This window comes from Notolabrus celidotus, chromosome 23 (assembly GCF_009762535.1).
Source record: "Notolabrus celidotus isolate fNotCel1 chromosome 23, fNotCel1.pri, whole genome shotgun sequence".
NCBI classification, from domain to species: domain Eukaryota; kingdom Metazoa; phylum Chordata; class Actinopteri; order Labriformes; family Labridae; genus Notolabrus; species Notolabrus celidotus.
Window position 1 is genome coordinate 15,092,196 of NC_048294.1, and position 66,950 is coordinate 15,159,145.

The 66,950-nt window shown below is 39.7% G+C and overlaps 1 protein-coding gene across 2 annotated transcripts; it reads right to left on the minus strand.

Annotated features, from left to right (window-relative positions):
* Positions 1-19,992: 19,992 nt before the first annotated feature.
* On the minus strand, positions 19,993-60,019 carry LOC117807376 (inactive ubiquitin carboxyl-terminal hydrolase 53). Of its 2 annotated transcripts, none has more exons than XM_034676645.1 (17): positions 59,464-60,019; positions 47,876-48,496; positions 45,540-45,632; positions 43,201-43,335; positions 41,990-42,100; positions 40,204-40,286; positions 39,876-39,960; positions 39,484-39,630; positions 37,151-37,300; positions 34,839-35,007; positions 32,928-33,074; positions 31,647-31,787; positions 28,917-29,703; positions 27,960-28,027; positions 22,860-22,926; positions 20,885-21,615; positions 19,993-20,793 (listed from the first exon to the last, which is right to left on the minus strand). In XM_034676645.1, exons 2-17 carry the CDS (start codon positions 48,017-48,019, stop codon positions 20,717-20,719), a joined length of 3,135 nt encoding a protein of 1,044 aa, XP_034532536.1. In that variant the 5' UTR covers positions 48,020-48,496; positions 59,464-60,019; the 3' UTR covers positions 19,993-20,716. The 2 variants fall into 2 exon arrangements, with proteins under 2 accessions (XP_034532536.1, XP_034532535.1); XM_034676644.1 differs by having other exon boundaries at positions 20,885-21,618; positions 59,464-60,018.
* Between the last annotated feature and the right edge of the window lie 6,931 nt (positions 60,020-66,950).

The following is a 66,950-nucleotide window of genomic DNA, read 5'->3' on the forward strand; positions in this document are numbered from 1 at the left end:
GCACAAGAGAAAGACACAAGGAAAGCACTATCTACAAGTCAAACAAGTGGATTATTTGTAGGGATGCACCGAAAATTCGGCCGCAGAAAATGGCCAAAGAGTGCATTTTCGGTTTTCGGCCGAAATACTTATCGGCGAACCAACACGGCTGAAACAGAATGTTGTGATGAAACAAGCAGAAAACGCGGCCAGTTCACGCTTGACTGGATAAGGGCCAACATGTCTGCATCCGTAATTCCTTTAATCGCAGCACTGAAGCGTCTTCTTAGCAAAGAGGTTGAGACAGACTAGGGAGAGAAAACAATGAAAAGTACACTCTTCTGTCAGCACACGTTTCACTGAGATCTATTCGGATCCTCTGCCCTTCATCGTGACCGTACTTGATCCATATTATAAAGATCATGACTTGGATGCGGGAATAAAGCAGCGCGTACGAGAAATGATCCAGGCCGCGATGGATGCAGAGAACCCGCTTAGAGACAGAGAAGCGCACAGCGCAGGAGAAGGAGAACAGAGCGCAGAAAAAAGGACTTGTCTCTCTGAACCAGATGAGGGGAATGCAGACTCGTTGTCTGATATGTTCAATGAGATCCTTGATTTTAGTGAGGTTAGTACACAGTCAGAGACATAAATGCAATGGTAGGGGAGACCGGGGACAGTTGTAACTTTTTTTGACATTTCTGTCTATAACTTTGAGCTCTTTTAACCCAGTGTGTTCAAACTGCTATAAACTAGCTGCAACTAAACCGAGCATGTGCAGAGTGAATCACGTGATTCCTAACTAAGTTCACGTGTTAAAATTAACCTGTGTTACAACTGTCTCCCAACTAATAATTTGCATAATCATTTTTTTCGGTGTTTCGGCCTTGGTTTCTTAATTCTGGTTTTGTCAAGAATTTTCATTTCGTTGCATCCCTAATTATTTGGTCTTTCAAAAGGACCTCCCTCCTCACCAGAGATAACATAAGTTGATAAGCTAATGCTAAACGGCTCTACTGAAAAAAACAGCAGAAACTGGAGACGCTGAGCTTCTCACGCCGCCTCCTAATCCAGAGACAGGCAAGAAAACAACACAATACATCACCGATCTCTGCTACCATTCAACGTCATGGAAACAATTGCTTTAGTTGAAGGACAATACTCTGGAACCAATGTAAGTGACTCATGGCGACGTTATTTCAAGGACACGGCCTTCCAAAGCTCTACAGGAAAGAGGGGCTTGAAGTTGAGGAAAGTTTGAGTGCAGCAGAAAAGGTTGGCTTTAACTAGCAGTGGATAAATATGTGACTATGAAACTTCCTTAAGTGTGCAGATGACTGGCAGCTACCGTCTCTCAGTCCCTGTACAAGAGCAGTAAACCACAGTCTGGGGCAAACTAGTACAGCCCTCAATGCATGTTTCTAACACAGTGTTGGTCAGTCTGTGTGCTTGACTCCCATTGTGTAGAAACTTAATGATTTAAGTGAGATGAATAGACTGCGATTTTTTTAATGATAAAAAAAGGATTAAATTAGAACAAGTTTTCCATTGTGGAAATAATGTGCAGTTGAATAAAGGTCATAAATCAGGATACTTAAAGTTCAAAGTAGTAATATCAGAATCAGAAATACTTTATTTATCCTTGGGGATTCACTTTTTACAGTATGCACTACAGGATGTAAGAAAGTCAAAATATTCATAAAAAGGAGGAGAAAAATAAGATATAAATACACATAAAATTAGAATAAATTAATACAATAAAATATACAATTACAATTTTTAATAAAATAATAAAGTATATACAGAAGTGCAGAATAGTTAGAATTATCTATGTACAAAAGCGCGGGAATGAAGGTGAGACAATTTGACTCAATATGACTTTAGTAAGATCATATCATAGGGCCACTTATGATTCACACCCCTAACAATCTGTGTTTTCACCAATATCGTGTGTTTTTTTCACAGAAAAACTTGAGGGCATAATATATCTGCCAAAACTCAAGTCGAGGTATTTCATTCGTTCAGGAGGAGAAAAATGTAACAGGAACATTCCTAAATAGAGCTATGTGTTTCAACCATGTCACATTCAAAGACCTTATCGCATCCCTCCGCACTACTGAATGCACATATTATCAATTCATGCATGGGTTGAACATACACTGTAATTATATTCAATCACAGCAAATAAGAAAACACTGAATAACGCGCTCCTGGCATGTCAAATCCGTACTCATCTACAAGCATGTTTTCTTATCGTCTGGCTGCCACTTCCCTTCAGCCTGAAAAAACAAGAGGGATGGAGAGACAGAGGAGCAGTCAGTGTGAAGGAGGAGGAGGAGATCAAATGGCAGGGCGGTTATGAGATGTGTGTCTGATGCCTTTTCAGACTGTGCTGTTTTGGCCGCCGCACCAGTCAATCACGATTACAATGGCGAGGAGAGATGGGAGCAGTGGTGCAGAAAGAGCAGGAGTGATAATTACAATGCAAGGGACAAGATAATGGGAACACGCTGCACTCTCCCAATCATTTCATGTATCAGCAGCTGACTGACCCCCCCTCTCCCCGCCCCCCTCCCCAACTGACAACCAGCAATCACAGGTCATATTTGTGAAATTCAAAATGAATTAATTTGATGACTGCAGCGGGGGTTGTGATCCATCTCTGTGTGTTCACGTGTTTGAGTGCAGTTTTGTCAAATGTCAAAGAATATTGACTTGTACTTTTCCAGATAAAATAAGCATATGAACATGACATCATCAGTGTAGGATGAGTGCAAGAGGGGCGCCGCACCATTAACAGCTTGCTGTGTGGATGACACAGAGAATCAATTCCCAGCCCTAGACTATTCTCAGATTATTGGTGTCAGGTTGTTGGATTAAAAATACTTTTTGGATTTATTTGGATTAGGAGGGATGTTTTAATTAGAGGTATCGTGAAAATCACAAAGAACAGCTGATGAGGAAAGAATAGGTGACCACTGGGTACAGGTTGTTCGGTTAGGTAACATGGCGGGGGTGCAGGTATGTTTGTTATACCCCCACATGCCCCATCAAGAGATGTAAGAAAGTCAAAAAATTAATAAAAAGAAGGAATAAAATAAGATAAATACACATAAAATTAGAATAAAATAATACAATTAAATAAATACAATTAAAAAACAAAAACAAATTAAAGTTAAAATTAAAATTAAATAATATAGTATATACAGACGTGCAGAATAGTTAGAATTATCTATGTACAAAAGTGCTGGGAATGAAGGTGATATATACAATTTGACTCAATATGACTTCAGTAATATTAAAAATGCTTTTTGGATTTATTTGGATTAGGAGGGATGTTTTAATTAGAGGTATCATGACAATCTGAACTGAAAGAACTGTGCTTTTTCCACAAAAGGTCCCACAGTCAGTCCAGGCTCATATATTGAAAAGTTAGAAGTAAAACAGTGGTTGTCCATATAATGAATCATTATAATAAAGAAACATAATTACCAGAACTAACAATAGGGACTCAACTCTACTACTACATCTTCCTGCCCAGGGACAACAGATGAAAATTAGCTTATAGCTAACTCTGGCTTGACTTTTTTTTTTGCATGGCCCCTGTCAAATAAAATAATAAATAACTTAGGCTCTGACTCAGGTTGTGACACAGATTGTGTGACTCATTTTTAAAAGTCAAAGTAAAACTCCTTTTTGTTTGTGGACCAACAGTATAACATGAAATTACTGACAGAGTGCTGATTGATGACTGACTCATTTCAATTAAGCCAATGAATGCACAAGTCTGCGCATGAACACAGATGAACCAGTTGACCATTGAGAACAAAGTGTGATGATGTGTCAGGAGTTTACAGCCTGTTACGACCCTCAGCGCTCCATGACGGACAATGCACTTTTTAAGGTGTTTATTTGTTACACTTCATGCCATTACTTTGACATATTGAACAATGAAATCACACAATTTCTTGTATCATGTTGGCAAAATTATTACAGCTCTTAAAAGGTCTGTATGCACACACAACTGTTATCAAAGTTCATATTACATTCAAATTTCCTTCTGACTGCCCAAAGAACTGTAATTTAATGTCAAACTATTTACAATTTAGTAAAGATATAGTTTTAAAGAAAGCTTCAGTTCAACACTGAGTATTTCACTTAATGTAAATAATAATTGCTATTATAATGAGGTATAAATATACAAATATAAGCTTTAGTAATAAAAATCCCTTTCACATTCAGAACAATCAAAGTTATTCTGACAGTTCAATCCATCACATATGGGAAGTATTGATTAACAGTCCTCTGCTGCCCTGCTACATCACATGCATTGCTGCCTAAACCTGGCTTCTATTACGTGTATCCCTTCACTATGCTGGGAGCAGTGCATGTTATCACATCACCCCCTCTTAAGTACGGTCAACTTAGAACATTAATCATAGGATGGTGTGAATTAAATTTACCATAAAGCGTAGAGAGGCTTAATGAAAATTAAGTTGTTTATGATCTGCATGATTACAAGGGTATCTTCTCTTTGCTGGGAGTGCTCAAGATGAGCAATGGGATTTGGGCCACTTGGAAAGGGACAACTCTGATCGCACAGTTGACGCCCAGAAGCATTCAAGCAGAGTGCGTAGGCACAATCAATCACTGCAAGCACTGTGAGCGGGGAAGTTATCTATGGAATGACTTGTACTGTTAGTGTATGCTTTTTTTTCTGTTTACATTTGTCTTCTTGAGTCTCTCAATTAAGCATGTTTTACAACATCTTTTGTATGAAATGACCGTTAAAAATAATATCACAACTAGTAGGGATGTGCATGTTTCGTTGGCTAAATGATTAAACATTGTCAACTTAGTAGGGATGCATCGAAATGAAAATTCTTGGCCGAAACCAAAAATCAGAATCAGAATCAGAATCGGCTTTATTGGCCAGGTATGCTTGAACACACAAGGAATTTGACTTAGGTAAACTGTGCTCTCTTTGTACAAGGCATAAGAATAAGGCATACAAATAAATGAAGAAACCAAGGCAATAAAACAAAACACTGAAATAAATTGTTATGCCAATTATTAGTAGGAAGAGACTGGGGACAGTTGTAGCACGGGTCAGTTGTAACAATTGCACCCACACTGGGTTAAAAGAGCTCAAAATTACAGACAGAAATGTCAAAAAAGTTACAACTGTCCCCGGTCTCCACTACCATTGCATTTATGGCTCTGACTGTGTGCTAACCTCACTAAAATCAAGGATCTCATTGAACATATCAGACAACAAGGGTGCATGCCCCTCATCTGGTTCAGAGAGACAAGTCCTTTTTTCTGCGCTCTGTTCTCCTTCCTGCGCTGTGCACTGCTCCATCTTCAAGCGTGTTATCCGCATCCATCGCGGCCTGGATCATTTCTCGTGTGCGCTGCTTTATTCCCACATCCAAGTAATGATCTTTATAACATGGATCAAGTACAGTCGCGATGAAGTGCAGAGGATCCGAATAGATCTCAGTGAAACGTGTGCTGACAGACTCTAAGAGTGGACTTTTCATTGTTTTCACTCCGTGGTGCGTCTCAACCTCTTTGCTTAGAAGACGCTTCAGTGCTGCGATTAAAGGAATAACGGATGCAGACATGTTGGCCCTTATCCAGTCAAGCGCGAACTGGCCGCGTTTTCTGCTTGTTTCATCACAACATTCTGTTTCAGCCGTGTTGTTTCGGTGATAAAGTCTTTCGGCCAAAATAGCTGCAAAACTGCAATTTTGGTTTTCGGCAGAAAATTTTCGGTGCATCCCTACAACTTAGGTGGTCAGCACCAGAATAACTGGTCATAAACATGAATCTTCAGTAATTTCATTATTTTTAAGCCAAAATGCCAGCTAATGTAGTGTCTAACCTGTAGTGCTGCCACATGCTATATTTGGGGCTGTGGCTCCAGTTACAGTCAACTACCTTAATGCTCTACTACACACATAAACAAGCACAGATGACAGATGACATTTTGTAACGTGCCACTTGTTGGTAGTATTTTGCTCTTGATAATGGAGATGAGGTATGTACTATGTCGGCTGTGTCTGGTTAAACTTACATATTACCACTCGACTGGATCAATGCATTACCATCACAGGCATGCAGATATCAATCTGTAGGGGAGACTGAAGCTCTGCGAATGTTAGCCAAACTCTGCAAACCAATTTAGACATTGTTTACCAGCAGAATCTGTGTTCTCGTGTTGAGTTTTTTCTAACCTTTAGACAGTTTAGTTGCTTAGTCAGAAATTACATTTCCATCTAAACGACTAGGAAATTAGTCGCTTTTGAACATCTTTAAATCACAAATACTATGTGAACAGATTCACATGATACAATAAATTGTTTATGTGAGCACCGGTCAAATAACTGCAGTGTTTGCAACAATCCCAGTCTGGAGTAAATAATGCCTTGTGCTTTGACCATCTGAGAACACAGTAATAAGGTTTGATTATCCGCAGCATGTAAAGAAACAATAAAATAAACACACTTACTCTGAATACTAAAGGTCTCTGAGAGCATTATTTGTGTCTACTAGCACAATGTCATCCAACTGATCGTTGCAACTACACAAATATATGAGGAGTGGATGGCAGAGATGCCCACTACGTGCATCCACAGTCTGTTTTAACAAGTGTTAGAGATAAGGCTACTTTACATCCTCTGCATCAAATACATGAAGAAGTTGTAAAGGCATTACAAAGAAAAAAATGGAAATAAATACAATGACTTTAGGATTGATTACCTTGATGGCCTCATATTTTATCTGAGAGGAGCTGACAGAGATATTGAGACTTTTAAACGTAAACTAAAAACATTTATTCAGTCTGGCTTTTTTGTAGGGTTTACCAATTGTATTACTTACTTTTATTGTAATATTGATTTAAATGTTGCTTTATTGTTTTAGTCATTTTAACTGTTATCTTATTCTATTTTATTTATTTATTCATTCATTTACTTATGTTTTACTTATTATTAATCTACTCAGTTGTAATGATATTTTTAGCCTTTGTTTTATTTTCAAATCTTATCCTTACTCTTTTTAAATCTATTTATTTTTAATTAGTTAATTATTTACCATTTGTATTCTTAATTTCGATGCTTTAACTTATTTTAATTACACATATTTTATTTTTGGTATGCATTAGTCTATCTTATTTTCTATTTTTTTTGGTATTTTATTTTTATTATTATTATTATTATTATTATTATTATTATTATTATTATTATCATTATTATTATTTTCCCCTAATATGTCTTGCCATTGTTTTATTTCTGCTTCTTTCTTGTTTCCAGTCACTGTAAAGCACTTTGGGTTGCATTTGATTTGTATGAAAGGTGCTATTTAAGTAAAGCTTGATAGATTGATTGATATTTTGGTCTGCACAAGACATTTGTGATAGTGCTTTTTAAGACTGACAACTGTTAGCCATGTTAACAGTTAATAGAAGATCACAGTCTAGTACTTTTATGATGTAGGTATGTGAATCAGAGTTTGAAATGGCATTAAATTGCACAAAATGATGGACTACATAAATTGGTGTAACCCTAAGTCTCAAACACATCACCAAAGTGCTCTTTGTGCACACATGCAGCCTTGCATACAGTATGTAAATACAGACAAAAGAAAGCAGGTTGAAGAGAAAGAGACCACACAGTTAAAGCTGCTTGAGGGAAAAGGCAGAGCTAATCCGCGGTTATCAACACTTTTAAGCCTGCAGACTTCAGAGCCATTTGCAAACACCCCCCCACTTCTACTCTGCCTTCCATTTTCCCTGGCACACCAAGACGCTTGTGTTTCCACCTGAATCCGTGACAGACCGCCTGCAAGTGGCAGCGCGGTAATGGTTTCCAGGGAGACAGGAAAAGCAATGCTCCTGGATGTACAGGGGTACAATACGTTACGCACCATTTCTGCTCGTAGGCAAAGCCACCGAGTCCTCCCTCCAAAAAACTTCCACACAAACCTGTATTTACTCCATTACCAGAGAGAAGTGAGGGTGCGACTGCCCGCACTGATGAGTGAGTAATTACAACATTTATAACTTTATAATTACGACATAAAAAAGGAAACTATTTCAAACTTTAAGTATCATCAATTTGTATTATTTCAACCCTTCTACTGCAACCCAGCAGGGGTACGACATCTTTTCCAGAAGTTTCAACTGAAAAATAAGAAACCACTATTTTAAAGGTGAGTCAGGCCCTGCGCTAACCTCGAATCCCAAACGTATTACTGTCAATCTTAGAGTGAGAACACAAATTACAGACTCTGTTTGTCAGAAATACATAAGTAGACCAATATGTCAATTTACTTGAAAGAAAATGCAAACCAAACATTTACAGCACACGCCTGTCACGTAGAGATGTGACGTTCGGGAACGAGTCGGTCCTTTTTTTTGATCCAAGTCTTTTTTTTTTTCAGATATAGTGACAAAAAAACATTTACATTGAAAACAACAACAACAGTAACATAGGACAGCCACAGACAAAAACAAACATGTCCTACTCACTTTTCCCACAAACGTCTCTTTTAAGTTAACGATGAGAACCAGTTCACAGTTGCAAGCCGTTCATTTGGGAGCAGTTTGTATGTGCAGATTGCCCATGCTGCCTTCATGTGTCACCTGCGTGAAAAAAATTAAATAAGAATATTATCAGAGAGAAGAAGCCGGCAAAAGTTAGATCACTTGTCTTCCTTAATTCAAATTTGCCAAAGGATAAGAAGGAGAGGCAGTAGAACCCACAGAGGATGCTTTTTTTACTTCAGGGTTGTCTTTAATTTTGTTCAAACTTATTGTCTACTCTTTGGTATCGTTTACATTGCTTTGATGTTGATTCAAGTCAAGGAGCTGAGCACCTGTTTGTAAAGTAGTTAAGGTGTAGAAACACCAGGTGGTGTAGTACAATTTTGCATTCACATTTTTATGTCTTAATTTTTATTCTAGTTGTATTTATATTTTTTATATACATATATATATTTATTCTTATTTATTATTTTTGTATTGTTTTCTTTATTGTTAAAATGTTCTTGTGTGGAAAATTTTACAGTAAAGTTATTTTACATGGAAGTTATCTGTAGCCTGTGTAGTTCTTATAGTGTCACAAAGTTTTTTTAGGTGAGGGAAAATTCAAAATAGTGATCTCACTGTTGAAGCATGGGGATTTGGCACCATCTTATGGAATGGTTACAATGCCAAATTAAATCATAATCAATATTTCAGAATAATTTCCACCAATAGAGTATATATATTGGTGGGATGTGTAAGTTTGAATTATTCCGATCCAAATCTTATCTTATAACTGCTACCAGTGATTGTTTCCTTGATAAAAATGAGTTACCCCTGGTTGACTTCTAAAAATAAAATAAATATAACAATGAGCCAAAGAGCCAGTCTTTAGAACAGCTCTTTGAAAGGAATGGCTCCTCAAGATCCGGTTCCCTCCAAAGAGCCATAAATCCTATCTCTACTGTCACGACACATTGAAAAAGCTTATAGCTTTCTTACAACACTATTGTTTGACTTAAAAGCAGAGGGTGTACAACGTTGAAATGAAGAAATGGACAGAACTGTGGATGATTTCAAATATTAAGTTTAGGCAGGATGAGTCAAGTGTAGTCAAATAATGCAGTGATTTCACTTTGAGGCATTTAAGCAGATATTTATAGACACCAAACTCAACCAACTTATGTTAACCAACAACTTCAAGAAGCAGACGAGGCATGTAGTCAGGGAAGGTAATCAAAGTTAAACATATTCCACATTAAGCAGCACACAGTCTCACGTAAAGCATCGTCTTTTGAAGGTATGACAGCGTGTCATTTCTTGTATGAATATTTACAGTTTAATGTTAGCAACTCAAGGGGGAAAAAAACTGTTTTCCGAATCAGTTTTCGAAAACGATCTGCCAGGGTCGAAGCACCAGCATGCAATCAGAGCAGCCTCTGTGTGAGGCAGGAAGATTATGGATGGAACAAAAAAAGTGTTTTCTCAGCTGAAGGAAGGATTAGACTTTCTAAAATTGCAATTAGAAACACTCAAAAGTCAGAAGCAGAAAAAGTTAACGGCTAGCGCTTATTAATGAAAGACACATTTCAAATTCAGTCTCTTGCTCAGTATATTTGTCTATCATTCTCATCCTGGGAACAGCTTTCAGTGTACAGGCTTAGCCTCCGTGATGCCAGATATTGATTTGTTGCAGGTGAGAAAGCCTGTAGCAGTTCATGGCAGGTGTAGAGAGGCAAACAACATGCCTGGATAAGACAACAAAAACAAACAGAGCGGCATTATGTCTTTGGTTGAAATAAACATGCAGCAGTCGGCTAAATATCAGGGAAAAAAGGAGGACTATAGAGAAGTACAGAGAGGAAGAGACAGATGGGGACGCATACAGCAAGTGGAGCGTACCACAAAAATTTCCATATGATGCTGCAAAGCATGTGGCGCTGAAGCCCCCACCTCTGTCAGTGCAGCCTTTTAATAAGACATGAGAGGAGCATTATGTGACAAATCTAAACATGTGTCCTGCTGGTGCGACACACGTCCTTCTGCCAGAAAAACAAACAAAAAAAAACACTATGCTATGTCTGCTCTTTTATTTCCCACACTACAGCTCTTCCCTCTCACTCTAGTGCAACTCTTTCTTTGCACTGTGCCATCATCATAGTGATTTTGTTTCACGCAGGCAAGTGGAAGAAGCTCGTAAATGGAAGTGGTGGGAAACTGGTGAGGGGGCTTTGCCAAACAGCCTCAGGATAGAGTGGAGCAAAAACACAATACTTTAATGCCCCCCAGTGGTCCATTATGATAATGCAACTTCTGATACCACTTTAGTCAAATGTTCTTCCTCACTTTTTACAGACAGAAAAATGTCATACACACATTTTGAAAAGAATCAGGACAAAATGTGAGAGTCAAAAACCCTGAATTATATCCTACATCACATATTCAATATATTATTGAAAGGTATCTACATGCAGACTTATAAGTAAAACAGGACAATACATCAAAACCAAGCGGCAACCTGTGGTCTCAAAATATGAAGCCCACTTGATTGACACCCAGGCACACTGTAGCTGTTGGTGAGGAGGCTCAAAGCCCGCCTCTTTACCTCACACTAGCCAGACAGCAGTTAGGTTGAGTTCAGCATGGCTCCGACGCCAACGATTGGCTTCAAAACAGCGCTCAGGAACAGATGGTTGACGTCACGGATACTATGTCCATTATTTATACAGTCTATGGTCAAAACTCTTCTACACTACATTTAGTGATGTCAAGCTTCAAAGTATTTGAAAATAAACACCTTTTTGGCAAGCTAATATAACAAAACTAAACTTTCATAAGTGCTGCAGGAAAAGTAGCAATTGCCACCTATGCACCCTGCTGCTTCATCCCTCTGTCCTCTATTAAACCGCCCTCCAGAGCCTGAAAATGTAGGAAATCTCTGGAACAGAGCTACACCCTACTGCTATACATCTTCAGCTGCTCGTATATTTAGGATTCCTCCGACCTCACAGGATCCTATTTTTCAAATCTTCCAAAGCAATCAGATTTCACACTTTCTTCTGCCCCAAGTAAGAGGGTCCCTTCCCATAATCCTGTTCCTACTGCTTGTCAGGATGACAACAAGAACAGAAAGCCCAAGGCTGTGTGCGCATGCCTGTGTGCGCATGCCTGTGTGTGCCTGTGTGTGCCTGTGTGTGCATGAGTGAGTGTGTGTGTGTGTGTGTGTGTGTGTGTGTGTGTGTGTGTGTGTGTGTGTGTGTGTGTGTGTGTGTGTGTGTGTGTGTGTGGTAACACACATAGAGGATGCTCACGTCTGGGCACCAGGGGGTCTAAGGAAGCAATACAGACAAGACAGGGGAGGCAAAAAAAAGTGTTTAGGAAAGAAAGGAGTACATAAAGTGAAGTGAAGTGTTAACCAATTTAAAACAGATGGACATCACTTTGTTTAATGTACATTTTAATATATATATTCAACTAGCAATATGGAACTGTAGATGCAACATTTACTTCATTGTAGAAACAAACAACACCAAACAAATCCTCTATAAACTAAAGTGGCTGATATAAAATGAATCTGTCACAAGTGTAGCCACTTTGTCTGTCTGCCTTCTCAAATGGGACAAAGTAACAAACTCTCCCTCACAGCCAGAGATGTGTCAGCTTTAAGAATAAGAAACTCGCAGCTTAAAGCTGAAAATTCATCACTTTACAAATGTTGTTCCCCCTTACAGCAACAAACCACAGAATCAAGTTTGTCTGCATAATACATGGCAGCAACAAATACATTTACACAGACTGAGAGTGACAGGCTTCTTTCTACAGTTAAAAAGCAGGTGCAACACCTTCCTCGAGAGCGTTTACTCAAGCAGCAACCACCATCAATACAACCACCACTTCAAGCTCCTAAAGTTTATCTTGTGGTCACCGGATCGTCTCCAAGAAAGCTAAACCTGTTTCTACTTTCTCAACTCATCTTTAACTTGCCTCAGACCAGACGTGAGGTTTTGGATGAACAAGGAGAAGGAGGGAACGGAAGTGTTTGCTGTTCAGGGATTTAAAAACTAGGTGATTACATCAGAAGCCTACTCAGACTCCAGAAGCATGTTAGAGTGAAGTCTGAAGCAACTAACAGTATGGCCAAGCAATGGTAAACAATGTTGCTCCCAATATACAGAGGTACGATTCCAACCTGGACCGTTTACTGCATGTCCTCCCCCACTTTCTAGTCCCCCCTACATTTCCTGTCTCTCTTCAGCTGCCCTATCCATTAAAAGGCAAAAATAATCAAAAAAATAATGTCAAAAAAACAATGTTACCCCAAAGCTAGAATTCGCTAGCATGCTACTAATGACAAAACAAACAACTTCTCAATATTACAATCAGACTTTTGTGAAGTTTCTCTTTACAGCATTCATTGTATTAGATTATTAGCTGTTGTTTATTTCTCATTTATTATTTTAATGTTCTTAATTTATCCTTTTCCATTTTCCCCTTTCTCCAATGTGATGTCTTCTTCTTAAAACCTTTTTTATTTTATTGTCCTTTAATGCTTTTATGTATTCTAATTTGAAATATTAATTTATTTAGGTATTTAAAACAAAACTTCTCAACTATTTTCTATTGGTTTACTGTCTCAACACTTTATTCTGTTTACTTTGTATTTGTTCTTGTTAATCTTTTGCGTTGTATTTTGTTTTTGCATTGAATAGAATTCCTACAGTCCTCTGTTAAAGGTTTATTTTGTCTTAAGAATCCTGCCATGCTTTGCTTGTCAAAGCACTGCGTAAACATTTGTTTTTAACCCTCCTGTTATGTTCGTTTCTCTGAAACAGCAATAATGTTCCTGGGTCAATTTGACCCGGGGCATATTCAATTATTCAAAAGTGTCAGAACCCCCAAAAAATCCAAATACACATTTTTTTAATCAAATTTTTTAACTCTATTTCTAACCATTTAAATCAAGATTTAGTCCATTGGTGTTCTTTAATTCTCACAGATCATGGTTCAATGAGGATAACTCACTCGTTTTTCATTAAAATTAATGTTAAAACTTTTTTTAACGTACATTTGAAATCCCTAAATATAAATATAATAGTTTTACATGACAGATTTTTGTTTATTTTATTTTACATTTAATAATTTTATTTCTTATCAAGTGATGTTGATAAATTAAAACAACTCCTCTTCTGTCACATGCTGCCCAGATTTTTATGCTGCATTTAGCTGGTTTGGAAGGCATATATTGCCTAAAATAGACTTTAAAAAGGGTCAACATAACAGGAGGGTTAAAGGTGCTGTACAAATAAAGTTGTTATTATTATTATTGATGAGTGGGCTTTTTTAATCTCATTGTCACTCTTACCTCATGTGCACTGTGCAGCATTTGAAGGCTGCTGTAGTCTGAGTCAGGCTGTAGAAGCATTGCATTGGAATCATGGTAATTGCCCAAGTCTCTTCTAAGTGAGGTAAAGATACAGCACTGTAGGTACAAATGCTTTTACTCAGCTTGGTACAGAAAGCTGTGCTTGTCCTCTGCTATCATAACAACAAAGAGTCAGTGCTGGATAAACATGCACTACATAAACACTCCAGCAGTCACTGTGAGCGAATTCATTCTTCTCTGTTGGCAATTCAGGTTCACCAGGCACCCAGATTCCAACTTTATATAATTATAGTTAACTTTGTGGCGTGCTGGTCATTAGGAAACTCACTAAGTTTTATAACTCTGTGCTTACTCTGACCACACAGCACACCACAGGTCTTCCATTGCACTTAGGTTCCATTCTTCCTTACATGTGAAATACTCCTGTTATAATTCACCATAGTAAAATAATGAAACAGAACTGTTTCAGCATTTCATTGCAATTACAGGCGGTACCAGCACTCACGCCAACAGTAAAAAGGCACAAATGAGAAGCCAGCACATTCTGACTAAAAAGGTTGCTACTACAATAGTATTCAATTTTAGGAGCACTTCTTGAAGGGTGAAATATGTCAAAAACTTCTTTTTTTCACAGCAGGTAAGTCTTGTCATTAAACAAGGGAAACAGTCTTTGTTAACATAGCTGAGTTCTAAGTGAACTATTACAGGAAAACAAGCAAGCACAACACAGAACTGTGAAACTATATCTCACCTAAATAGAATGCAGTCATAGTTCATTTCATGAAAACACCTGTGGCTATTCCTGCTATGACCAGTAGTGTACTACAGGGGGGCGCAAGGGGGGTGATTGCCCCCCTCTGGTGCCATCATGTCTGAAAGACACGCTAAAGTGCCCTTTCAGAGTAAAATGTACTAAAAAGTGCCCTCTGGATGCCCCACCTATACAAAAAACATAATAAGTGCCCTCTGCGTGCCACTAAAATGTATAAAAAGCTAAAAGTGCCTTCTCAACTCCCCTCAAATGTGTAAAACATAAAAAGTGCCCTCTGCATGCCACTAAAATGTAGAAAAAGTGCCATTTGGATAATAATGCTGTGTTAATTATATACTATTATCAATAATGTAGAAATAAATAAATAGTTATTTTTTCCTTTTTCATAATAGTCACATAAATATTCACCAGAATACTCAAATTACCCCTCTTGTTAACACTGCCTCAATACATTTAAATTCTCCCTAAACTTTTAGTACCTGGGTTTTTTTAATCCCTGCCTCCTCAAAGACTCAAATATCAAAAATAGTTTGGTATTGTACATGTCGTCCAAGACTACCAAACAAACAGAGAAATTTGCATGAATGTAATCTAGAGAAAAGTGCTACAATGATGTTTACAAGGCTACGTGCTGGGAGGCCTAAACTCTCAGTATCAAAAAGGCGCCACTTTTTTATAATACTAACCAAAACAGACAAAACACAAAACTTATAAAGGACTCACCTTAACAGAAACTTTCGATGTCAACGGCAGAAACCTCATGGTGGATGTCACAGTTCTCCTAATGGTCTTTCACTGGGCCAAGGTGATCTTGCAACTCGGGAGTCTTTGGTTTTAGACTTTCTCCAAAACAAGTGGAAACAACACGCCACTATTATTGACACTATTGTTTTTGTTTACTTTATGGTAGGCTACTTTTCATGGGGCAGGCCTACAGTCTGCTACAACAGCCCCTATCGGTTGCTGGACCACTATACTGAATTTGTTCGGGTGTTTCAAACGGCGAAGTCACCAGGTGTGTCTAATTAGGCAGTGACGCATTGCAGGTGCCATTTCAAAGCTGCGTTCAGGGACTCCCCGTAAAGCCCAACTTCACGTAAGAAGGAGCTACGTCACACGTTTTTCTTTACGTGCAGAAAATTTAAATTACCAAAATAACGTGCTTGTGACTATCTGGGATATAAATCAGTAGTTCAAAGTGTGGATGTTCACTAAATGTACACTGGATCATAAATTCAGCCTTTAAACGTTCAAGGTGGGCTAACCATTCAATGACAGTTTCAGGGACATCAGGAACACTTGACAACTCATATCTGCCTGTGAAGTTTAAGTGGAAACAATCTGTGTGTACAAACTGGTGTTGTTGTAAATAAACACATGCCTTGCTGTGACAAACTGTACTTTAGTGTGCCATTTTTGAGTGTTTATAAAGAGTAAGCTAAAATGTGGTTCCTTTAAATGCATTGCATTCATATAAGTATCAAGATAAGAGTCATGTTGAAGAAAAAACTGAATAGGAAACAGAAATTTGAAAAAAAAAAAACTAGTATTGGAGAGGAGAATGCAAGTGAGGGCAGGGGAAATTTGAGCAGGCTGAGGTAAGTTGACAGGGTGAGAAATCTTATGAGGATGAAGGATGTGAGTGAGCTTGAGGGACAGTTTGCAAGAGAAAGAGAGAAGGAGGCAGAAAGAAGAGTGCAAAGGGAGGAGAAACGAGAAAACAGAAGTCTGACTCTGACAGTGGAGCACTGAGCTCAGCTGATGGCCCCTAATGAAGTACGGCAGCTGCAGAGGAGGAGCACACGCTGACAGGCTGAGTCCCACTCTGACGGATGGTGGAGCAGACACACACACTCTCACACACTCAACCAGAAGACAGCCAAGTTTAAGGCATACCAAAAATACCAAAAATATGATAGACATGCCATGCAATGAGAAGCAAAGGTACTGACTGGCAGAACATTGCCAGGGATTTCTGAAAATATTGCATTGTGTATATTTTCATTTTCCTTCCTACAGTTAGCATTGAAACAATTCTCCTCGGTCTGTGATGGTGTTATTAAAAAAAAGAAAAACAGCTTTTTTTTTTTTTTTTGACTTTCTTCCTTTAAGTTTCGATTAATTTTGATTTAATACAAATTAGAGGGGTGTAAATCCTTTCACGACTGTTTCTGTCACTTATCAACTCACCAGCATAAATCAATTTAATATCCACATATTCATGTCATCTTCTTTTTATGTGTTCAGTATTTCAACAGCCAATAAAACCCTGAAATATCTGTAATGCATCATATTCATGGCTACTGGATGACTAAGACATTTGAATGTGCAACTTCCTAAAATTAAAATCTACAATTTAGACAATGCTAAAAAAAAAAATACTTGCCTTGCAGACGTGAAATTGAACATATTTTACAATTAAAGTCAAATGAAAGATACAGCCTCCACCTGTTTTACATTTTGACATTTCAGTCAATATGTAATAATGAAATTAATTCAACGTGAAAACATTATGAATGTCAAGATTCATCTGCAGCTTTCATTAAGGCTGCAAAGTCCTCTACTCCCCTCTGGAGGATTAAAAAGGTATGATCATTATTTTTTGTTCCGAATCATCAGGATGACAGATGGACCAGGAGAGATTTCAGCGATCTTTAACAAGGCTCCCAAAACCACTGACATTATGACCAAACACCCACATAAGATAAAGATATTGTAGTTGTTTAGTTTAAATAAAAAACTTGTGTATTACTGACTACTATTTTAATGTTATCAACTGTACGAATATCCAACTAAATGTGTCATTCTCGTCACTTTTTAATAAAACGTAACTTCTTTTACTTCTACTAATGCAGAAGTGAAAGCATCACTATTGGGTGAAATGACAATAAAATAAATCATTAATTTTAAGAACTAAAAGTTGCTTCTGTGATCACTGATTTAAGGTGTGATGGCTGGAGCCACACTGAGTTACCTGGCTGTGGCTGGGGATTAGTTAGTATTACTTTGAATTCAGTTTGATTAAGCGTCCACTTTGTTTACCCCTTGAGTTAAACTTGGTTTGGATCAACCACTATATAAGTTCCTTGATGTCTCATTGTGTCAGGTTTGTTTGTTAAACTCACACTTCACCTTTTGTTGTGTTAAATTGAGTAATGTTAAGTTGACCTCTTTTATAGGCCTAGTTCTTAGAATTTTGGTTAGTGTATTTGGTTTGCCTAATTTTGGGTAAAATAAAAACCCACTTCTCTTTAAAACTTACACCTGTGTCTTGTGCTTTACTGCTTGGTCACTAACATAAGGTTTCAATGCATTTTGATTTTGACACTCATACTGGAACTGGAACCTTACTCACATTGAATTAAATAAAAATACTACATGCTTTTTTGAGAAGGAAGGGAGAATAAAAGGGAGGGTAAAAGGGAGGAAGAAAGGATGGGAATACAAAAGGAAGATAAAAAATTAAGAAGGAAAGGAATGAAGGAGACAAAGCATGGAAAAGGAAGGCATGGGAGGGAAAAAGAAGAAGGAAAGGAAAGGATGGGAGTTAAAAAGGGAGGAAGAACAGGAGGATCAACGATCGGGAGAAAGGAAAGGTTAGAAAAGAGAGGGAAAAGGCAGTAGAAAAGGGAGGAGGAAAGGAAGGGATAGAAAATGGAAGGGAAAGTGGAGAAGTGAAGGGAGCAGAAGAGAGGGAAAATAGGAAAGGAAAGGAGGGGAGTGGAAAAGTGTGGAAAAGGGAGAAGGAACGGCAGGGAGAAAGGGAGAAGGACAGGAAGGAAGGAGAAAATGGAGGAAGGATGGGGAAAGGGAGGAGAAAAGAAGGGAATGAAAGGAAAGGGGGGGGGGCAATGCTTGAAAGTAAAAGGTGCTTAAACAAGACCTGACAGCAGGTGGCAGCAATACACAATATTTCCCAGCATTGAAAATTAACTTGTATCGGGTTTCAATGGGAACTGCAAAGTTTCTAAAGAACATGCTTATGATTGGGATTCTAATCATGAAAAATGTATTCAATGTATCTTTATTTAGATAATATATCTCCGCTGCCCGCATCATCACCAGAACCCCCTCCACCAGCCTCATCACACCTGTCCTGCAGCAACTCCCCTGGCTTCCGGTTAAATTCTGCATCACTTCTAAGATTATGTTCCTCACCTACAAAGCCATCAACAACTTAGCTCCTCAGTACCTCATTGACCTCCTCCATACTAAAATTCCCACCTGTAGTCTCAGGTCCTCCTCTTCCACCCAACTCACCTTCCCACCCGCACGCTTGACCACCATGGGGTCGAGAGCCTTCAGTCAGTCGCTTGGCCCCCTGCCTCTGGAACTCTCTCCCCTGGACGTACAAAATTCCACATCTCCCACCACCTTCAAATCCCACCTAAAAACACACATTTTCCACCAAGCCTAAGCATTCTAATCCGTCTCCCTGGGGCTGGAATGACTTCCCCTCCCCTTTAATCTTTCTAGTATTGTATCTTTATTCTAATGTATGTATTTTTTTTTACTGTTGAGAGTTGTTTTTATTATATCTATGTTGTAAGGTGACCTTGGGTGTCCAGAAAGGCGCCTATAAATAAAATGAATTATTATTATTATTATTATTATTATTATTATTATTATCATTATTACACAGGTTCAATATAAGAAGTGATCGGTCCAGAGTTTGTGCTGTTGAAGAAAAACATAAGATGACAGATATGGTTAAATAAAATTGTTTATTTAACAATTGTTAATCCATAAAAATAAAATAAAATGTTACAAAAATTCTTTAAAATCAAAGAATTGTACAAATCATGGCTCCAATTTCATCTTGTCAGGACATAGAAAAATACAAAAGGCACTGTGCATTAGAGTCTGCTGCGTATAGAAAACACTTTGAACCAAAAAATAGTCCACTACTTAAATGTACATGTTATTATTATTAATAACCCCCTCAAATAAAGCAAACCTCGTCTGACTCTAGATGACAAATGTTCAATTGCAGCTTCTTGAAGAAACAGGACAGAAGAGTGAGTATTTGTTTGAGATATAGATTAACAATTGAAGTTATAACTGTGAGGAGTGTGGAAATAAAAACAACCAGAAATACAGTGCAAAGACGTTTAAAACACAGAAACTATTGAAGCGTGGTGAGATGTGAAGAGAGCTGGAGGTGCCTTGAGTTACTGTGCCACATACTCTTGAACCAATAACAATCATTATACATGTTCACCCATGACCTCTTACTGTAGCCCCTGAACACCCACACTGATGGTGAGACATCATGTGATGAATCAAAAAGTGATGAGTGAGAGAGAACGATGAAGGACAATAAATCCTGTGTACCAACAAGAATCTGAGGTCTTCAGTTTGAATGTCTTACCGACAAGTGATTGGGTCTAATTTGATGGAGACCTACATACGTGGGCATTACATTCACATTCACAGATCCTTGGGATCCATTTTTTAAGATGTGCCAAAAGAGTGTCCAAATTGTTGAAAAGAAAACCCATGATCTGATTGAAGAACTATCCAAAGCATCTAAAAAGGTAGGAATATTGTGTCCAAAAATAAGAAAACAGGGACTGACATCCAATAACACTGACATGGGAGTGGTGAAGAAACAAAAGACAGAAACGCTTCCACGGAGTGAGACGAAGGAGAACTGCAATAAAGTGGTTATTATTTCATGTTATATAATCTCTTGTGTGATAAAGTGGCTTTTTGTGACACATTCTTTAGGAACCAAACCCTTTGCTTCTAAGCTAACATGATCACCAGCAAAATGTGTTAGGCATATTTCTGTCTCTGTACCTTTTTTGGTGCTTTCTACTGTGCAAATTCACTTTTCATTCAAAGCTTTTTAGTACTTCATACTGAAACAGCAAGATAGCTATTCAGGACACCAGACTTCCTTTTTTACAATTTCTTTGGCATCCAGTTTCAGGTCCAACTTTTCTGTTCTGACGAAGCAAATTCACATCCCAGTTAGAAGTGTAGCAGTCGTAGTGCAGGAAAAGTCCTTTGGGCATCCAGTTGCTGGATCGTGTTGATGCTTCAGCTAAAATCAGAGGAAACCATGCTCATCGAGTCCTTTTGGAGTTATTGGATTCCACTTAGCAGTTGTCTTCGTAGTTGAGTAGCCTGCAAACAAATATAAAGACAGTGTGAATATAAAAAAGGTATAAAAGCCATGCATTGAGTGTGAGAAATATGACAAAGAAATACAGGCTACCTGGTTCTGCTCTCGTTTTGGAAGGCTCTGGTGGCTGAACATCTGGCAAAGGAAGCCCCTTCACTTCTAAATCGCTCTCCCCTGATGACGTGTGGTCCTCTGCTTTCATATACTGAGCAGGTCTTTTATGGTATTTAGCTCGGTAAGTGTCTGTCATACAGTTATCCACAGAGAAATATGTGGTGGGAAGAGCCATATCTGAGAGACTGGGGGAGTCTGTACCGTCTTCGCGTCCTGGGTACGGACTTGGTAACCTCTCATCGCTTTCGCTAGCCGACAGATCATTCCGGTCCTGGTCTGACGACCCTGACTTGGAGCTGGCGTCTGATGAAAGCCTCTGCTCGGCAGGCGTCTCGATCCACCGACGCAAGGTGGTGTGCGAGAGCGGGGACAGGCCGTTTTTGGGTTCATGGCGGGGGCTCAGTCGTGCTGGTACCTCCGGCGGATGTGAGTGGACGCCAGATGGGTCAGTGTGACTGCTGCCAAAGGTCTTTGGAGGTAAAGGTGGGGGGTAGTTGTGCGAGAAAGGGTCATTTAGGGCGGCAGTGCCAGTCTCTTCTTGTTCAGAGAAAGGTCCGGCGAGGTCATCGGAGCTGTTCCACTCTGAACTGCTGGTCTTTGCTAAGTACGGGGGGACAGGACTCACAGGGCTGCCATCCACATTATCCTCTTGCTCGCTGTCCAAGCCGTCGTTCTTTTCAAAGATCCCAGGAGTGTATCTGAAGGCTCTTCTTCTGTTACAGAACACAAACATAAACATCAGTATTTGACTTACTCCTGCCAAGTTCATGGACTACATTTAAAGTATCTTTAAATCTTTAATTACATAATTTTGCTGCTTCATTATTAGTATGATGGGTTGAATTGCAGTATTTCTGGTGTAGCCAGTGGTAAGTGAAAAGGTATGACTTCCTTACATGCACTGCGATGTTTACAGTCCAATTAAAGTGAGCAGTGACCGTGTTCAGATCTAAAGCAAAGTCAAGTTTGTGCGGCAAGTTCTGTCTGCAAAACAAACACCATCATATTCCACTGAGAAGTACCTTTCCTTTGTTAATGGTGAGTCTCAGTTTCATTGTAAATAGTAAGTTGAGTCCAAAAAAGAAAAACCTTCTTGTGATTGTCATGACAGATCAAACAAATTCAAACTGGGATGCTGACTGCATATTGCCTGCTTTTGCTCTCCATACAGACAGTTTTCCTACAAACACTAGAGCCTGTTGGCGTGTCATTTGTTAGTATTTCTCAGAAACCAGACCTTTGCCTTCAGATTCTACATTTTTACGTGAACACAGATTACGCCTTACATAAACCTATCAATAATTATTTAAAAAAAACAAAGGACTAAAAACTAAAGGGGACAGGACCTTTGCTGTCAAAGCCCCCTGACTGTGGAACAGCCTGCCAGAGGAAATCAGACTTGCAGAGTCAGTCCCTCATTTTATTTCACTACTCAAGACACACTTTTATTGTAAAGCTTTTATTTTGTGAATTTATTTTAATCTTTAACGTTGTATCTCTGCTTTTACTGTCTGTTTGCTTTTATTGCTTCTCTGCTTTTATTGTGTTTTTATTATTTTTGTGAAGCACTTTGTTACTTGTATTGAAAAGTTCTATACAAATAAAGGTATTATTATTAAATAAAGGTATTATAATACATGTGTTTTTCAGTCTGTATTTTCTTTACTGAATAGAGTAGCCTTAAATCTATTATTTGACTTGATCTGATAATATCAATCATTATTATTATTATTATTATTATTATTATTATTATTATTATTAATTCTGCCATAGATTGGGCATTAATGTCAGTTTTGTAACAGATTTATCATTGTATAAAAGCTGTGCACTACCCTCTAAGTTACTGTCTGTCTCGCCTGTATCTCTGTCCAGTCCCTTTTTTTTTGTCATGCTATCTCACTACAAAAATAAACATATTATAAAAAAGGTCAGTGTTACAAAAATAGTCTGTTACCTGTGTATTGGTTGACCAGATAGCATGTGTTCATCTTGTAGATCTGGTGATGTCCGTCCTAGTTCACCTAAACAAGAAAAAAAAAAACAAAGCCCAATTTTTAAATTGCAACCCACGAAGTTTGCCATCACTCCCAGATGGTCAATGAAATAGAGCGAGCCAACATCTGTCATGGATTTCAATTGAAACACAGCTACAGTATTTTGTTTTCCTGTCTCCCCAGCAAAGACAAGTTATCTAACAGGGGTCACGATGAGGCCCATTGCCCGGTGCTGGGAGAGGAAGTATCAAAGCAGCTCGTCTGGCAGAGCGCCCTCAGGCCCCCTGTGTACCAATCTGACTGTCTGATCCAGCCAAAGAACATAGCCCCTCAGAGGGAATTTGGGTTCATATCCAGGGCCTGTTAGCATTGAACTAACAACACTCATAAAACAATAAGGACCCTGTGTGAACCCTTACAAATTTAGAATTTACAGCGCATGAAAAAAACAAAAAGTTCCATCGTTTTTATATTTAATTGACGTCATGGGGTGTGGAGAATTAATTACGCTGCACTTGTTTAAAAATAAAAGCTGATTTCACCCATTAGATCAGCACAAGCAGGTTTAGAAATAGTTCCCTGGGCGGGGGCCGGTGTGGAGTTTAGCCAAGTTAGCATGGCTGGTGTGATTTACAAGGCCTGAGACAGACAACAGCTGACCAACAGGACGAGGAAGAGAGAGAGTGGTTGAGGACCATCTGTGATGTGTCAGCATACCCCCTTTTCCCCCCTGTGTGCTCTCTCAAAGCATTAGTGGCTAAATCCTTTGTGCTGGCATGCAATTACGCCGGGGTCAGACTCCAGACTCCAGATCCCCTCCGCTACACTATTGCATTTTTAAGCCGCTAAGTCCATGTGGCAATTCACAATTTGATGACGCTGATCTGCAGTGTTAGCAAGCAAATGTAACTATATCTATTTCAGAAAGAAAAACAAAAAGAGATGCAGTTTATGATGCTAGAAAATCCCCTCCTCTTTATGCTAACGGGCACTTTTGCCAAGAAAAAGCTTGAAGGAGAAAACAGCTAGCAGCCTCGTTCCAAAACTGTCTGTTTCCGCTGAAATCAAGAATTTTCAAAAATGATGGATTAAAAAAAAATGGAATAATTCCATACATGTAAATTAAATCTTCAGGTTTTGGTTGAGGCTGATGTCCAGAAACATTCATTTCCATAGAATTTTGGGATCACTGCCGCAGCCAGCAAAAACAGATGTACTCAAGGTGTCCTGCTGTTTACACGGCCTACTGCACTTGCCTGGGAATCTGTCCATGTACTGTGATTGCTTGGATTAGACTGTGGCTCAGTGGCGTTCAATGTTCTGTCTAAACTGCACCAAGTGGTGTGCAAAGAAAAAAAGAAAAACCCCAGACATCCCCATGCTAACTGGGAAGGACAAGGACACGCTGGTACAGAGGGTTAAAGGAAATAAAGGGTTTATAGGTGTGAATAATCATTTTAACCCGTGAGAATAAAGAGAGTGTAGTCATGTTAACTAGTCACAGGTGTCTCTAATCCCATCACAGGAAACAAGGTAAGAGAGGCACCTGTTTGAAGCCTGCTGCTTTCCTTTAAAACATATTCAGGACAGTTAACTGAGCGAAACACAAACGTGATCCGACATCGTCTCAATTATTCCATCTGCCAGGGAGTGAAGCTCTCAGAGGAAACAGAAATGTGCCTCCACACAGACCATGAAAGTAAACCCTAACTAGGTTTGGAGAAATTGTTCATGCAAAATTTCCTGACAGGCCCTTTGAAGTTTTGTTGATGTGACAAAAAAAAAAGAAAAGAAAAAAAAAAAAAAACTCAACACATTTCAGTTCGGTGGCTGTCAAGTTGAGATTTGTAGTACTGTGCTGTCTGGGGTACTTAAAATTCTTCAACATCAATCAGACTCGCATGCATATTTGCGGTTCAGCTTTTCATTAAGACCTGAACTGAAAACTCAACCCTGGAAAAGAGTCAAGATTTCAACTTTCATATGTGACAGCGACCAGAACTCAGAAAAGTCATCACAAACTCTTGAGTATCAGACTAAGGAGCTTTGTTTCTTATCATGACACAGGCAAGTTAACCCCTTGATTATTTCTCTGATCTTTGTGTCACAAGCCTTTTTTACACACCATCAACCTAAGAAAAGGGAGGTTTAATACACCATTCTAGGCGTGCTTTACATAGCTAATTCTAACTAATCTGAGCTTCTGTATATACTTTATTATTATATTTTATTTTACTTTATCTTATTTGCATTTATATCTTATTTTTTTCCTTCTTTCTATTAATACTTTGACTTTCTTTCATACTTTGTATATGAGCATTCTGTAATAACTGATTCTTATTCTGATTCTACTGTTATCCTGACTTTGCATATAATATTGTCATGTGAAGCCTCTCTCTTTTTGGGGTCTACAGGGCCAAAAGAGGTAGATCAAACTGAAAAAGGCTAAGTCCACTGTCGTGATCCCAGGTTGAAGGTCACCACTCTCCTGACAGCCGTGACCTTTCACGTGAGCTCTAACAAGACCTTCTGCTTCTATTTCCATTTTGCTCTGATGTAGCTCAAGGACTTTAAGGTCATAAAGGGGACTCAGAGGAAGACAGGCTATAAACTTCAGGTCACTTCTTTGATGCACAACAATGATCAGGAGAATGAACGGCTGCAGTGAAAAAAATTGTCAGCTGAACTCCTCCTCAGTGCGCCTGCCCTCCCACATCTGTGTGCTTTTAGAAAGGATTTTGGACTTTAATGGACTACTGGAATCTGCTCAGGCCTCTCTGGAAACGGCAGCTCACGCCAGACTACTGCCACTGAACTCCAGCCAAATTGACTTTGGAAACATTTACTGCAGCTTGTCAATACAATTTGCAGACAGCGGGGCATAAATATCACAGAGTGGCTTGAAAACAAACGACTGGAGAAAAGACCCCAAGAGGCCCTTTCACAGAATAGTAGCCAGTTTAAGATTTAGCAATAAACAGATCAGCATGTCAGAGCATTAGTCAAATTAAAGAGGATTAAGTTAAGATACAACTGTAGATACTTCCAACACAGAATGAAGCCTTGTGAAAGTTATTATATCAAAAAGGAGGCATGAATTGTAGACTGTTATATCTTATTTCAGACACTAGGGGGCAGACAGCCTGAGTGAGTTCATAAGGAACACTTCTCCAACTGAAATGTAAAACATTTTACCTCCACTTGAGTGCAAACTTTAGGTTTGTGCAACATATTATGAACTTTGCAGACAAAATATAGCCGTATATAAAGCATAAGTTAAGAGGAAATGTATATCTAAAGAGGGGTGAATAACAATGACAGCCACAGACATGTCCGTCTCGTTGCCAGGTCTTCTTTCTCATGAATTACTCAGCGTGTGCAGACGCTTGCAGGCCGATGACATGACTTTTTCTCCTCTGTTTGCTCCAGCTCTCTGCACTGTTTCCAACACTGAATCAAACTAAGCTCAAGATTAAAAAAAAGTATCTGCTGTATTTTATAACTCTGAGGGACCTTGACAAAACTGCAGTGCTACAATGGAAAAAAAAAAAGAAAAAAAAGTGGCATTTTGGTTGCTTCATGTTTGAATACCACCTTCTGACAGGCCCAGTCATAGCATTTTACAGCCGGCTGGGCACAGCTGGGTGGCCCCTGCAAGCTCACTCATCTCCTCCTCTTATTCGTGATTAACTCATGTACTCCTGTTAAAGGAATTAGTGAGGCATTTTTTAAATATTCTTTCATTTATAAAGATATGCTCCCTATGTTGGTGATGTGTAGATTGCAAGCAAGCATAGATCATGAAAAGCATGTGACCGGTGTCCACCCCCACCCCCAGCGCTGTTCATGTAATCTACCTTCATCCTGTCTGGGAGATAAAAATAACCATTATTGCAACTTGTTACATGACTCATATTTAAGGCTCATACTTTTAACAGAACTCTGGCTGAGTCTGTTTTTTCCATAACATGTCTGTATTTCCTGATGCAGAAAGTTAACAGAAACTCTTTTTCCTTACAACCATTTATCAATTTTTTAAGCGTGGGAAAGACAGAAAAATACAAAAAAAAAACACTTAAACAAAAACAGAGCAAAATAAAACATATCAGTAAATAAACAATACAAAAGTTGTAAGTAACTAACAATAAAATTCTATGGTAGAATTTAAGAAGTGAACAAACATCAATTTGTATGTCCACTCTTTATCTCCCTTCACACTCATACTTGTCTCATGGTCCACTTTTGACAATATAGAGAAGGGACCTTGACAAAATAACAACCAAAAAAGTATAAATGTGTATATATGTATGTATATGTATTATTATATGATTATTATTATTGTTGTTAAATTGCTTTATTTTACTTATATACATTTTATTTTTTATTTTAACTTTCTCTTTGTGTGTTTGTTTTTCTTTAGGGAGGGAAGTTGACTGTCCAGTATTATATCTCTATTTGTGCATTTGTACATGAAATGTCAGTTTTTTTTTTATTGTAATTGTGAAAAAGCCAATAAACAAAGTTTAAAAAAAAAATATATATATATTGATGTTTTTGCTCTCTAGTTTGAAAAAAAAAGTCTGTAAGCATTAAAAGGAAACTTGTTTTATAAACAACAGTTTCTCCTTTTCGCCCTTTTCGCTTTTCTGCATGTTGCATGACTCAAACTTTACTCAGGAAAGAAGGTCAAGGCCTGTTAGTGAGGCACCAAAGCACACTTATTCCCATCCAGTATCCCCTCAATCAGGCTGTGACCTTAACAGCACTGCTGGAGCAATCCATCAGGGGAATAGCTCTGAACTTTCTTAATGTTGTTCATCCTTATGAAACACAAAAGTCTGTTAGGCAGAGGACATTTCTGTAATGTAGTAGCAGAGTCTTTTTGAGAGACTGGTATTTAAACTTGGAACATAGAGGAGAAATGTAGCTTTTCTAAGAAGTAATTTAGAAAGAAAAACTCAACATTTTTAGGATTTGATTTTTGGTTTCACAAAGAGTCTCTTTATCAAGATGACAACTTTTATTTTCTGTACATAAGCAAAGTATCAAATGTTACTCACCAGTGGAAAATGCAGAGTGCAAGACGTCAGCCTTCAAATCATCATTTTTTCTCTGAGGGAAGTGATCCCTAAAAATACAAAATAAATTAAATTATTCATGCATTGTGGATTGCAACAAGAAATCCCAGAGCTTGATCTTTTACCAAGCACTTAAAAGGAATAAGATGGATCCTTGCTGTGAGCATCAAAGCGGCAATAAACCCTCATAACCTCCACCTAAATATATTTTCCTATCATGAATGATTAATAGTGGGGAAATCTGATATTAAGTCCTGCATCATTCTTTTCTTGAATCTGAGAATGACACTTTGGCACATTGTTCATTTTTTTTTTTCACTTGTTATTATTGATAATTAGTTTATGACACCTTACGTGCTTTATGGCTACTCTCAAATGTGTAAAGATGTCACACTAAACAGAATGAAAGCCGGAGAGAAAGCAAAGTCATACAAAAAAACATAAAGCAGAATTTCTGCTTTATTTTGCTTAAGTGTCTTCATTTTGGAGAACATCTTGGCTATAATGAGGTTTACAAATCAAAGGAGCCCTTCGCCAAAACACCTTCAACACACAGGCTTAAATAATGCACTCGCGGTTTAGGAAGTCAGCTTTCTGCTCGCTCTCTTCTCTGAGTACATGAGGTGTCAGCTAGTTGGGATCATTAACTCCAAACAAGACCTGCACAACAAAGCCAACAAACCACAGCCCCAGCATAACAAGGCTGCTGCGTCTGCCTTGTGTGCGCTTATGTTAAATGGGTCTAGCTATTCTTAGAAGCGTTTGTCTGTTGTGTTTAATCATTCACAAATGGCAGCACTTTTGAGAGTTGGGCATGACAAAGCAGCATAACGATACAGGCAATCACGCAGCAGAAATTGTGCAAAAGCTGTTCGTGCGACAAACTGCAGAGACAAGATTTTATGGTGGATAAATTTAGCTTCTGAAAGATAATTTTACCTCGTTAGATGCAGCTCAGGAATGGGCCGCAGGTCCTTGGAGGACAGGTTCTCCACAACAGGAGAGTCCAGGTTTGCTGAGCCGTTGCTCAGCCTATCGCTGCTTTCATATCCAGATTCAGTCCTCTGGATCTTCCAGTTGTCATTCCGCACTTTTAGAGTTGCTGAGCCCTTTGACCTGTCCTTGTCACTGTAGCCGCCCCGGCTGTCTGAGTCCAGCGAGCTTCTGCTGCCTCCAGTTTCATGCCTCTGCTCGTCCTCGTAAATTGTCATCAGGTTCTTGGGTTTGCGCTCTTCTCGTCCTCCCCAGGTATAATCTCTGTCCCGCTCTCGGTCACGGGATGGCGACTGACTGCTGGGTCTCCTCCGTGGGCTGTGCTGTCTTCGCTCTTGATTCACTGAATTCCCACCACTGCTGCTTATAACACTGTCCACATTTAGTGCCTCTCGCATGGGCTTCCAGGGGCGGCTGGCCCTGCTGCGGCCATTCCCTCCGCTTCCAGTACGCTCTCGTGAGTCCTGGCTGCTGTCGGTGTCGTATCCATTGGAGGGCTGCTCCAGCCTCCGGCTGTGATGCCCACTGCTGCTACTGGGCACATTGGGCAGCACTTGAACCCTCGAGTGAGAGCGAGCGGGCTCGTGTGAGGACCGTCCACCGAGATGGGGCGTTCTCTCAGTCCGAGTGGGACCCTTTCCTTGGCTGCTGTACAGGCGGGTTTCAAGGTGTTGTCTGAAGCCGTTCTCTGGAGGGGAGACGGAGCGGGAGTAGGTCCTGTCATGGCCTGGATCTGGTTACAAAAAAAAAGTTGTATTGATATTAAGAAATCAAGGCTTCAAAGGTCACAGCAGACGTTTGAAATACAAATCTATCTTCTTCAGGTCTCATCTCCAGTTTGCAAACAAACATAAATAGAGTGCAATACATTTGGTGTAATTCAAACATCCTGTTAAGAGTAATAGGATCAAATGAAATTAATTGCTCCTTCATTGGGGGAATTTTGCTTGAATGATGTACAACAGAGACATTTCTTTTTGCAACAGGAGCAGTAAGAATTGCACAAGTGTTGTAAATAACAAAGAACCAACTTTCACTACCACTCTGACCAGAACACAGCGAGCCTTGCCACCGAGCCACTGCTACAGCACGGTGCAGGCTGTACAGAAAGTGAAGGAAGGGCATGACGACAACAGGGTTACTGACATTTATGTCTGCGGATGACGGGAGGTGTAAATTACAGCCGACAGGAGTGGATTTTCCTCGTGGTGTGAACACAGAGGGCAGCCAGCTCATGCAGATACAGGTGATGAAAAAATAGCGCTCCTGTGTTTTCACATGTGCAGACATACAGTACATGTTGCATTTTTCCAAATGCAGCGGTGAGTGACAGGTCTGCGTGTGTTAGTGTGTTCAGGAGGGGTGTTACTCCAAGGACACTTCCAGGCATGACAGACACTTTCAAAATATATGTGCAGACATCCTTCCTGGAAAAGGAGACACACACCCACACACTCCTGTTCATACACTGGGCAGTGACATTTCTCTAGCACTGACATGTCTTCAGTTAATTCTATCAAATTCTGCAAGGAAGTGTTTTCAAATTGGGAAAAAATATCCTCTCTTAATGTTTTGTTTTGAATTTTATAACTTAAAGTCGGCAGTGCCAGAATAAGAGGCAACGTGCTTTGTATCCGAATTGTCCTGGAGAATGTGATCAGTTGTAATGTGTTTGAGGAAGCAAAAAGAGAATTTAATGCCACATATAACTGTCAGTCCTTGGAAATAACCCACAAGAGATTGAGTCCCTATTGCTTTGGATTTTGCTGACTGCGTGCCCGAGTTAAGTCACTTCAAACATCGTTCTCTTCATTTCAGCTCATATATATGATACGGGAATGTTTTCAAGAGTTTCAGCCACCGCCTCGATGTTGTCAGCAGTAAACAAGACTGTGGATCATTTTGTAAGAATGGAAATATGTCCACATCAATACAGCCATAGATCATTTACAAATACCTCAGGGCGTCTCCACAACTTACTTTAGCATTTCTTGAGTTTTTAGCAAAGTGCTAGGCTGAGCTATGAGCCATGAGCTGTGAGCTGTGCTGCTGCTGCGGTAAATTCTTACCACTTACATTAACTGTAGTGTCACCTACACTCCCCGCATTCATCACAACCACCACACAAGCCCCCTTTAGCCTCCAGCATTCAATCATAACAGGACATGAGCTCGCTGCTAACACAGGCCACTGCTGTAGTGTCGACGTGGTGGCTTTGGGAGGGTGTTACAAATGTTGCGCCATAATCCCTTCACTGAATCTTAATTGAGAGGGGTGTTGATCTAAAAGAGAGTTAAAGGAGAGAAGCGATCACGACAAAACACACTCGAATGCTGATGTAGAAGAAGGAGGGGGATATAAGGGGAAAGTGGCAGGACTATAGAGCTTCCCTCTCTAATTAAATAATATAGCATTAATCTCTGTTTGGCTTTATCTGCTTAGTTTAACTTTATGTTTGCTCAGAAGGGAAGAGAATGGCTCTGAGTATGAGAGAGTGGGATGAAGGCAGGCTCCGTCTACAGACGTCAGCACTTAATCCCCTTTCTGACACATTGCTCCTGGTTACATAAGGGGGCTGTGGAAGAGGAAGGCTAGCCTTTTGTACCTAAAAGCCCGCCTATTCTCATGTTTCCCTCTTCCACATGTACATCCACACTCTGTGCAGAAAGAGCTCACCTCTGTAGCGTGACTCCGGCCTCCGTTGACCGCTCCGATCAGGGTCTCTTCTGGATGGATGCATCCCGCGCACCTCTCCTGCTTTCTGGGCGACTTCTCGAGAAATGTCCCTGAGGCGACTCTTGGGATCGCCCATTTTCACTGCGAGAAATGCAAAAAAATGTCAGGTTGAACCATCAGGAATTTGACACAATTTCCAAAACGAGGGGCAGAATGTAGAAATATACATATTTTTTTATCTTAGCTGAACCTGAGCTGAGCATCAGTCGGGGATTTCCATCAGTGCAGTCACCATTAAAAGTATTTCAGTCTCAGTGTATGTATATATATCTATTGTCACCACATCCTTTTTCCTTTCTCTCTTTCCATCTCTTGGTCCCCAGCACCCTCAAGGCACTGAGCAGTTGCAGAGTGTGTACACAGTCAAACTTTGCACATACTGCGGTACGTTTCCTGCTATATGAGTGGAAAAGGCGGCAGTGTGGAAACATGGCAGTGCAGAGACTTTTTTTGGCCCGTCTCTGATAGATATTCACTTTGAAACGCAATGATAAGTCATGGCAGGGCAAAACATGAAAACATGATCGTACTGTGGGGTCTGTTAGCTGTCTGAGCTCTCAACAGGAATCAGTGTGAAGAGGAGATGACATTTCTACACATATCAGGTTGTTTTTGAGGTTTTATTTTGGATGCTATAGTCTCCTCAGCGCCCAAACTACACAGCACCAGAATAACAGCAGAAATCAGCTGCAATTTCATCTTGTTCATTGCTCCAACACTGTTCTCTCTATCGCCTCCAAACAAATCTGTTCTTCTGAATGTGCACCTTTTATTTCTACCCGATTGCTCCTAAGTATGTGCAGAATTCGCAGCACTTCAGTGGCTTCCCTCCTAAACTAGTGTCCTAATCCCCTCTTTTTTCCTAACTTGGCCCAGGCTGATACAGTTCTGCAGCAAAAGACATTTATAATTTTCGTCCTCAAGTTGCTTTGCCAGAGTTGTGCTTGTCAACCCTCTGTAGTCACAAATATTTATAAATACGACAGTGTTTCAAAACTAAAAACTACAACCAACTCACCATGTGACTCATCTGCTAGACATTTTATAAGCATCTCTTGTGTTGAGATACGGATTTTGTTGAGGCTTTCTCTAAACTGGTTTGAAAACTATTTAGTTTTCAGGAGAAACAGGTGCAAAAAAACACTTTTCAGACTCCTCCAGTCCTCTGTGATAAATTCCTCCCCTGTTGCATACTGATTTCTTTCATAGTTTCTGTCTTACCTGGTCCCCGTCCTGCACTGGTCTGAGCGCTGCCCCTGCTGAAGTTTGAAGGACTTTGCTGTTTGAAAGAGCCCTGCTCCAGAAAAGCATTCAGATTCTCCCTGGTGAGGTCCAATTTCTTTGGAGTTATGACTGGAGAATCAAAACCTGCAGAGCAAAACACACACAACAAAAAATCCAATATTTTAAGCAAAGGCCATAAAGCAGCATTGTCCTTTTCCAACAAAAACGCAATAAACCTTGTTACATAAGTTTTACGATCCAACATAAATTTGATACCAATAAATACCTGCACCGCACCTGAAAATAAGAAACACTATTTGACTGAGAAAATCCTCACTATATTCTCTTTGATTTTGAAGGATGATCCAGTTTGGTCCGGCGCCCTGTCAGCTCTGATGGCCAGTGAGCTGATGCCACAGCTTGGACCTGGGGCAGGGCCAGCACACAGAGTTGGAGGAGGATCTTTTAAGGGGATAAAAACCTCCCCAACCAAACAAATCCAGGGATATATAATCCAAACAGCAGAGCTGCTCATAAACAAATTTTCATTACTGCCTGCAAAGGCAACTTATGATCCGGGATTTAACACGCCCTATAAAGACTTGTTTTTCTGTTTGCTGATGTTTCTCTGAACCTGATTTGTATTAACAGTGATTTCCAAATGAAGAGAGTTTTTTAATATTACGCAAATGTGTTGAATCATTACATTTAGGTTGGACACATTGCTTCAGATGAAGGTACAGGGTGAATGTGTCAAAACTAGATATATGAGCCACACTTTAACTCACCATCCAAACCCCTGACATTTCTATTTGAAGGTTTAAACAAGAGAGTACTTCTGAGCAGGGATGCCCCCAGTATTGGTATCAGCCTCCATCAGCCATGTTGACAGATATGGGCCTATTGACAAATAATGTGCCCTTCACTGATTGAAGTAGCCGATATACGTCTGTTGCGTGGCATTAGTTAAATAGCGGTAAGCTTGCTAGCCCCATGTTTTAGCCTGCTGTCAAGTTTTTCTTTTCCAAAACAAAAATAAATAAATAAATATTTTGGATGAGCTGAGTGATGGATTCTATCATTTTACTTATTTTCGAATTATTTGTGTATTAGTACATTTGTAACAGCAGTTATTGTTGGGCTGTGTGAGCACTAAAAACATCTTGCTGGGTTTGTGATCATAGAGCATGCGACAGAGATCTTTTGAACCATTAAAAAGAAAAACGTCTTCACCTTAATTCCTTTTAAGTTGAGGGGGTTTTTTTTGTTTGTTTTTTTTCATTTATACGATTGAGTTTGTGCTCTCTTAAAGATATGAAGGCCTTAATAACTTTATATTTTCCTCTCTCTTTTATAATTAAGACTAATTTGGATTTAAGGGCCCAGATAGAGGAATATTTGAAAACAACAAAATAAATCCTTTTTAATGAATTTGGTATGGGAATTGGCACAGTTCTTTTTTTTTCTTTTTTACATCAGAATAAGTATCAGCCCAGGTTTCATAATTAGTGACTCTCTATTTTAGATACTTTATTTGATGTTTTTAATTAATCCCACATTTTTTTTAAAATCAGGACTATTAAGACTGAAAAAGAAGTGGCCTTCGTTTTAATGAGTGTAAAATGATATTCAATAATATCACTTGAACTGTGATTATATTTGATAAATTAAAATAAAAAGCAGTTATGACAAAGACCAATGCCCCTCAAGTTTTGGAGGTGATCTTTTTGTCCATAAAAAGTCTGCAGCTGTAACTGTAACTATAATTAGTATTTTTTGGTGTTAGCGTGGCAACACTGTTCTTCATCGCTGCCCCAATCCAGTAGAAGTTGTTCCAGTTTCTATAGTCAAGTTCATTACACAAGAACACAGACAAAGAGATCACTAGCCCTTGCTTGGGCAAACTACCTTGTATGTCTCCATTCACAGGCGTCTTGTAGTGAGACTGGGTGTTGTTTTGTCTTGAGGCATCATCAGAGGTGATTGCGCTCCCGTCAGGGTTGGAGTAAAAGAGGAGGAGAGGCTGGAAGTGACCTTTGATACATTTGCTGACCACATCTTTCCACCTGGAGCCGATCTGAAACACAAGACACAGAAAAGATGTTCAAAGCATGTAATTACAAATTCAAGAACCTTAGAAACAGGAGCTTTACCCCTCTGTTGTGTGAAGGGAAGAAGTAGTTTTCCTGTATTAGATGAGTATGATGCTACAAAAACAGGCTTGTAATGATGGATTTCGATCAGTTTTAAAAACTGGACAGATTGTGCATGAGTCGGGATAGTTTGCTTTCCAGTGAAGCATACTGTCTCACTGAAAGAAGGTCACACTGCATATACATCTTAGCAGAAAAGAAAGTGATCGGACAGCTCTGATAAAATCCACCAGCAGCTGCAAAATTAAAACTCACATTTTATTGTTTGCAGACTAAATAGTGAATGAATATTACAAACCGAAGCCAAATCACACAATCACATTAGCTGAGTAAGCTGAGGAAGGTGCGTGTCTTGCCACCAAGGCACAACAAAGGCAGGCTGCAGGCGAACAGATGCTTGTGTGCTTCTTAATTAAGCAAATTAAGGTGGGAGAGGAGGGAGGAGAAGGTGGGAGCAGGAGGGATGGAGAGATGAGCTAAAGAAATGGTAATGCAGAGCAAAACATTCCTCTTCATTAAACAGACAGTGGAGAAAGCTGAAATGAAGCTCCTCTACAGCAGTCATTCAGCAGCTGGGACTTGGGGAGTCGCAGAAATGCTGGCAAGTTTCGACCCAGGTATAGGCTTGGCAGGCGCTGCTGAGCACTGTAGCTCCTCTATCTCAGCTGTGGGGTGAGGGGGAGGAGGAGTCTGCACACACAGCACAAGCTGCTGATGGATTGACACGGAGCCAGCCAGCCGCTGCACCACAGTCCCCGAGAAAATTGCGAGCATGTGAGACAAAAGGCGCGCTCATATTTGCACACCATGAAAATAAATTCAATATTTAGAGAAATAGAAAGGGACCAGGATTCATCCAGTATTCTTCACATACACAAACACAAAAGCACAAGCTTGCAAAATCAAACACACACACACACACACACGCGCGCGCACGCACGCGCGCACACACGCACGCACGCACGCACGCACGCACACACACACACACACGCACACACACACAGCTTTCTCCAACATGTACAGAATACACATCTGCACAAAACACCTCAGGATTCCAAATAACCCTTCAACTTTAACCAGCAGAGGGATCAGTGAAGTAATCTCTGCTGGTTAAGCTTCACTTCACTACTGCAGTACTTTGTGATGACAGAGTTGGGGTACTGCAGTAGAAATCGGGGTGGGGGGCTGGGAGGTGGCTGACTCTTCAGTGCCATAAAGGCTCATCAACCCAGAGGCTCATGAAGGGCAATCGATGCAGGCCTTATTGGGAGATAAAGAGACTTGGTGATGGAGATCAGAGACTGAAAATTGCTACTCTCTGCTGCTGTGGGCGACTCTGAACTGCACATTTGATGTTTTTTGATTTACACATTTTAAACTTTGGTCCATCTGTGCACAAATGTTATGTCAAATCTGTGAAAATGTTTAAATATCCGTTTGAAACCGCACAAATATAGTTCACCTTTTTTTCCCCCTTTTTTCTTTTTTTTTTTTTACAGAATGCAACAAATCATTCAAAACCAGATGCTTTTACTATGAAGCAACGTCAACATGTTCAGGCCCAAAAATGGCAACCATGGTTAACGGTCACATGACGCTTGCATCACCCTCCACTCAACTCATTTTTATTTATATAGCACCTTTCATACATTCAAGCATGCAGCCCAAAGTGCTTCACAAAAGAACAGAGACAGAAAACAGCAGCAACAGATAAAATGATACAAGGCTAAAACAAGATAGAGGAATGTAATAAGATACTTAAAAAAAAATTATATATATAAAAACAATAAAAAGCTAAAAGATACATCCTAACAAAAACAAAGGAAAATCTCTTGAGTCACGTTGTTTGTTTGTTTTTACCTCTCATAACAGAAACTAGGTGCTTTAAATGTTTGACAAAAGCAATAAAAGCTTAATGTTAATATCACGGCCATATTAAACGCAAAGCAAACAGTGCATGTTAGAAAAGGATCAGGGTGAAGCTAATTAAAATAATTGATTGCCAAACCAGTAAACCTATTAGTCTGTTTACTTCAAAGGATGGACGCTTAGTGGGCTCTCCCTCACCTCTTTCACCGTGGCATCGTCAAAGAAGACCCATTTGGAAGACTTGGTGTGGAAGGCGAAGGCACAGTAGTGGTGGCTGTAGTAGCAGATCATTCCCACGAGGAGCAGCTCTCCCTTTTTGGCATGCTCATCTGTCACCCTGTAGAAGAGCTGTGTCCACACAAACAAAAACACACACATGCACATGTTTATAAATATTTTAATCTATAAACCGATCACTCATTGACAGAAAGGCAGTAAGCAGGCTGGCAGGTGAGAGATGCTGATAGCTGGTGGACTCAGTTGGTCCATGTATTATAGATTGAGGTCTGAGGGAATGAACCAGCATTGATTTGATGATCAGTACCAATAGGAGCTCATTTGAATCAGAGCCTTCACAGCAGGAACTGATGTCTCCACTATTATCATTAAAAGGAAGGCTACATAACGTGATGTTCTTCACTTTTTGCCCTGCTCATAAATGTTGTAGAACTATCAGGAAGAATGAAGAATAAATCATAAGGAGAAGAGTTAGTTCAAGATGCATCAGCCTTGAATGATGCATCAGGTATCAGAGACTACACTTGTCGATGTATTCTGATCTGATACAGACGTTTCCTTGATTCCTCTTCTGCAAAACAGAAACCTGCACAGCAGGAGCTCTAGACACTTTTGTTCTGATGTGGAAAAGTCTTCATTTTTCTGAATCTTCTCAAAACGTGTTTAACACAAAGCCCTTCCTGCCTTTGATTCTATTTAAGCTTTAAATATTCCCTCAGTTGTGTTTTAAGTATTTTAAAAGATTGTATAACCTGCGTCAAGATTCAGTCAGTCATCACCTTTGTACTTATATAGTGATTCAGTAACAACATAATACTGCTGTCCTTGTATGTGATTTGAGACAGAAATCCACACACACAGTGCTGTTCTGCTGTCTTGCCTCTGTAATGCCTCTATTACTACCTCTGATGTCAGCACATCAGCAAGGCTACTTGGTGTCACCACTTCGCATCTGTGACAGACTTCACAAGAACATTACAGCAGAAATATCCCGCCTTTAACTGGTAATAGATAGTCTGGTAATAGGGTAACTATCTAGCCAGGCAAGACAAAAAAAATGAAAGCAATCACATGGATATTGAGTGAGTGGTAACCCGCTTCATAGAAACCTAATAATGTGTCATTTTCTAAATCCCAACATAGAGAGATGTTCAATCATAGGCGTTTCTGAATGCCACAGCCTTTAAAGAGTAGGAGCACAATTTAGCAGAAGGGATGGTGAGACGGCTGCTAGTTTCCCCCTTCCGTGTTTCCTGCACAACCAGTTCTCTGTGCCCCTCTCGCGCTCTCAAACAATGGATTCAAAGCAAACGACAGGGGTGGAGGTCTCCCTTCAAAACTCAATAAAGTCACATGAAACGCTCTCGAATGAATCAGGGTCTTTGTGGCACACTTGTGGGAGGGGGTATGAGCCAAATTCTTCTGATGGTTTGCTTGGGAACATGCAAGAGGGAGCCGTCAAATAAGCGGTTTGAATCTTCAATAGGAAAGTTATGTAATGTAGTGTTTGCCCTGATCTCTATTACACTGATTGATTTTTTTTTCAGCAAACACAGCGGGTTGATTTGAACGGGAACATTTTCCAAATCAGGCCATACATATTTTATATGAGCACTTCAAACAACTTCCATTCAAGAGTGAAGTTGTGCTCTACAGACAGAAAAGAGACACCAGATGTCTACATTTGTGCATGCTTAGATCAAGAATGTGTGAACAACAAAAGCAGTCTTGGATACTTGTTTTTTCCGTATTTCAGTGACGTCTATTCAGCCCACATGTTCCCTCAGACACACAAACACATGCTCAGAAAAACACAGAAGAAGGAGGGGCTTTTTTGAAAAGCTGACCAAGGCCAGCATGGGCTTTTTGCTCCATGGCGCGAGCCAACTGGGCATTGGGCGTTAACTGCTTACGCAACGGTCCCGACTTACAGAGAAATAAATCCCCACTTTACTTCCCACATATGTTCGATTGCACCAAAGAAAACGGCAAAAGACAAAACAACAGCTGTGTGGTTCGGCAGATTCCAAATGAGAGTAACCATTCAAACCATGCTAACCAATTACTTCCTCAGAAAAGTACAGACATGCTCAAACTGCATGTTGTTGGATCATTTTTAAATAACCTTAATATTTAATCCAAACAAAATCTGTGACATTTTCTTTTCCTGAAATAATCTCTGTGGGATTTCCAGTCACTTCAGGTCACAGGACACTAATGGAGAAGTTAAAAACAACTAAATGTAAACAAAGGCTGTCATTTAGCAAAGTAATGCTCGGTTAAAGTAAACTCACTGCAGAAAGACTTAGATGAGGCCCCAGTGATCTGATAACATCCTCTGTGAGGTCTGACTGGTCGGAGTCCCAGACGAAGCCGATGGTAACTATCTCAGGGGAGTTCATGAGGACCCGTCTCATCCTTATCCTCTGGCCGCAGTCGCTCTGGAAAACAAGACACAGAAAAAATGACTCAAGTTTCACCCAAAAGCAACTTTGCCCAATTACCAAGTACACTCCAAAACTGGCCAGTCAGTTAAAATAAAGATCAAAACCAAACCAAACCGCACTCCAGAAGAAAGTTTATTCAACAAATAATAGATCAGAGTAATGGCTGATGAATAGCTCCTGCAGGAAACTGGACCATTTGTACACATTGCTAATAAAACCCTTTGCATACAAACACTTACTGGACAGTTACGAAGGTCTCCTATCGTACTTGCAGCTTGTAACAGTTCCCCAAAAGACTCGCTCTTGCGATGAAGCATCTGTTGACTAAAAAAAAAAGGAGAGAGGCTTTGTCAGCAGAACAAGGATGTAAGAGGAAAAGAGACAGACAGAGACAAATAAAGATAAAGGAGTGGGAGAGAGAAAAACTGTTGCGTCTGAAATGCCAGCTTAAACTTTGTCCTTGTGACAAATGTGCAGAGAAAGGCAGGAACAGCAGAAACACAGCAGGGCAGGACAGATGACAATGGGAGGAAAAGTGAAGAAAGTTTCGTATTGCCTGTGCCTTACCAGAGTGCGAGGGTGGAGACATAATGCACCAGCTCTGTAAACGGCAGTGGGTCAGAGGATGCCCCACAGCTACGACACACAGACTGCAGAGAGGAGAGAGATCAAGAAGGGGGTGAACACAAACAATATACATGTGTGATCGCAGCATGCACACGTGCTGTTAAAGGCTTTATCAGGACGATCACATACAATGGCAGGAAGAAAATAAAGAGATATCTCCTGCCTGTCACAGTCCGAGGGACGCACCATCCCATAATATTTGATTTTAGGTGAAGGTTTTATGAGCATACCGCATCAAGTGAGGACATTGAGATATGCTGTATGGGTGACACCATCGTTCATTAATGCGTAGAAAATATGTAATGAATATATATGTAATGAATATATATGTAATGAATATAATATGTAATGAATATATATGTAATGTATGTGTATGAATTTTATGTGCTTTGGCAACAACATGTCTTTGTTCATGCCAATAAAGCAAATTGAATTTAATTGAAAAATTATCTGCAACTCCCAGGGGTCCACTATGACTTTGATTTTCAACGTGGCTGACTCAGAAGTGGAACTTAAAGTTTTGGCAAGAAAGCATCGTAAACACACCATCTTCTGAGATTAAATAACCTGACTCTATGTTGATCACCTGGGTTTTTCTTTTAAACCAACGACAAAACACGTTTCTATCAAATGTTGGACATGATAACGTTTCTATTTAATTCTAAAAAAAATTGTAGAAAACTGAAATGGTTAAAAAAAGGCAATCCAAGACAAAAAGGCAAGGGTTGGCTTTCCAATTTCATCACAGTACATTAAAACGGTCATTACTTAGTGAAAGAAAACTTAAATAAGTTACCTACAAAAAGCTTTTTGTGGACTGATGTACCGATGTAACAAACGTTTGTCTTTTGCAGGCTAACCATAAAGCAAGACTTATTCTTGAGTTTTTTAAGCTTAAAAAATGGATGGATTTCATTTACTTATTTTAACAAAAATAACATAAAAAAGGAAGATTATTCTACCTATCAATGTGATCGATGTATGGGTTTCAAAAGTTTGTCTACTTGCTTGCCTTTAAATTTTGGCAAGAGATTACAACTTGTCTGTCTTGCCTGTCTCCTTGTGATGACTTATAAACTGCAAACAGAGTGAGGCAATCTTCACTCAGGCCTCAATAATATTTACTGGATTGGGCGCTCTGAAGTCAGGGTGGAACGAAATCCACTCTGTGTCCCCAAGGGATTTAGTACAAAGGCGTATTATCTGTTTGATACCGAGATAGAACTGGTTTGGGATGGTGTCAATGATGGGCATCGCAGCGTCACGGAAGGGTGTTGGTGTGTTGGTGTGTGTGTGTGTGCTGGAATTTATGTGTACACCATCTGTGATTTATCTGGTGCTGCTTCTGCTCAGTGGAATCGGACCAGAAACACCCTCCTTATTCCACTGGGGCGACCCAGTATCAAAACATGACGGATTAGATTTCTACTGTCTCAGACAGTGATTCATGTACCTGTCTGTGTGTATGTGTGCTGCTAAATCTTAACACTGGTTAGTGTGTTTAGCCTGCACACACACACTAAAGGTTGTGCAAACAAACATTGCGTAAATTGATACATTTACAGTTTAAAAATGAAGGCACAATAAAAGTATGAATCAAATCTACATTTAATAAAGGCTTAATTGGCACATTCGACTTTTCTTTTCCAGAAGGGTTGAGCGGAAAAGCAACATTTTAGAAGTAAAACAACATCACAGCTCTTTGGTTTTCTACATCCCTGCTCACCTGCTCATAAAGCGTCATAGCAAACTTCTGATGCGTGATGCAAGACTTTGAAGTGCAGGCGTCTGTCTCCTCCGGCACAATGTGCAGATGGATCCTCTCCAGAATGTTCTCCTGAAACACAAGCGGATCATTTATCAGGAATTTGAAAAAATGTTTCGAACTCTGTGAGTTGTAAAGACACCTGTTTACAAGCACCACAGGCTACTTATTTTTTGACACAGATAAAGGTATTTCCAAGGGCAAAACACTGCAGCACATTGCAAAGCACCATCACATACCAAGAGCTCATTTTGAGGAGTATTGTTGTAAACCTGGCAGCAGAAGGGACATATTTAACGTGCAGCTTTTCTCCCCTTAAGCTCCCACCTGTTTCTATGGAGTGCTTGTGAGTTTATAAAATATTAAGGCTGCAAGGTAGGCCTGCAAAGGTTGCAGGCACAACTTCACAGCCCGTTAATCTGACACTGGCTTACTCCTCACATAAATTCTGCAGCGACATGCTGCTGCCAATGCATGACATAGTGGATGCTCAAGGGCAAAGATCTATGTGGGATTAAGAATTAAGATTGTCTATAAAAGATAGCAACTTTGGCACGTAAGCTTCAGTCGAAGTTGGGAAAAGTAAGAGTAGATGAAAAAAGTGAAAAGCAGCAGTTAAGTTTTAAGGAATACTGTTACAGATCTAAGGAGAGAAAAGCTAGTGACAAAAAAAGATAAAAACAAAAGAGTGTTTGAAATGCTGCAGGATGTATTTTTTATTAAATGGTTTGAGTTTATAATAAAACTGAAGTAAAGCTTGTAAATTATACTTTTGGAAGAAAAAACCTTTACAACCAAACAATGCTTTGTTGTTCCACCAAAAAGCAGAAAAAACGGAACGGATGTGAAAAATGAAGGAGGACGCATGAAATCTACTTTAAAAGCCACTTGGACACCGCAACATAATATGGTGGCACAAAACAGAGAGGTTCAAAGAGAGCTGTGGCCCTTATATAACCTGTCATGATGATATTTAGCGGCAATGTGGCAGGGGTTGATGGGAGGGGAAGGGAGGGACAGAAGCTCTTTCAGTGACCTCGCCAAACAGTTTGTTGCTGTGCAATACCCAAACTGAGGCAGCAGGATAACACTCACAAAAAGAAACACACACACATACACACACAACGCTAGCCTCCCTCCCTCAGGACGGTTGAGTTGCCACGGGAACTTACAAAGCATTCTGCGGCGTCATCCATGAAGCCCAGCTGGAAGCGCTGCTCGTCCTTAAAGGTCTCTGCCAAGGCGACACGCAGGTTGTCGGAGGGCAGGGCGCGCTCCCGACTGTGCTGGAACTGGGAGAAAATTCCCTGAAGAGGAGAACAAGGTTTGTGATTGCTCTTGGACAATGAGACATTGAGTGTATTAAAAGCACATGTGCCACTCTCATTACTCCATCCAGTCTGGTTATGTGACAGTCGCCAAAATGTATGATGACAAACAGACCAGATCTTTGATGAGACTCATTAGCCAGGCAAAAAACTGTGGAGTCATTCAAAGGGGAATTTCAGTATTTTAACCTGAGCCCTAAATTACAACCTTAAATTCAAACAAGTTGGTATGTTGTCTGGCTTCTGAACTTTACTCTGATAACAAGCTAGGTGGCTTTCCTCTCTCCTTCAGAGTGGAGGTGGCGGCATCCTTCATCTTTCATGTCTGTTTTTAATGCAGTGTTGTGTGAGTGAGTGAGTGCATGAAGATGATGGCCATCCAGTGTTGGTTTGGGCCTTGTCCCTTGTGTACAGAAATTTCTAGAGCCTCTCCAGAATGTCCTTTTTATACCTAGTCATGTTACAAACCTGTTGCTAATTAACCTTATAAGTGATGCGATGTTCCTCCAGCTGTTTTTACCATTACACATTTCTTTCAGTGTTTTGTTTTCCCTGTCCCAATGTTTTTGGAAATATGTTGCCAGCATCAAATTTAAAATGAGCATTTATTTGTTTATAACAAATTAATTTTCCAGTTTCAACATTTGATACGTTTTCTTTTCACTACTTTCAATTAAGTTTGGGTTTGACTGATTTGCAAGCCATATTTTTTTTTAAATAAAAATTCACACAGCCTTGCAACCTTTTGGAAATTGAGATTGTACCATGTGGAAATATGATATAAGTGGCTGGTACAGTAATTGAAGTGATTGTACTTTTTGTTTTTAAAGTTATATTTTTGGTCATTTTTGCCTTTATTTGATAGGACAGCCGAAGAGACACAGGGAATGTGGGGGAGGACATGCAGATGATCCAGGCTGGCATCTAACATGAGACCACTGTGACAAGGACTATAGCCTCTGTATATGGGGTGCCAGCTTAGGCCGCTAGGCCAATGGCCCCCCGAAGTGATCTTGGGCAAATATGCTGCAAGGATAACCTATAGTACCAAATCTTAAATATGTAGAAATAGTTTAAAAATATTAGATCTGGGGCGCTGGTGGCCTAGCAGTCCAAGCGCCCCACATACAGAGGCTACAGTCCTCATCGCAGGGGTCGCCAGTCAATTCCCGGCCCAGACCATTTCCTGCATGTCGTCGCCCACTCTCTACTCCCCACATTTCCTGTCTCTCTTCAGCTGTCCTATTGAATAAAGTCGAAAAAGCCCCCAAAAATATAACTTAAAACTATAAAAAAAAAATTATCTGATCTTTAAGTTTATTTTCAAGTCAATTTATTTGTTGTCGTTTTTTTATGTACCATGCAGGTGAGTTTTACAGCTTCCGTTTTAAAATGACCCACACATACAGCAACATTCCTATCAGTCTGTATGAGCCCCGCCCTCGTGCTCTATATGAACGTGTGCTGAGAGGTTATGTCCAGTCACGCACACAGTCACCTTCAGTGTTTGTGCAATCAGTGTAAATTCTCCATGTGTTCTGTAATACATTATTTTGCTGGTATCTGTCAGACAGACGTTCTCATTAGACGAGTCACTGTAGAAACACTGATGGCTGCAAGAATAAAAAGCGCACTGGAAGCTCTGTGTGTTCCATTAACATGACATACACATTGAATCATCTGTATTCACTCACAACTGTTTGAAAATAAAACACTTAATATCATAAAGCATCAGGCCTTTGTATGAAGAAAATGTAAGCTATGCCATAGCATCTCATTGTTACTTTGGAGTTGAAAATTCTGGAGAAGTCTTTAATATTTCTGTTATTTACCAGTTTTGCCAATTAAAAAGTGTTTTTAGGAATGAAATGTGAAAAGGGTAGATAAATATATATCTATCTGTAAGTGTGACATTTTTGTGCCTGGTTAAATTCTGCTTTAACTATCATGTTTGAATAAACTTGAAAATGTAAGCGTCAATAAATAAATAGAGGTCTCACTGAGTCAAAGACAGGCATTGCTTTAAATTTTGCTTTAAACAGGAATTTGAGAAGCTCGGTCCACTTTTAAAGTAACGCACGACAAACTCAATTAAATAAATGATAACTAAGCTCAGTATATAAAGTCAGATTCGAGCTTGTATTGCTACTTTTTTCAAAAATATGCCCCTTATTGTATCTTACCTTCAATGCACAGAAGATGCAGGATTCTCCCAGACAGAAGTGTCCAGGTAGCTGCCTCAAGCTGCGTCTGAAGATGTCCAGCTGCCATAGTACCTACACAAAGAGAGGGAGTGTTTACCCTTTACAGCTCGATATCAGAGCATAGCTTGCATACAGCCTCAATAAATGAGGCTCACATAAGAGTACATTGTTTTCAGTGGGAGGCCTCCTATTATGCACTAAAACGTCAACATCCTTAGGTCTTTTGTTACATAAGGTATTATGGCACTAGGACAAAGTCTCCAAGGTCATGAGGATGAGAAATAACGACAGGAATAATTCCCCTCACAGAAACAAAGCCCAAGGTAATGATCATCTTCAACCAGCTCATCGGTTGGCTCACCCTGTGAGTCACAGTCTCAGAGAGTGACCTCACTGTGTGGCTGGCTGCAAGGAGCCAACTCGCCCCCCAGTTTCCCAAGAGTCAAACCCAACCTTCAAGTACATTACCAAATTGCTGGGAAGGTCTGACAAATTTAGACACTGACTAATCTTAGGAATCCCTGCTTAGGTGGACATATTTTAAGAGGAGTCATGGTTTGTAGCTCTGGAGGAAGACAGCAACAAGTGAACAAAAAATGTTGCTCAAGATGCCCAAACAAAAGACAGGTTGGTTAAGTTGAGAGCACCAGCAAGTAGAACGATTTCAACGACAAATAATTGTTCTGCTTCTGGCAATGTAGTTAGTCTGCCACTATGTACAGACTGTTCATACAGGTATATTCTGATTGATTCAAAAACTAATTGATTGGTAAAACAATGGGGATTCATTCTCAACAGCAAAAGTGATGCCAAGGAAAACCTGATCACACACACCGTAATAAATCAATTAGCCTAAAGGAGACTGGCACATTTCATCTCTGCCTGTTGACACTGTGGCAAAAACATTAGTCTCCATCTCAAGGCCAAATTCCATCAGATCTCCGATCCGTCAAGGCACTGGTTCTGATAGGTTTCTATTCTAGTCAATCTGTAAACCCACACTGGATCCGCTCCATTGCGTTACAGCTGCATCTCTGATTCGGACGGTCGCAACGCAACAGGTTAGGTACGCAAGACTTCTATTTTTGCTGGATGCCGGAGCACGACGCATCAATTCAGCACAGAGCAGATGGAGCGGGACAGGAAGTCAGGCTCCAAAACAAAATAAAAACCTGGTTAATTTTCAGAATAATACACTCTGTGTTATCGTTAGATAGTTTTTAACTTAACTATGACAACAAAAAATCATTTAGGGTGGAGGTAGGCCTGGAGTCAACAGGTCAGAGGTTTCAGAGGACAATAAAGACAACATGGATGAGGAGAGGAGGAGGATAACCCTTGATTCAGGGATTGTCGTGGGAAAACCTCACCGGACCGCAGTGGATTGGAGACGGACCGTTCACGGATCTGGTGGAAGTCCCGTGTCAGGCTGGTCTTGAGTTAAGTAATAAGGACAGTTACCAAGCAAATATGTGAGAGCAGCCTGAGGAGCTACTAGGCCCCAACCATTTCTTATAGGGAAAAGTGGACAAAACGTTTGTCCAGCAATCCAGGCAATGGCAAAAGTTGTTGATCCCCACAAAGTTAGTTAAACCATCAGCGGTAGTGATTGTGGCAGCAGTGATTCAAGTTGTGACATTTGATTCATTAAGAGGTGAGAAGAAGGATAGCTGAATGAGGACAAAAATGTCCAGGTTACCATTCCTGTAGCAGTCTTGTTCACCTTATCTCATTTTACCTTAAATAATCAAGCTAATGCTTTCACTTGACTTTGAAATGGACATTCACTTTAAGGGTAAATCGTCCCACAAGGAGGCAAAAACAGAAACTGTTGCCATGGAACATTACCTGCCGGGGATTCAGAGGACATCAAAACATCAATATCATCTTCAAATCAACATTTTGTTTAAGCTTGTTGTCTGTAGTTGGTCGCAGGGTAATAAGAGGCAAATATTGTGAGCAGGTGGTTATGCAAATTAGATTCCCCTCTGGCTCACCCTGTTGGGATTCTAATTTGCCTGACCAATCGCTCACTATACATCATCCCTCACTTCACACACTATACTTACATGCTAAATATAAGCTTGTTGGAAATAGTGTTATCAATGTAAGCAAGTCAACATTTAACCTAAATAGCTTTTGCACGTCTCTGTCAGTCCTTCAGCATTACAACATCTTAAAGGTTTGTATGTCTGTCAGGGAAACACCATGGAGAGGTCAATAACTGCAGGAAAAGTTCAATTAAGTTCAGCCACATACAAGCAAAACAGCAGACAGACAGACAGACAGACAGACAGACAGACAGATGGACTAACCTGCACTGCGCTGTTGAGGAAGCAGCTGTTCTGGCCCGGCTCGTTCAGCAGTCCTTTGGTGGGGGCCAGAGACAGCATGCTCCCCGGCTGGTATGATTTCCCCAGATTGCCCCCCGGCTTCCTGAAGAACTTGACCCATGCCATTGGATAGTGGGGTCTGCTTTTGGACAGGTGGGTTAGTCAGAAGACGACAGGAAGGGGGATGAGGGAGATGGGGGCTAAGTAATTCCACGAGCTGCAGCAGCTGCCCTGCTACACATGGGCTTCTAGTCCATTTCTGCAGCACATGTAGAAGCTCCTTATATTCAATCTGCTTCTCAAAAAAAGAATTAAAAGCTAACACAAAAAAAAAGAAGTTACAATCCAAGTCTTTGTATGGGGGAGCCTTTGATGATCAGCGTTCTGACACTTGTGATAAAATGTGATTTGGTTTCGAAGTAGCACGCCTCTGTCATCCTTTGGTCTTGAAGGCTCGGCTTCACAACATCTTCAGAAGGGAACACAGACCCCTGTGAGCAAATGTCGCCACATGGTCCTGATGAAATAAGAAATTCAGCTGCAGTCAAACGCCACTTTGAGACGTTCATCCATTGTAAAGACTTTTCCAGGAGGGGCAGAAAGCTGGAGAGAAAGAGAAAGACACTAAATTAGATTAAAGATGTCATTACAGAGCTTATAATCAGTCAGCACTATGTAAGCACTGTCATTTAAGACTGTTGTATAAAGCATTTTACACTTTTAGTAGCTTTATAAAATATCATGAAATTAGTATTGATGAAAGCAGAGCAATAATCTGAAAATCAAGTCCTCATTTCTGTGCTTGATCTAGTTCAGATGTCACACTGGACTTTTAAGACATGCAAACAAAGCTTATACATTAACTTGGCCCAGCACCCTTTGCACTGGAGGTGTGTCAAAATAAAGCTGGCCCCTTGCTCCAGTTGCACATTAACATTCAGAATGACTTATTCCAACTTCTTCACTAACAGGCAGCAAACAGACAGGAAAAGTTAAGGAAATTACCTAAAGCAGAGTTTGTATTTAAGAGCTACTAGAATTATAAAGTATGAAGAAAAAAACACAGAAAACAAAACCTACAGAAAACTTGACAAATTGGGTGCAGATTTACCTTTTTAATTCCACTCACGTTATGCTAAGGAGGACTCAACATCTAACACATTCTGCAGAAAATCTATTGACTTTACAGACAAGTCTTTTCCAGCTCTGAATATTGATAACTGCTTACCAAACTCTTCCCAAGCTTTTAATACTCACTTCATCTTGAGAGCACAATTCAGCATATTTACATTATTGATTGACCTGGTATTTTTTGGCTGATCAAAAGACCCGTGATCTATCAAAAATAGAGAGAGGAACATATCGGATCCAACCAGCAAGGGTGTGACTGGCAAAGAAAAAAAAAGGAGGAAAATATACAAACCACAGAACAGGGCATGGCACTTCAAATTTAAACTAAGTATTTGACCTATAAGGTTTGTTTCAGCACAAAAACATCTGCATCCAAAGCTTCATTCATTGGTTAAATGCCAATGAAACTATCAATGTTTTTGCCATTGATGAATCTTCTCTTGAACGACCAATTTACCCATGCATTGATTGTGCAGCTTTTTCCCAAGTGGTGTCCTCCGGTCTCAAAATATGAAGCCCATGCGGAAGTGTTAGAAACCGCAGTTCATTGAGAGTCCGCTTGAGGCCGGAAACCACATACACACCCAATCAAAAAAGACGATCTTTGCAGCATTAATAAACATGTTTACAGCCTTGTTCAAAAAACAGCTTTGGTCTGAAGAGCTTATTTCACTAACAGCAAACACTGTATGGGGGGGGGGGGGGGGCGCCCATTTTATTTTTTATAACGCGTCAGTTCAGATAATATTGATATTACAAGTTTTGCCCAAATAAGGACATGGCTGACTTGACTGACAGGAGGGAACACTGTAGCTGTTGGCAAGGACGCTCAAAGCCCGCCTCTTTACCTCTTTTAAGTCTCTTCTTAAAACTTTTGTAGACTTCTTTTTATGTGATGTCGTCGTCTTCTTACTGCTTTTATCATCATTTTACTTTCTGTATTAATGATTTTATCTCTGTTTAGCTTGTATTTCACCTTATTGCTTTTACCCCTCTTTTAATGCTTTACTCCTTTTCATTCTTTCCTTTTATATTTCAAAATGTCTTATTTTCTTGGTCCCTTGGTCTTAATTCTTATCCTTGGGTTCTTGTGTTGCCTGTGTTGAATCGTTTTTCGGGTCTTTTGTGTCCATTTTCCTAATGTACAATTTTTATTTTGTCTAAAGTCTGTTTGCTGTAAAGTACTCTTTTTGTTTGTTTTGATGTGCCCTGTGTGAAGCACTTTGTAAACCGTGTTTTTTAAAAGATGCTACATTAATAAAGGTATTATTATTACTAGCTTGACACCCACCGATGATTGGCTTCAAAACAGCTCTCAAGAACAGGTGGGTGATGTCAAGGATACTACGTCCATTAATTATACAGTCTATGCTTTTTCCCTATTTTGAAACATTATAGTCTGAATCCACAGTGTCGTTTTAATATCCTTTAAACAATCAAGCCTGCAGTCGCACAAGAGATTAAATCACTGGTCAGCAATCTTAAAACTCAACTATGAAAATATATCGCCTCAAATTTCTCTTGTGTTCTCAGTTTTCCCGGCACTGTCATTCTTTTCTAAACTCAACTACAGAAGAGTGCTGGCATGACCTAATTCTAACACGAGAGGAGCAGCTCAGGACAATGTAACAAGTTCATTCTTCATTCTTTGAAAGTTGCATCTTAAACAACATTGTGAGAAACATATTGAGTGAGCTGATGAAAGCTGTGTCTAGGTTACAACAAGAGCAAGTGCCGCTAGTCAAGGGGAGTTATTCTTTTATGTCAGACTAATTTGTTTTTTTCAGTATTGTGCAGAAAAGTAAAGCAGATCTTTCTCCAGTGCTAAAAAGCACATAGCAAAAACAAAGCGCTTGTGCAATGCGTAGTGACTCATATTAACACCTTAAAAAAATTACCTCAAAGAGTAAACCACAAACCCTTTGTTATTCAAAATGAGCACACAAAATACTGCCCTACTTTGCACCAACAATGAAAGTTTCCCCTTGTGACAGTCTCCAGAAGCTCGGTAAGTTTCAGCCAAAACAGGTCGGACAACATTTCCATCCTTGCATTTCAGGAATCTCCAGTGGAAGGTGAAATGTTGAAACAATGAGACCTTAAAGCAGGTTAATGGAGCAACCACAGCTTTAGTATTCACGTGTACAGTCGCTAAACCAAACATGTTAATGTTGCTGCCTCCGTGCTTTGGAATGCTGTCGTTATGAAGTTGCAATCACTTTAAGCTGCAGAGTTGCTAAAGATCAAATGTTTTCGGATTAGTTCCAGCAGTGGTGGGGCAGCTGGAAAAAGCGTGCACTCCTTCACCTCTACACCTTTACCAAAAACAACACACACCCCTGACATGTTGGATCTAGATTCACATTTCATCATTACCTCTGATAAAAAACATGCAAGGACATCCATTAACACACAAATGTTAGCATGTGATCAAATGGATGGACCATGTTCCTATCAGACATTTAAAGTGGCCCTGAAGGACAAAACAAATTTACAAAAGATGAAACACTTTTACAAAGTTGGAGAAAAACGTACATTTTGGAAAACAAATTTATATTTAAGAAAACAAAATGACATTCATCAATGGATGATTATGAAATGTAACATTGTGACATGAAATACTACATATGAACAATATTACAACACTACCTCTAAACATCAACAAGAAAATTATGAATGCTATTTCATTATTATCTTTATTATTATTTTTGTATTTATTTTATTATTATTATTATTATTATTATTATTATTATTATTACATGTATTTTTTAATTCTATTTTCTTTTTGTTGGTTTTGTATAACTTAAATATAATTTCTCAACTTTTGGCAAACAAAGAAATACTGAAAAAAATGCAATAAAAAGTTGAATGACAAAACAAAATTACAAAATCAAAACACTTAAGGCTAAAACAAATTTACATTTAAGAAAACAAAATTACAAAATCAAAAAGCAATTTTACAAGCGGTGAGACAATTTAACAAACACTTTTACCATTTCTGAAACAAATGCACATTTATTTTTAACGAAAGGGGAATGTACGAAATACCAGAAGTGATCCGGGAGTGATCGAGTGAGGGGTCATTTAGTTTGTTTGAATGGTCTGGTGCCGGATCACTTCTGGTGTTTGGAACATTCCCTTTCCGTTAAAAATAAATGTAAATTAGTTTCAGAAATGGTAAAAGTGTTCTGTCGTTTGTAAAACTGACTCACTGCTTGTAAATGTGGTTTTTTTATTTGTTTTATTTGTTTTCCTAAATGTAAATTTGTTTTGGCCTTGGTAAAAGTGTTTTGCTAATGTAATCTTTTTTTTTTATAAAATGTAAAAATGTCTTCCAATATGTAGATTTGTCTCCAACTTCAACTCCAACTTTGTAAAAGTGTTTCATCTTTTGTAAATTTGTTTTGTCCTTCAGGGCCACCGTAGACATTATTCTTACCTCTATTTTTAGTGATAACACGTTCAAATTGGCCCTTTAGCATCTCTTCCATATCACCGTGCCAGCAGGCAAAAACAGCAACACACATCCCCATGTCCACATCATTCAATGTCAGTTTGACGGCATTCAGAATGAAGCCAACGCATGTTTTCTATTGAGGCGCTGCTGACAACAGTGAGAGTAAATACGGCTCTGCCTTTCTGCTCCTGGAGGTTTTATTACATTACAGAGGTCCACTTGAAAAACTGCCAGCCTCACTTATGTCCAGCGATATTTTAGTGTGAGCAGAAATTGGCACATGCTGACTGCAGTTCAATGATATCATTTTAAAAGATTCTGCTATGTTGCTTTAGTGCAAAGAGAATCACTTTTCAGGGGGATATACTCCTTTTTTTTTTTAGCTTTAAAGTGTAGAAAATGAACGTGCAGCAAACATTTGTGTCTCCTCCTTGTTCCCACAAACAACAAATGAAAAAAAAAATATCTAGGCTTATCAGATTAGGTGTGACACCTTTCGTCTGACAACATCATGTGACTGACACCATGTTGTGATCAAACTGCAGGACAGGCGCACATTTTTAGACATGGACTGGCTGAGTCACAATCCAGAGAGGTTAAAATGCCACAAAGAACATCTAATCTATGAGCAGGGAAACAAATGGTTCTGTGTCTGCACGGGTTACTGTGCTAGATATGAACGTTCTTACTATTTTTATTAAACAATTAGCAAAACAAATCTGAACAGATCCCTCAATTGAGTGCATCCAGGCTAAAAACCTGACTCCATCTTTATAAACTAAAGGTGGAGAACATGACTCAACCGCCTGGTCACAATATTGACCTGAAGCCAGGTTTATGTCACCATCCGCTGTAAGCTCATACGTCTCGTGTTGTTGTACCCTCAGGCCGACTTGTTCAAGCTCTCTTAGTGTTGTCTGGTATTAAAACACCTAACATTGCCATCCTTTGATAACACCATTCAAATGACCTGAGCTAAAGAATGCAAGGTTCAATTATCTGTCACGTGAACAGATTAGGAGCAGCGCTTTTGATAAGAGATAAGATGAAATCATTGATTCCAGTACGGAGAAACTAGGTCACAACCTGAGCAAAGAGTCATTCAGTGAGAGAGGAGACACTAAATCATAACAAACAGCTTCAACATGAAGAGTTGGACTTTAAATAGTAGTAAAAAGGTAAACAGAAGCTCAAAAGAATGTCATAAAAGTGTGAAAATTGACCATGCTTTAACATGCAGTTTCTGTTTTACACACGATGTACCCTGGAGTGAAAAAGAAACTCAACGATGACAAAGAATATGACTTTTGTAGTATTATTTTAGTCTATTTTTGTTGTGAAGTTAATGAGACTCAATTAAAGTTTACAAGTGCTAACGTTCTGGTGAATAAAACTCATGTATTGATTTAATTCTAAATGTAACAAGAGAAGAGAAGGAACAGTTTGTATTGATTTAGTGAAATATTAATTTTCTCATTGTAATCTCTGAGCCTGCAGTGACGGAGCTGGAGATCAACAGGCTGCACGGTGTAACATGATACATAAAATACGTGAAAGCATTGATTATTTTCTTCACGACAGACACTTCAAAAATATACACAGGAGCGACAGATGAGTGGACTTGTTTTTTTTTAACAAAAGGAGGAAAACTCCTCCAGACTCCAGATGACTGGATCGCAATTTGTTTGGCAGATTCTGATTTCAGATTTTTTCATGGTCTGACCTGCTTATTTCAATTTTAACTGATTCAGATTTTCTTTCTTTAAAGGACTGAAACTGAAAAAAAAAATCATACTTATTTTGTTTAATTTTTTCCATGGAAATTAAATTATTTTATTTAAATTAAACAAACTGTTCCCTTGCACAACATTTTGACTGTATTCTCATGCATGTCCATGCGATGATCAATAATAATATTATTCATTTATATAGCACATTTCAAAACAGGAATTTAAAGTGCTTTACAAATAGGAAAGAAACTAAAAGACAATAAAAGAGAATAAAAAAGATAAAAATAAAAAGAATAAAAAACAATAACCTGACAGCAAAAATAAATGACAGAAAGGAAGTTAAAGACAAAGTTTAAGACAAGAGTTTGAGACTAAACAATGTTTTAGTACTAATAACAACAAAAAATAAAAGATTAAAACAATTAAAAGATCAGTAATATAATATGTTAAAATATTTTAAAAGAATAAAGAGAGTAAAAATTGTGAAAGTATATTATTAATTATCAACAATGTCTGTATTCCTTTGTGGTTTATTGTTACTCATTAAATCAAATAATAAAAACAGAGACGTATACTGCTTCACTCTCCTCGACTGAATTCTCCCCGTCTCCGTCTCTCCCTCACGGCCTCTTCCTTACCATGTCCCTCTGTAACCAAAGAATATTACGGGGGAGAATGTTTGAATTCATATTCTAACGCACTGCTCTCCTCCGACCGTGGAGGAGCACAGAGTGACAGCTGTCTCATATGAACGACTCCTGCGCAGGTTCAGTGTTTCTGATCAGCTGCGCTTTAGTTTAATTCCAGGACAACTAACTGTGCAGAGAAATGATTTCACTGCTTTATTCTGCTGCTGATGCTCACCTCATGATATCTTAGCTTGTGAGTAGAACTGTTGCTGTGCCCATGGCATGAAATATGCAGCTTGTGTGTGTGAATCTGAGATCGGCACAGGATCAGCTACATTTAAGAAGCCTGGCCGGTCAACCATCACGGCCAAATAGGGTCACAAGCCAGTGGATTGGCATGCCAGTAGTAGAGACATCCATTACACTTCTAGCAAATCATTATGGAAAGTTACATCCTTTCTACGCAGTTATTTATTTTGTAACTCTGAGCAAAGACAATGCTCCCTGCAGGTTTGGTGTCAGTTCTGAACTCTGCTTGAACTTTCCTGAAGTTAGTTTACAAGAAGTTTTTCAACAACACCCTGAAAAATATTATTAATTGAATACAAGTTTAATAATTTCCAAAAAATTGACCCAGCTTTAAACTGATACATCATGACCTTTCCTGGTGTCATTTCTCTCTGTGACAGTCTTCGATCATTTCTGATGTTAATATTTAAAAAGGTGGAACCGAATTTTAGAGGAAAACAAAACGCATAACTAACACCTTTCTCACTGCAGGATTATTATCTTTCTGAAAGTGTATTCTAGATGTGAGGTGAGCAGAAGCCAAACAAAAGAAGTCATTTCACTTTTAGGCTCAGGAGCACGATACAGGAACTCCACTCTTCCTCTCTAAACAAAGCCTTTCTCAGACTTGTCAAGCACAGTCCAGGATCGACTCTCTTCCCCTCCTCGTCATGTGGGAAATGCTAAGGCTAGCATCCCCGGCACAACCAGCCACAGAGTGTGTTGTGCATCAGTACCTCCGACAAGCCTCAGGAGTCGGTGAGATGTGGGCATGCTGGTGTGAAGGCACGGGGAGTGGGATGCTTTAATTTATCTATTAGCGATCTGTTGATGGATAGCCTCATTAAGAATGATTCAATTGATCTCCTCTCTATGTGGTGATGCCAGGAGCCCCTGATGAATCAATCTGTGGGAAATTGAGTCACGCTAATTCAATGTCTAAAAGATGTGTGGATAGAAGTGCAGCGTGGGAGCAGAAGACAGAAGGAGGAAGAATCCAACGTATATATAAAGAGGTCTTTGTTGGGACTGTTGGGCTTACAGGTTCTCCTACAAACACCAATAATGAAGGGAGACGACTCTCTCTTACATCAGAGCTCTCTGAAACTCCCAAACACGTGGTGCCAGATCTTGCGCAGCCCTTGAATAACACAAACCACCTTTTCCTTTAAAAAAAACACAACTTACATCACAGCACAGTGTGAAGTTAAGCACTTGTAAAAGGTCAGTCTACCTTAAGAGTAGATTAACACATCTTTAAGTCATGCTTGTGCATCATCCACCTATATGACAACAGCGTGTGATTTCCCCGGTTACAACACATCTCTGACTCACTGTTGATGAATTACGGTCTGTAATGAATGATTATGTGCAACAGAAAGTACAGCTTCTATAAAAAAAACAGAGCAGTGCATATTCTTCCCTTCTTTCAGTGAGATAATTTTATGAATCATCTTTTTTTGCAAGAATAATGTGAATATGGGGGCTAAGATGAGTCAAAGTTTGTGACTTATGGTAGCAAAAAAATATCTCCCACTCTCCACACCTACACTTACAGCCTCCATAGAAACACTGTTAATGTAAAACAAACATGCACTCAACAAGCTGTCTGAAAGCATAATGAGTTTCTACTTAAAACTGAGTAGGCTTCTGCTCCTATAATAAAGACAAACTTTTAGGCATACAAATTTGATTTGATTCAATTTTAAACCGTAGGCTGTGTTATTAATGGACGTAGTTTCCGTGACATCACCCATCTGTTTCTGAAGCCCTGTTTTAAAGCCAATCGTCGGCAGGACAATTTATTGAAACTGCTGAACTAAACCTAATTGCTGGAGAGCTAGTGTGAGGTAAAGAGGCGGTCTTTGAGCCTCCTCGCCAACAGCTTCAGTGTTCCTGCCTGTCAATCAAGTCAGTCATGTCCTTAAATGGGCAAAACTCGTAATCTTAATATCTTCTGAACTGTCACATTAGAAAAAAATTCACCCTGTACAGTGTGTGCCGATAGAGAAAATTAGCTCTTCAGACCGAAGCCATTTTTTTAACCAGGCTGTAAACATGTTTATTTCTGCTGCAAAGATCAACTTTTTTGAATTGATGTGCATGTGGTTTCGGGTGTTCTGCAGCCAGCCTCAAGCAGACGCTCAATGAACTGCAATTTATAACACTTCTGTATGGGCTTCATATTTTGAGACCGGAGGTTGCTGCTTGTTTTAAACACATGATGATTCATTAAGTACTCCTAAAATGACCTCAGTATGGTTATGCTAACATTTTGGGAAGGGGAAACCTAAAGAATGGTTTAAAAATTGCTGAGCAGGATAACAGATTTGCATGATTTTGTGGTTCCAAAATGCATTTTCAAAGGCTACACAACTTCTATTAACAAGTGTACCTGCCCAAGTTTGACTAGTGTGGAATCATGCCTTTCTTAATCGAAAATCATTCATTACGACACTTAACAAGTGGAGTAATGCTGACACTTTCCTCGCAACAAATCCCCCTCAAGGGGGAAAAAACTCCTATTTTGGTTTTTTTACTCATGAAAAGCTCTAAGAACTCTGACTCATGGGAAACGTAGGAATGAAGTCACATCTTTTAATCACGTCTGACATTGCCCACTCAGACCTGTACTTCCACTTCATCTGCTTTTTATAAACTGATGTCTAACATTTAAGACATGAACTCTCTATTTCCTCTCCACTCTGGACAGCATGTTCTAGTTTTCTAGTTTAACACCCACAATTCTCCTGTCAGACGGTTTATTTTAATTAGAGGCTGGGACGGGTAAAACACACAAACCCCTGCAAGTATACCAAAGCCTTGGCAAAAGTGGTCACCGCATGAAGGAGAAGAAGCAGTAAAATGTGACCCTGCATGCTTCCAACCCTAAAATAACAGAGAAACTGGACTGTAAAACTCTCCCCGGACTGCAGACATGGTTAAAGCCTTCAGGCAACAATGCAGCGGGTCGTTTCCTGCGTGGGCTTCCTGCTCAAAGGCTCGCCACCTTCCAGCGCACGGTCACTGCGTTCAAGCCTGTGAAACTGAACAGGTCACCCACACCATGCTGGCTGACTCACCCATTACTCCTTGCTGTGTCCAAGGGAGGAAGAGAGAGAACAAAAGCACATGTTCCACATTCCCATCCTGAACACAACCTGATTGAAATATAACATCCTTCCTCTGTGTTCTTATGATTGCTTCCTTAATGGATGCACTTTTCAAAGCAGCTTGCCAGTGCCAAAAAATATGAAGTGTGATGAACCTGACTTTTGTCCCCAACTTTTCCTACTGACTTTTAAACCAAACATATTTTGGTAAAGAAACTAGGTCACAATTTTGATCACCTGCCACAATGTTGCAATAGTTTATGAAGAAAAAGATCCTCATAAAAACATACAAAGGCCTGCTCCAAGTCCTCCAGCTCTACACGCTCTTAAACAAAGACGTGACACAAGACTTGCAGTCAAAACTGGTTCTCCTGCATGCCTCCATATTGACTCGGATCTCTGTCCTGAAGGAAAGTCTTCCTCAGCCACCAACATAAAGGATGAGTGTGCATGATGTTAATAGGGCTGATGATCTCACTGCTTCATCATCACTCTGCTTAGGGCTCTTATATCACGGGGATTGATTCAAGTGAGAGAAACCTGTTCTTTAAGGGGTGCACATGGGAAGTCCTATTAGCAAATGGACACCTAGAAGCTCCTGAATGTTTTTGTCTAAATGTTGGAAAGTGTGCAAAAATGACGCAATGTGAACAGTCCACAGTAAAGCATGACAGCAGACTTGGCAGTAAGCTCAGACTGTGCTTGTTTATCCTGAGGTGACACTACACTATAAAAAGGAGCAAAAACTATCATTATAAGTTTGAAAGTCACCTGAAACACATAGGGAGTTCAAATGTATTTGATAAGTCTGATAAAATAAATATTGTGTCAACATAGGAATTAAAAACTAATGAAGTTGTCATAACGTCTCATATTTTAAATAATGCATGACAACCGAGACATATCCTGCTGCCTGTCAACAACAAGAAGGCAGAGGACGGCTTTAAAAATAAAGTTATGACGAGATCTAAACGTAAAACAAAACAACAACACCCTCTTTGAGTCTTTAAATGTTTCAAATATGTAAAATCATCATTTTAACTCAGCAAGAGTGCAATCTGAAGCTACATGACCGACTACAGGCTGCTAACGCTGGGCCTACCTGGTTTCCGACTTACCTGAGTTTCCAGGTGAGTCTACGTTTTCCGCCCCACGTACTGCTGCTGCTAAAACACACGTTTTAATAACTCTACTTTTAAAACTTCCCTAAATTCCAACTCACCTTGCAGACAATAATAACTCCGAGTGCTGTAATATCCTCCTGTGGGGAGAAGAGTTGAAGTATTTGTGTTGAGTTTCGGGGGGAGGTGCTGAGGAGTCGTTGTTGGAGTCGCTTGTTAAAATCTACTTCAGGGACAGAAACAGACGTCGGAAACTACAACACCAACCAGGAACAAAGTGTTGTCGGAGCCGCCGCTGAAACTTCCCTCACTCAGGGTGTAGTTGTGTTTCTTTGTTTCTTTGAAATCCCACCCGGACCCCAAGCAGCCGGTCTCCGTCCACTTGCGATGTATTCCGTTTTGTTTAACGAGGTGTGCGTTTCTGCCGCAGTTCGCTCACGCGCGGCGGTAGTGAGCAATGGTCGCTCGGTCGACTTCGGCACCTGAAATACTGGATTAGAGATGTTTTCAGAGCTGAGATGTCAAACCCCGCCTCTTCAACTGTGTATTTACTGCAGTCTGCCATGCTACTGTACACCGCTGCCACAGCTCCAGCGAGAGCGCACACACAGAGGCGCGCAGACACACACTCCAACATTTGCAGAGCGCCAACTCTCCTGGCTGGCTGGTTAATGTTGCCTCATGGTGCAGGGGGTTTGCAGCCCACTACAGTGCGTACTGAATATTTGTAACTGTACAATGGCGATTCCGCTCCTTTTACGCACTTGAAAAACTGTAAAAGTGGCTTTTCTCATGTAGAGTAAGCTGTCAAATCAATTAAAACGCATTTAAATAGCAGTCACACATATTTTAAATTGTTGTCTGCATCCAGGGTGCAAAAATGGCAAACTACCAGCTACCACCTCTACATTTTCTGCATGCATACATTTGCAAATAAAGTGTGCATTGCAGTAGTGAAGTTGGCAAAGATCACACGTGCTTGTTTGAGGATGATAAACATACACCAGCATAGTTACACCTCAACAATATACCGACAATTACACCAGTGGTGATTATGAACAACTGAGAGCAGCGGAAAGTGATGTAAGGTTCTTGTTACCCAAACACCATCTGCCTGATCCTGTTATATAAAGAAACCAATGAGAGAGTTGTACAATTAAATCTTTTCTCCGCTTGTTTTGAAGCAGGAAGAGAACTGAGCGGAACAGCCCTGTTAGGTTTTAAGGCTACCAGAGAGCAGAGACGGGTTTTTAGCTTGAAAAATTATCACAATCAAAATAAGTACTTTGGATTGCCGCCACAAGAGGGCATATTATATGGGATATATAATTATGGGAGCATGCAATATAATACAGGCTGTTGATTTATTTCTGAAAGCACCTCAGCTGTGGGAAATGACACGCTCTGCGTTTGTACTCATGCAGAAATAGGCTGTATGTTATTATTTCGAGTAGTTTTATAACCTGATCAGAGATTGAATGAATTTGCCTTATTTACTTAAAGTTTCTTCAGTTTTATTCACATTTATTCAGTTTTTTAATTCTGTCAGAAATGTATCTATATGTGTCTCTTTTTTTTTAACATTTTCAGCTTTACAGTTAAAGCTCTTGTGAGGCTTTCTTTTGCTGTTTATGAAACAGGCTGAAATTGATATTCATGACTCTTTGTGACATATAGAAGCAAGATCATAAGCAAAACAAAGTATTATTTCTATTTAGTTATCTTAAGTGTCTGAAGCCACTGCTGCAGGGTTGGTGTCAGGTGAGACAATTAATAGCATGTAGCAAAAAGAGCTTTTTTTAATAATTTTTTCAACAGCACAGACTAATGTTGAGTGAGACATTTGACTGTTATAAGAAACCAGGGTGAGACTTTTCATCGGTAAATACCACTCATGCATGTAACAGGCAAGATCATCAAAAAAAATCAAACTGCTTTGTCCATAGAGGGTGCCAAAATCAAAACAAACTTCAAATTCCTCTCGGGAGCTTTAAAGTTGAGTTGAGATTGTGAGGGATGGCTGCACATGCAAATATGTATAACTTTAGTAATTACTGTTTTGTTTGATTGTGATTAATGTCAAATCAGTAAACAGCATCAAACCAGAAAAGTATTTGAACAAGATCATATGTCAAATAAGCTTTCAGAGGGAGAACAACGTCTTTGCTTTTGAATAAATCAGTACAGTCACTCCTTGCTTCAGAGGAAATAATTAGCAGTGATCAAGTGTGCGGTGAGGGGTCACAATGTATCAGCGTGGTCCAGCCTTTCCCCAGGAAGTACTTGAAAGGCCCCATCGAGGAGACAATGCCTTTCCCTCTCTCCACATTTCCTTGAGGGACATGTAATGCTTCCTTTTAAAATATAAAAAAGTTCAAGAGTGCAGTAATAATCAGTGTGAGTGATGTGCTCTGTAATGATTGGTGTGGAAGTCCTTAAATTACCTTCCAACCCCTTAATGTGCATTTTTAATACAGGATATTAAACAACCATGCCAACTTTAAGGCATCTTCACTGTTTGATGTTGAGATTTTTCTCTTTTTGTAACTTTTTAGACAGATTTTTTGGACTTCTTCAGATAGATAGAGAATATTCCCTTTATAATGTTGGACATTCCCACCCTGGCTGCAGGCCTCCTGGCTTTGAAGTGTTGCCACTGCATATCTTACACCCCCTATAAATTATGGATCAGACATCTCAAACAGATCAGGTCTTTAACAAGTTCCACAGATGTAAACTTTCTCTTTCCTGACCTTGGTGGACAGCTTGCGATCCAGCCGCTGAATATGTGCCCTGTCAGCACATCTGCTGCTACTGCTGCCTCACTCTGAGCCAAAAGTCTAAATCTGACTGTATCATTGCACTGACACTTGGTTGCCTGGCTGACATGCACTTTGAATGCATCTTGTTTCTTTTCTGATACATGCTTTATTCATTTTTTCCTTTTGATATGTCCACTTCTTTTGACATGTCACTTCTGCTTGTGTGCTATCAAGCTCCAACAAACAGCCCGACATCCCTTCACAAGTTAGATCCAACTGTGAAGGGCGTTTTTAATTTAAGATTAATTAGCGAGACTTTGCCAACTCTGCAAGAAGACAATGAACACAGTAAACGTCCCGCAGAGAACTGGTGCCACTGCCCTGACTTCTCACCTTGAGAAAGCCCTGATGAACAGCACGGGATTTGCTGAACACAGTAAATAAACAGAGCTGAGATGACACACCTGCGTCCTCTCCATTGGCCTGTGTGACCTCTTTTATCATTTCAGCAACAATACAGATACACTTCACCACGTTTTACTTTAAACATTCCAAATGTTTGATTTTGCTAAACATCAGATTGCTGATGCCTTGTTTTTGCATGATTGATGGATTCATTGATGACCTAAATTGGGTCACTGGGCAGCTAAATTCCATTCATTTGAAGGGGGGTATTTTTAGCACAGTTGTCTGGCTTTTCAATCCATACTTACTGTACTCTACTGCCCCGAGATACGCTGGGGAAAGGGGGCAGCAATTCAAAAAGCCAATTTGTTAAAAGTTAATGCCTCAGGGGTGTTTTTTTAAGACCAGGGCACACGTAAACAGTCAACATCAACACAAAAGTTATCTGGTAAATCAAAAAGTATGAATCCATTCCTTTAACATTATCTGATGATATTAGGCGTATATTTAAAGTTGCACTAACAAAGCTACTCCTTCTTTTGGTGCTGGTTTAATAAAGCAAAGTTCAAAAGTCTCATTAAAATATGAACTTAATCTGCTCCTGTCTCCGTCTGGGTAATAATAAATGCCCTAGTTTGTGTGCCTTGTGTGCACACAAACCTTGATGTGTGTGCTATCATGGGAAATACAAATAATTCAAACTGAAACAGCTTGCACGAATAAAAAGTAATATGAGTACACAAAAAAATATAACATATTTCCAATGAATTCCTTTGTGTGTGAGTTCAAACTGTGAGATTGTCAATCAAGGCTGCTAAACTTTACTTTTAACGCCTTTTTGTCACTTTCTGCACAAAGTGGATCGACTGAACAAAGCAAAACTTGTCATGTTTTCTGTGAACATGGCTTGTTGTGTTGCTATTGAATTACTACTAATGAGGACCCACACAGTAGTGAATGCCCTGTTGTTACGTAAGAGATTAGACATGCTCGAATGCCACAATTGGGGCCACAGAGGGCAACGCCTCCAAAGCAACCTGTGCTATATTTAACCCAGGATTAAAATCCGGTGATAATGAGGGTTTTTTGAATGAAACCTCTCCTCAAGTTTCTCTGGAACAATGAAGTCAGTGATACTTTGTGAGGACTTCATGTTCAAACCACAATTCAATGCACTTCCTAGCTCAAGAGATTCAAAGATAAAACACAGCAAAGTATTCTCCCTGCGTTTTATATATTATGCACTGGATAGGACTTTGTGTGCTATCATGATGACTTTGCATTACCACAAACACAGCATGATGTCCCAGCTCTATTTCATGGATCTATTTCATAATACAGCATGGGAGAAAGTTGGAAATTATGTCCACCCAAGAGGAAAGACCCTTCTATGTGCATCTATTTGACTCTCTATCCATTTGTAGTAATTTACCTCCCCTCTATAACCCCCGGAGTAGCACTGCACTCATTGTTTTACTGCAGAAAAGTGGATGACATAAGCATCATTTTTTGGCAGTTGACCATGTTACATTAACTCTGGAGTGCAGCCAACGGGGTGACTGTGATATATTCCACTGCTGTGTTTGCCGTATCCGCGGTAGCTGCAGCGCACAGAGAAAGCATGCTTTGCTACCCTCAGTGCTGTCTGTAAGGGAAACTAATACCCTTTATTGACCAAGATAAGGCACATTAATTATTCTCTCTGCAGCTACATCATCCAGAGTGGACTATCTCCTCTCAGTTTTCCCACATTTAAAGCTCTTATGTCTCCTCTTTTAGATGAGAAAATAGCATTTTGTTGTACACACATAAAGGCCTCAGTGCTCCAGTTTGTTTACCAAGCAGTTCTGTAAGTTAATAATTTGTTACATGCTATCAACCAAAGACATAGGGTTAACATATATTGACCAGTGAGGAGTATGGATGAATCCCCTGAGGCTAAAGTCAGAGGCTGGATTACTGTGAGAAAACACGGCTCTAATTAGTCTCGGGGGCTTTCGCAAGTAAACAGAACACAGACTTGGATGTTCATTTATCCAAACAAGCTAATTACTAGCCTGGTGCTGAGCATCCTTGCAGAAAGTAGTTTCTACAGCGTTGTTTTTTAGGTTGTTAACCACTTTGAACTTAAAAAAAGAGTACATGGCTCATTTACTGTTTTTACAGAAGGATTGAAAACATAGTTAAAGTGTGTCATAGTTTGTGAATGAACATCGGCATCCACCCTCCTGACATTTGATGGATGATACATTTTCTCAGCGTACTTCACCCCCAATGCGTCACTTCACCTCATTGAATGAGTGGTATGTGGCCTCGTCCCCCTTCTGCCCCACCTCATCGCAACCCAACACCCCCCCATTGACCCCTGGGATGCTTTATTTGCACCCATATTTTTAAATATCCCATTTGGCTTTGCACTTTCCTGTGAAAATGAACACCTGCTGTGCTCATCCATCAAGCATTTTGTCGCCTGGTACGAGACACATGAACTTAAATGTTGACCATGGAAAAACACAATTTGACTCCACGTATGATTTAACTCCTCAGAAGTGTTCCTGTGTGAGAACCATATGTCTCCCTCACGGTACAACTCCGTGCCCTTGCACTTTTTCCTTCACAACACATGAAGCGTGCACATTTAAAGAAATCCTTCAGGGCTATTGGCCGGTCATGTGGCTCAACCTTTTAGCAGTTGTCTGTGTCAGCAGCATGCTGCACACTCACTACTCAGTGCTGTGTGTGCAGATGGAAACCCGAGGGAATTTTAGCTTTAAAACATGACGGGGAATGCAACAGCAGCAGAGTCCATTGTTAAGTGCTGATAAAGATGCTGAAGGCCAGATGCTCTGTTTGCCCACGCTTGGTCAGGGTGAAAGCATATATGAGGTTTGTCTCCCCTTCCTGCACCTGTTTGACACAAAAAATGGCATATCCTCATCTTAACAAATGTCACTCAAGTTGTAGATTACTATCAAGAGTTTGTGTGCCATTTCTTCCTCTCCTAGAGTGATATTTGAACTCCCTGATGCACTTATGCAGAGTGCTTCGGATAAACTAAGCATGACAGGTTCAGCATCTTCCACAAAACTGCTATGAGTCCATCTCTGTAAATAACTTTAAGCATGGGACAGTGACTGGAACCACTAGGCCACCATATTGTCTCGAGCATACTGTAGACCAAACCGTCTATTATCCAGTGCCCAGTGCCTGCTGTGCCATCTTGTGCCAAAGCTAACACGCCTGAGGGGAAACTGGTTACATTTAGAGACTAATAATCGAATCGTCTGGCTTCCCCACCCCCCTCTGAGCTTGCGGTCTGCTGCCAATAATATTTCCGTTGCTGCATTTTGATAATGGCTACAATCAAAGTTCAAAGAGAGTTCATGCCTGCCCTTGATAAACACTGCTCAATATTTACTGTGGTGCTTGGCAGAGCTACTGGCACTGTTGGATGCTGGTTGCTGTGCTGCACACACAGTTTTCCTGTACAGGCAGCTCAATAGGACCCAAAAAAAAGGGAGTGGTACCAAGTGCTGCACATACCAAAGTATCTCCAACAGAGCTGAGGAATGCTGATGCTGGATGGAGACACATGGACGAAGGAAATCTGGAAGGAATTTCATTGTTTTTGGAGACAAGAGAAGGCATCAATAACTTTTACATAATCAAACACATCCCTTGTTCAGACATAGATGTAACACATAAAATTCAAACAGTGGCCATGTATCCCTGAAGTCATGTTCAGGATGGAATATGCTGTTAACGTTTTACTGCTCTGTATCAGGTCACCAGTCCTATGAATGTGGGAAACTGGGCTGTAATTCAAGGTAAAACAGTATTTGATAACTACATGCTGCTGTTACACAACTGCTAATATTAGCTGGCAACAACTAATGGTCATTATGAAGCAGCTAACAATGGCTAGCAACCTGGTTAGCTAGGATTTCGAGTGTTGTTTTATCAAACTATAACTGTACCTAGGAACTGGCTAGAACTGGATGCTAATATTCGCCCCTTGGCTAATGGTAGCTAAGGGTAGCTAATAGGTATCAATATGTTGTTTTATATGAAAAAAAATAGCCCAATGTCCATCATGATTACTCACTGATGTCTTGCAAATGATGAAGAATCACCCTCATAAACTTTTCAAAACCTAAAATACAGCAGAAGCAGTATTGTTCTGATAACAGTGCCTGAGCTTCCCATCCTGAGCAACAAGCAACACAGATATCTGGTAACCATGTGAATTTGGTGAAAAGACTGGCCAAACCTCAAAAAATACAAAAAAAAAAATACCTCCTTGTGTTCAAACATATATAACCTACGAATGCACAACACATTTCGAGAACAATTTCACCACCAGTGCCCCAATTTTTTGATCCTCTTTAAGCTAAAGTTTCTATTTATTCCAAATACAACAC

Excerpts from the sequence above, each read along its gene's own strand:
- LOC117807376 (XM_034676644.1), bottom strand. The coding sequence starts at position 48,019 with ATGGCATGGGTCAAGTTCTTCAGGAAGCCGGGGGGCAATCTGGGGAAA. Across the intron at positions 39,961-40,203 it reads GTCTCCACCCTCGCACTCTG|TCAACAGATGCTTCATCGCA; the intron begins GTAAGGCACAGG and ends TTTTTTTTTTAG. Across the intron at positions 35,008-37,150 it reads ACGATGCCACGGTGAAAGAG|ATCGGCTCCAGGTGGAAAGA; the intron begins GTGAGGGAGAGC and ends CTTGTGTTTCAG.